Source organism: Nomascus leucogenys, chromosome 19 (assembly GCF_006542625.1).
Source record: "Nomascus leucogenys isolate Asia chromosome 19, Asia_NLE_v1, whole genome shotgun sequence".
NCBI lineage: Eukaryota > Metazoa > Chordata > Mammalia > Primates > Hylobatidae > Nomascus > Nomascus leucogenys.
The window spans coordinates 65,486,981-65,559,069 of record NC_044399.1 but is presented as its reverse complement, the minus strand read 5'-3'; positions in this window follow the sequence as shown (position 1 = coordinate 65,559,069).

The following is a 72,089-nucleotide window of genomic DNA, read 5'->3' as shown; positions in this document are numbered from 1 at the left end:
TGACTCAAGGTGAGGAGAAAGGACAAGAATGGACATATTAAATAATTGATTACCCTGGGGCTCAGTTCCCCTGGGAGTCCTCTGGGGGCCATGTAGAACACACCCTTGCATTGTCCTTTGGCAAAATGGGGAGCTTAGGGCTTTTATCCTTTGTTGATTAAAGGTTGCTAGTGAGGAACTTCAACTCTCCTAAACTATTCAGATTGTGTCTACTTAGCATGAAGGATATTCTGTGACTTCAAAGCAGCAAAACACAGAGATGTCTGGGCACGGGTGGAGCCTGGGGGACTGCAAATGTTGCCAGAGCACACTGAATTGAATTGGCAGTTATGCCACACTTGACCTACAGGTATTTGTCAGGCTGCAGGCATTTGCGTCGTATACCCTAAGTGTCCACTATGGGGTTAAAATGTAAAGTGATGAGGTCATTGCAGGCTTCACTGTGTAAGTGATGTATAAACAAAGACTTGAAAGAGGTTAGGGGTGGCTCTCTAGAGGTAGTGCCAGTGCAGAGGGCCCTACATAAGGCAATGTCTAAGGACATCTGGCATGGTCAGGAACACTGAGTAGACCTGAATGGCTAGAATGGAGTAAGCATGAATGGGAGTAATAAAAAATGAGGTCAGAGTAGCAGAGGATCAGATCACATAGGCTTTGTGAATTACTGTAAGGAATGGTGAGCCATTGGAGGGTTTTGAGCAGAGAAATGCCACGATTTGACTTAGACTGAAACAACCCATTCTGGCTCCTACATTGATAATTGACTGGAAGGAGGATGATGAGGGTGTCTGAGCCCAAGGTGGTGGCAGTGGAAGTGGTGAGAAGTAGATGGATTCAGGATATGCTTTGAAGGTGGAGCCAATGGGATTTCCCAGTAGAGTGGATGTGAATGATGAAAGGAAGAGTTGAGTGAAGGAGGAATATAAGTATTTTGGCTTCAGAAATCTGAATAATAGAGCTGCTATTAAGTGAAACAGGAAAGGCAATAGAAGGCACAGATTCAATGAGAAAGGTCAAGAGTTTAGTTTTGGACATTTATAGTTTGAGGTGAATATGAGACATAAAAGAAGAGATGCCAAAGTAGGAAGTAGGATCTGAGTCTGAAGTCCAGGGCTGAGGCCTGGGCTGGAGATGTAACTGTGAGAATCCTCAGCATACAGACATGCTTCAAAGCCATGAATAGAATGAGATCACCAGGGGAGGAATGCCGAGGGAGAGGAGAAGCGCTCCAAGGACTGAGCCCTGGGGCCTCCAACATTTATAAGTCAGGGAGAAGAGGAGGCCCACAGGGAGGATGGAGAAAAAGTGTTCAGGGAAGAGAAGGAAAGCCAAGAGAAAGTTGTGTCTGTGAAGCCAGATTGGATCATATTTAAGAGAGAATTAGAGGAAAATAAATGCAGACAGGAAGGAAAAACAACTTCTTTGAGACATTTTGCTGCAAAGAAGAGCTGACAGTAGAGTAACAGCTAGATGGGAAGTGAAGACAAGAGAGGTATTTTTTCCTTTAGTTGTGAGAAGTAATAGCAATTTGTTGGCCGATGGGAATAATCCATCATTTCCCTCCCTAAGCAGAGGAAAATTGAAGATTTGAGAGGGGATAATTTCTGGATCCCAAGCCTACCCTACCGTAGTCAAGAAGTGATGGGTATAAATCTCCATGGGTATTTTAGCCTTGGATAAGAACAAGTACAGGTCATCATTTTAACAAAACAAATATGGGTTATAGAATCTAGTAGATGTGGAAATGTGTTGGTGGGTTTTTGTGGAAGTTTGTTCTGATTGTTTCAAGCTTCTCAGTACAGTGGGACACAAGGTCATAGTGTTGGGTGTTAAGAACAAAGAGGTGTAAAATATTTACCTAGGAGAAGTAGGGAGAGAATGAAATAGTGAAATATTTTATAATGGCCAGGAAACACCATTAAGGGACCTATTTGAGGTTCATAGTCATAAACAGTTTTTAGCAAGACCCATAAATCAATCATTAAAGAATGACAGAGAAGAGTGAGGTCAATGTTGCTGGTAGTTTAGGATTCCCTGCTACATGATCCCATGGAAATTTCTGTCTTACCCCTCCCCAGATACTGTGAGGGAGCAGGAAACAGGGCATTCTCCTACAAAATTGATGGCAATGAGAATTGATAGAGCCTTCTTGGTGAGCAGTTTAAAAACGTCAAATTTGTAAAATATGTGCACCCTTGCATCCCATAATATTGTTCAAATACCCCTCCTTCAGGACCCCACCTCTGCATCACTCAGGTCCTCCTTTCTCCGGCTGCTGAGAGTGCTGACACCCTCTGCTGAGTTGCTCTCTGGGAATTAATAAGAGCTGCGTCCGTAGTTCTGAGCAGTCCACATCTACCAATTGTGCAATGCAGACTGGGTAAAAAGACCCACCTGTTTGCCTCAGGCTAGGATCATTCTGAAAGGCCATTATAGTTCCAGAGTTCCCTGTGAGATCTGCTGAGGTGCCTTTGTTGTAGCTACATTGCAGCTCAACAACTATTTCTGTCCAGTTCTTTTTTTCTCACTCCTCAATATCCAACAGGTGATGATGTTGAGGCCATTACAACAATTTTTCTTTTTGCTTTGTTTTTGAAACGGAGTCTCACTCTGTCATCCAGGCTGGAGTGCAGTGACATGATCTTTGTTCACTGCAACCTCCACCCCCTGGGTTCAAGTAATTCTCCTGCCTCAGCCTCCCAAGTAGCTGGGACTACAGGCACCCGCCACCATGTCCAGCTGATTTGTGTGTGCGTGTATGTTTTTAGTAGAGACAGGGTTTCACCATGTTGGCCAGGCTGATCTCAAACTCCTGACCTCAGGTGATCCACCCACCTCGGCCTCCCAAAGTGCTGGAATTGCAGGCTTGAGTCACTGTGCCCAGCCTCCAACAATTTTTCTATACTAAAATCATTATCTTAGTCTATTTCCAGGGAACCAACCCATTACCCCTCCGATTCAGAGATTCTACCATCAGGAATTTATCCAGAGGCAATAATAAGGAGGCAAAGATTTTGCTCATGTATTGTCTATAATAGTGATAAATAGAAATTACATTGATTATAGGACACATTGCCTAAATTATTTATGGTATATCCATATTATAGAGACATCGATATGCTGTATATGCATATTTAAAGACATGAAAAGATTTTCACAATATTTTGCTGAGTGGAGAATGTCAGTTATACAGTAGTAAGTTCAAGTAGGACCTCATTAAAGTGATCTACATAAATACATGTGTGTAGGCCGGGCGCGGTGGCTCACGCTTGTAATCCCAGCACTTTGGGAGGCCGAGGCGGGTGGATCACGAGGTCAGGAGATCGAGACCACGGTGAAACCCCGTCTCTACTAAAAATACAAAAAATTAACCCGGCGTGGTGGCAGGCGCCTGTAGTCCCAGCTACTCGGAGAGGCTGAGGCAGGAGAATGGCGTGAACCCGGGAGGCGGAGCTTGCAGTGAGCCGAGATCGCGCCACTGCACTCCAGCCTGGGCGACAGAGCGAGACTCCATCTCAAAAAAAAAAAAAAAAAATACATGTGTGTAAAACATATGTGTAGTGAGACACTTGAAGAATAAGCATCGAAGTCTTTAATGTGGTTAACTGGGTGCTAGAATTATAGGTGGTTTAAATAATTTTTTGTTCATATTGGTTGTCTAATTTTCATAGGCTGATCATAAGTTGCTTTTGTAACAAGATGAAGCAAAATATTATTTTAATTTGAAGAAAAATGTATTAAAATTGATCTAGCTTCTGAGTAAGAGGGACAGATGTAGAAAACTCCCAGAACAGGAAGAGGAAGGTTGGCCACATGCACACTGAAAATGAACTTGGATTCTAGACCTCACTGGAAGCATTCCAAGACTTCATATGAATGTGTCTACATTTCCAAATTTCAGGGTGCACAGTCTTTTAAAGGATGCATGTGTGGCTTGACACATCTGTCCCAGAGGTAGTCTCAGAATAATAGTTTAATTGCTGAAATGTCTAAAGTTCCAGGACACTTCAGGGATGTCTGGAAATAATAAATAGAATATTTGAAATCAAGATATTAAACAAATCTAGCCTATTCGATCACCATAAGTGTGGATATTTCTACTCTTATCACAGAGGCCATTTGAGAGATGCCAACATTATGCTGCAACTTTGGATAAAACTTATGTCCATGCTTCCCAAACTTCAGTCATTTTTGCCACTTTTTTGATTTTTTAGGTATGCACCATCTGTAATATTGCTTATTCAATACTTTTCCTTAAATAGACTCTTTGTTGAATTTTAAGAACTTCCCTAACTTGATTCAAAGTAATAGTATTCAAGATAAACTGACTTAATTTACTAGTAATAATTTTTAGATACACATTAAAATGAGTACATAACTGTCAAAATAGAAAACATTTGTCTGTGTGCCTCTGAAGAATCATCTCTTGTATTTGTACCATGCTTTGGGAACACATTGCACTAGGTTGTCAGAATCTGAAAGAACAGACATTTTTGGGACCTACAATAACTTGCTGAGCTAGAGGGAGAGAAGGAAGGCACTCTCCAATGTTTGGCTTGGTCTGTTCACAGCACAGGCAAACCCTGACTCCTGCTAAAAATTTATTTGTAAGTCAGTCATGTGGAACAAGAACATATTATATGTTAAATGGATTTTTATGGGCTGGTGGGAGAAGGTGATTGCCACATAGAAAAATGCAAACTTTTATGGTCTTTTTTTCTCTGAGGCTGCTTAGATGCCACCACAAACATGATTTATGTATTTATTTTGGCCCAAGGACAATTTACCAGTTCCTGACGCCTAGTTAATGGACGTAGATGTTTCTCGAATTTAATTGATTAAAACTGTTTAAAACTTTGTCTTCAGCATCTGGGAAATTTCAGAAAGAGAATGATTCTTACATGAAATTGAAAGGAATTCAGAAGCCATATTGGGACAACGGACAGAAAGTGAGTGTGGAAACATCTACATAAGTAACCATGATGGTTTGCTAACACTGTAGTATGGGGTGCAGGAAGGAGGCTGTTGAGAAGATCTTTGATCTCTGTTGGAGGACTGTTGTCTCACCCTCCAAAAATAGGTTGTGGCAATTCACATGGTACCAAGCAATCAAATTCTTGACTTTAGTTGTGAGGCACAATATCTGGGAAACCTCTTATGCATTTGCATGGCCTGGTTCAAAGTCCGACACTTGGCTTAAAAAAAAAAAATACCCAGTGTTGGGGAGACTGCTCTTCATTTTCATTTCCTAAAATAATCACTAGCTGGACTTCTTTCTTATTGGAAACTAAGAATTTCAACAAGAGATGCTATTTTTTTTTTTTTTTTGCCATTTTCACAGAGTTCTCATTTCTGATCCAATGTGCCAACCCAGCACACTTTTCCATATATAATTCTAGGAAAGTACTACTAATAGTACATATATATTATAGTTCCATAATATGTCATATACAAATACTTTTATGCCTGCTAGGTAGGAGCCTTCAAAGATTAGTCAAGTCAGTTGAAAGATAGTTATTAATAGCTTATCTAGTCACTGGATATTTATTTGTGTGTGAGCATGGAAGCTTGACTTGGGGAGGAAGGATTTGGATTTGCTAAGATAATCACTTAGTAAGCTTTTAAAATTCTATGCAGATATAAGGAATAATGACTATTATTGATCTGCTTTATTGGTCACATCCTCTTCCCTCTCTCAGTCATTTCTTAGTAAGTTCTCTATTTATTTATTTATATTTATTTATTTATTTTTTGAGATGGATTCTTGCTCTGTCACCAGGCTGGAGTGCAGTGGCATGATCGCGGCTCACTGTAACCTCCACCTCCTGGGTTCAAGCGATTCTCCTGCCTCAGCCTCCCGAGTAGCTGGGGCTACAGGCAGGCACCACCACGTCCAGCTAATTTTTGTATTTTTAGTAGAGACAGGGTTTCACCATGTGGCCAGGATGGTCTCGATCTCTTGACCTCATGATCCACCCACCTCGGTCTCCCAAAGCGCTGAGATTACAGGTGTGAGCCACTGCACCTAGACTCTCTATTTATTATATACCACTTCTCTCTCTAAGATGTTGAACTCCAGTTGTGGTAGACTGCTACTTTGTGGCTCCTGGCATTCATGCCCTAGTGTGCACCCTCTCATTGAATCTCAGCTGCCCTGTGATCTGCTTTATCCACGAGCACGGGGAAATAGTGGCCCTGATGTCGTTCTCCACTTAAGTCTTCAGAATCCCTGGAACTTTTTGCTTTCGTGTCAGGGGGAGCCATTTACCATGCAAGAAGTCCTGCTACCGTGAGACCTTCATGCTGTGAAAGCCAAAATTAGCTGAGCCGAGAGTTCATGTGGAAAAGAAATGAGGCTTCAGGCTACAAATTCAGCCATGTCCTAGCAAGTTGCCAGCACCAACTCTTCAGCCATGTATGTGAAAGCATGTTGGAAGTGGATCCTCTTGCCCCTACTCAGACCTCCTCAGCTGATGCCACATGGAATGCAGGTGAACTGTGTGTGCATTTTCTAGGGATTCTGTAGCAAAGAAACACAAATTAGGTGACTGAAAACAACAGAAACATTCTTTCACGGTTCTGGAGGCGAGAAGTCTGAAATCAAGGTATTAGCAAGGCCGTATTCCCGTTAAGGCTTTGGGGATGTATCCCTCCTTGCTGCTTGCAGCATTTGGTAGCCCCAGCTATTCCTTGTGTCAATAAAGCCAATCTCTGCCTCTCTCTTCACATGGCCATCTTCCCTCTATGGCTGTGTCCCAAGTTCCTTCTTATAAGGACACCAGCCACTGGACTAGGGCCCACTCTAATGACCTCATCTGAACGTTATTATATCTCCAAAGACCCTATTTCCAAATAAGGTCACATTCATGGCACTGAAGATTAGGACTTCAGTATATCTTTTTGGAGGACACAATTCCATCCATAACAAACTGTCCACATTGAGCCCTGCTTTTTAATTGAAGAATTGTGATCAAATAAATAGAATGATGTTTTTGGCCCCTGAATTTTGAATTACTTTGTCAACGTAGCAGTAAATAACGAACACAGCAAGTTATGGCCCTTTGATGCGCTCCACTGTAGAGGCACTGCCATTTCCTGCCCTGAATTGCAGGAAATCTTTCTTTTGTCAGCTTTTTTTCTCCCCAGGCTATTTTTTTGTGTTGTAAATGTTGATGTTCACAGTTTTACTTCTTTCTCATTTTTATTGACTTCCAATTTTCTCCATCTCAAGCAAAGTTTCACTGGGAGTTACATTATCTCTCTAGTATGATTATTCCAATATGATTACAAAGTCTTCTCTTTTGCATTCTCAAGTACCAATGTTTTCCCTGTTGCCTCACGTTTTTAGATCTCTGTTGAATGTCTGGCCCTACGATAGCTACAGACATTTGGTTGATCTCTTCTTCCCTTCATCAGCATGCACTTCCTCCCTCACTAGAAAGATTTGACAGTGGGTATTCCCTTCTCTAACAGACCCAACTCCTTTTCTTTTTATTGGCTTGTGCTGAGGACCAGATAAGTGTGATCTGAGCCACCTCTTAAGTATAAGGAATGTGGCTTTTAAAAATGCATGCACCCAGGATTATTCTCAATTCGGATTACCTTAATTGGTGGTAAGAATTGAAGCTGGAGTTGGGTAGTTAATGAAGGTGCCAGGTGGGAAGGAGTGAAATACTGGAGCCGGAATGAACCTATGGAATAATTCTTGTTAATCCATATTGTATTCCAGCCTAACTTCTTTGTCACTCTTATACATCCAAATCCTGGTTTATATCATTGCTAGTGCTGAAAATTACCTCCTTGTGACTTTTTGTATTTACCCACATCATCTTCTCCTTAAAGACCCCAGCCTTGAACTCACTTCTCTTTCTCCCCACTCTGCAATCACCTTGAACCTCTGGCATTTCATCCATCTGCCCCATGCATTATTACTATATCACATCAGTCCCAACACATACCCACATACTCACAGAGAGAGAATCTGGAGCCTCCAAAGGCTGACTGGTTGATCCAAAATACTACTGCTTGAAGAAATTAAGAAATGAGGGTAAGAAAGAAGTGCACAATGATCCCCTAAGTCTCAGGACCAAAGGACATTCAAAAGCAAGGGGCATGGGCATGGAGCAAAAATGCAAAGGCAGGTACCTTCAATGCACATTGTTCTACAGCTTTTTTTTTTTTTTTTTTTTTTTTTGAGACGGAGTCTCGCTCTGTCGCCCAGGCTGGAGTGCAGTGGCGCAATCTCGGCTCACTGCAAGCTCCGCCTCCCGGGTTCATGCCATTCTCCTGCCTCAGCCTCTCCGAGTAGCTGGGACTACAGGCGCCTGCCACCACGCCTGGCTAATTTTTTTTTTTTTTTTTTATTTTTAGTAGAGATGGGGTTTCACCATGGTCTCGATCTCCTGACCTTGTGATCCGCCCGCCTCGGCCTCCCAAAGTGCTGGGATTACAAGTGTGAGCCACTGCACCCAGCCTCTACAGCTTTATAGTATCCAACTTTCCAGAAGGTATTATGTTTCATGAGTTCAGAATGTAATTCTCTCTTATAAATAAACAGTTCAGCAGGCCTTGCAGTACCTGATCAATGCACCAAAAACAACAAATAAGGGTAGAAAGAGGAGCTTAATTACCAAGAAAGTTATATCTATTCATGTGTAGCTTATGAGAAAACTACCTTTTCCTCAATTGTATCTGCATTATCACATGTGCCCACTTTTGAAGTGGAAGAATTCTATTACAGGGTGACACTGAGATTGAGTTTTAAGGAAAAAGAATTATTCATATATTTATTCATTCATATCAACTGCTTTGTATTTGGTGCTAGATGTCTTGGGTTTGGTTTCCCAGGAGAAAATCTGAGTCAAGGATTTTGGGCAAGTTTTTTTATTAAGAAGGTTTTTTTCAGGATAACCTGATGAAAAAGTAGTTGGATTCTGGCACTCCCCGATAAACTCAGTGGAGATGATAGAATTCTCCAAGCCAGGAAGTTTTCTTTGTGTTCTAAAGAGGCAAGGAGAGAAATGGACAGAGTCAAGAACCTTGGTCCAAGCTCTAGCTCTGGCTCTAACCAGTGGTGGGTTTAAGTTAGTTACCTCAAAAGCTTTCCAAAAAGATTTTGAAACCATTAAACAAGGTAACATACAATTTTAACAAATTCTCAGTGAGAGCCTCCTATAGGGTAAGTAGATAAAGTTGCGAAACTGAAGGCTCCTGTCCTTGGGAGATTCCCAGTTGTGATAACCAGACTGGATTCTTGAGTCAGTGCAGCTGCCCCATCCATCCGGTAGGGGCGCCAACTAACACAGGATTGAGATGGAAACATGACTGCTAATTCATTAAGGTTTCCACATATGACTTTTTACATAATGGAAACGTGCTTCCTCTTGGGCTGAGGAAGATAGCACTCAAGCACAGAAATCTCTCTGATCCAGCCCCTGCCCCAGCAAGATGAGTGTTATTGAAAGAACCGAAAACTGGTTTAAAGGAAGGACATCTAATTGCCTGGCTATGGCAACAAATAGTTGGTTTCTCCAAAGCTTTCACATGTTTGGACCTAGCCTTATGTGAGAAAACTTCCACTAGGGGGGAGCGGCTACAGCTCCAGTGCATAACAGTGAGGGGCTCTAGGAAATATGAATGTTGAATTGTTAGGGAAAAAAATTCTGCACCTCATCCATCACTTCTTCGTTCACTCAACAAATATTTACTGAGTTTCTGCCAGCTGCCAGGCATTGTTCTAACTAAGCCATGGGGACTCGGCAATAACTAGAGCAAATATAGTCCCTACCCTCTTGGAACTTACATTCTAGGGGGAAAGAGATGTAAGTATAATAAATAAGGAAACATAACAGTGTTTCAGGTGATGATAGCGTGATGGAGAAAAATTAGTTGAGGTAGGGAGTAAGGTTGTTTTTTGTGCAGGGTGGTCAAGGAAGGTGTCAAAGATAAGATAGCATTTGAGATGAGCTCTGAAGGAGGTGAACCATGCACCTCTTTTAGTGTGTGTGCATGTGTGTGTGTGTGTGTGTGTGTAGTGCTCAGAGAATCAGCTAGAGTGGCTGTGGGGAATCCAGCAAGGAGGAGAGTGACAGGTTGTAGTGGTGGGGCGGGTGGTTGGAAAGGGCAGGTTATATGGGACAATCGTTCTCAAACTTTGCTGCACATAAAAACCACTTGTGAGGCTTTTAAAAATCCCAATATCCAGGCCTTACCCCAGATCAGATTCCCTGGGGTTGGGACCCTGAGATCAGTGGCTTTTAAACCCCCCAGGTCATTCCCATGTTCAACTAGGGCTGAGGACCAGCAATGAGGGGGCTGTAGGCCATTGCTAGGATACTTGCTGGTAAATTGTATGTACCAACTAGGCAGAGGTCAAGGTGCCAAGATAGGTGGTTGAACATTACTCTGGACCTTTCTCTGAGGGTGTTCTTGGATGAGGTTAACATTTAAATTGGTGGACTTTGAGTAAAGCAGGCTGCCTTCTGTACTGCAAATGAGCCTCATCCAATCAGCTGAAGGCCTGAATAGAACCAAAGGCTGAGCTCCCACAAACTAAAGGGAATTCTGCAGCAGACATCGTTTAGACTTGAACCATAGCATTATCTCTCCCCTGGGTGTCCAGCTTGATGGACCACCCTGCACATTTGGATTTGTCAGCCTCCATAATTGTATGAACCAATTCCTTAAAATAAACCTCTTGGCTGGGCACGGTGGCTCAAGCCTGTAATCCCAGCACTTTAGGAGGCCGAGGCGGGTGGATCCGAGGTCAGGAGTTCAAGACCAGCCTGACCAATATGGTGAAACCCATCTCTACTAAAAATACAAAAATTAGCCAGTGTGGTGGCAGATGCCTGTAATCCCAGCTACTCGGGAGGCAGAGGCAGGAGAATCGCTTGAACCTGGGCGGCAGAGGTTGCGGTGAGCCGAGTTCGCACCACTGCACTTCAGTCTGGGTGACAGAGTGAGACTCTGTCTCAAAAATAAAATAATAAAATAAAATAAACCTCTGTCTCTACATATATGTGATCTGTTGGTTCTGTTTCTCTGGAGAACCCTCACTGATACAGGAAGGTTATAAATAGAGGTGGGATAGAATCTGCTTTAAATACATCTTTGGTTGCTGTGATAAACTTTTTGTAGAGGGATACTATGATTTGGATATGGATTTCTTGTGTCCACCAAAGCTCATGTTGAAATTTGGTCTTCAGTGAGTGGTGCTGGGAGGTGGGGCCTAGTGGGAGGTATTGGGTTTGGGGGTGGATCTCTCAAGAATGGCTTGGGTTGTTCTGTGATAGTGAGTTCTGGCCCCAGGATTAGTTCCCACAAGAGCGGGTTGTAATAAAGCCCAGAGACGTGTCAGGTTTGGCCTCTCTTTGCCTGTATTCAATTCCCCTTTGGACTTCTTTACCATGTTTTGATGCAGTTCAAAGTCCTTCACCTGAAGTCGAGCAGATGCCGGCACCACGTGTCTTGTACAGCTTGCAGAACCATGAACTAAATAAACCACTTTTCTTTGTAAATGACCCAGCTTCAGGTATTCTTTTATGGAAATGCAGAACAAAGTAAGAAAGGAGGTCGAGGGTCAAAATGGGGAAACCACTTGGGAAGACATTGCAATAACCAGTCAAGAGTTAATGGTGGCCTAGACCCAGCTAATAACAGGGAGGTGATGAGAAATTTTAGGATTCCGTATTCTCTATTAAGGTTGTGCCATCAGCATTTGCTGTTGGATATATGACAGGTTTGCTGCAATGTATTTTGGAGATCTAGGGCTTCATCAAATCAACTGTTAGTTTAGTCACTTGTTTTATTTGATTCAGATCACATGAAACCAGGGAGAAAAGGGCCATAAGTGTTAACAGACACATGCAGCAAAGCGAAAGTCTGATCCTTAGAGAATTCTGGCCTCAACCAAACAATTCAAACGTTTTCAAACCTGCTGGAATAAGCAAGAAACAAAACATACTTTGACAGATAATTTATTTCTAAACTATATGGATCTGAAGTGTAACTGAATCCAGCTGTTTCTCCTCCTTTGCTCTTTCTCTCTCCCATCTCTTTGATGAGGCACTGACAGCCTCAGAACACGTCAAGTGTAAAGTTTGCACAGTGGGACAAAACGTTTTGTTACTCACAATGACTCTGACCTCAGGAAGGCTGAGTTTTCATCTATAAATCATCACCCAGACGTCCAAGTGCCGCAACAGTTGGCAAGACCCTCTATCCAACTGCAACAAGGCCAAAGTCGGGCATGCCCCAGGAAAAGCCTTTATCTCAAGGTAGAAGAGAAAGCTCTCCGTGACTGCTCTCGTCTCCTTTGTTTCAGCCCTGCCGGCACTAATTCTCAGGTCCAGAAACCTGCCTTCTGTCTTTCACTGAGGAGTCCTTGCAGAAGTGTCCCCTTTATCTGGTGGCTGTTTCTTCCACCTGCTTTATCTGCTTGAACCCTCGATCTTTTCTGAAGGGTCTTTGCAAAAGGCGAGGCAGATTGTGTCTCCCCAGCCTCAACTTAAAGGCTGCTTCTGTACTGAAGCCTTCCTTAAGTCTTCCCAAACGACCTGACCTTCCCTTGTTATTGGCCTTTGTAGTCAGTGCAAGTGCTGTGATCTGAATGCTTGTGTTCCTTCCAAACTTTACATCCTGAAATCCTCATCCCCAGGGAGATGGTTTCGGGGGGTGGGGCTGTTGGGAGGTGATTAGGTCATATGAATGAAGCCCTTAGGAATGAGATTAGTGCCCTTATAAAAGATTCGTGCCCTTCCACCATGTGAGGTTGGAGTGAAAAGATGACTGTCTATGATGAATGGGCCCTCACTGCACACCGAATCTGCCAGCATCTTGACCTTGGGCTTCCCAGCTTCCAGAATTGTGAGAAATAAATTTCTGTTGTTTGTAAACTTTCTGATCTACTGTATTTTGTATAGAAGCCTAAACAAAGGCAACTTTGAAGATCCATGTTTTCAGCACCTAATAAATCTGTAGGCATCCTTTTAATGTCTGTTCTATCGTCTATGCACTGAAGCACCATAGGAACAGCCCCAAGCCTGCCTGATTCACTCCTGCATGCCCAGCCTCCAGCAGTGTGCCTCAGATTCGAGCATTCAATTAATAACTGAAAAATTGCTGTGTGCCCGGCACTATGCTAGGCTCTGAGTACACACTGATGCTCGACAAAGATTGGGTACCATGTGATGAAATTCAGATGTAAACATGTTCTAAATTATTTATTATTTTACTAAAATGAGGTCTTATGTCCAAATTTCTAGTATCGAGAAAAGGTATCATTATTATATCTCTAAATCTCCAAGGTAGAAATGTTACTTTCTCTGTTTTTTTGTATGAAGTACCAAGTCTTATAGTTTACTTCTTTCAAATAGTGCTTATAGTCACATTTTCTTTCATTTTTCTTACACTAATTTTTGGTCCTTTTCATGCCTGAATTACTAAAATAGCTATTCCATTCTTTCTTCTTTCCTGGAGATAATCTGGTATATAGCATCATAAATCTGGTGCATATTCAAATACGTATGCGTATTCAAATTCTATACTTTTGCTATTATGTATATAATGTATGTGTATATTATATATACACATACATATATAAATATGTTTATATATGTTTATATAGTACATATCACACACATGCACACAAATGTACTTATATGTGTATGTATATACAATTGTCCCATCGTATCTGTGGAGGATTTGTTCCAGGACCTCTCATGGATACCAAAGTCCACAGATTCTGAAGTCCTTGAAATAAATAGTGTACTATTTGCGTATAACCTTTGTAAATCCTCCTGTATACTTCAAATCATCTCTAGATTACTTATAACATCGAATACAATGTAGATGCTATGTAAATAATTGTTATATTACTTGTTTAGAGAATAATGACAAGAAAAAAATGCCTGTGCATGTTCAGTACAGGTGCAGTTTTGGGGAAGGGGATATTTTACATCTGAAAGTTGGTTGAGTCCACAGATGTGGAACCCACAGATACAGAGGGCTGACTGTATAAAATAGGTTTATGTGCTTTTAAACATTTACGTGAGTGATGTAATACTGTGTGGAACATTCTGCGGCATGCATTTTATTTGTTTTGTTAATTTTATCTTTTATAAAATAAATATGACTTTTAATAATAATTTTGAAAATAAAGGTTATTATAATGAGGGGATTGGGAATACCTGTTTCAAGATGGTAATCTAAAGCCATTTTTATTTTTATTTTCCTCTTAGCAAGTCTTCAAAAACTAAGCAAGGAAGCAAAATCACAAATTCACCTGGATAAAGCTGAGTGCTATCTACAACATGTATAGCTGCACTAAAATAAATGATGCAGCTATAAACCAGGACACTGTGATGTTAAAGCAGAATCAAGGCAAGAAATATATGGGGCAAATATTTCTTGTTTTTAGTGAAGCTTATAAAGAAAATATAAATCATAAATATTTGCACCTTCCAAACACCATTGAAATAGATAAATCAAAAACTTACAAATTGCGGGAATAATTGCTAGAACACAGGAACTGTTGTGACATTAGGTATTTCTCTTAGTTGTTATTAAACAGGATAAACAAAAGGAGAAAGGATTTAGAATTTAAATGATACAATTAATAAGGTGGATTTAGACCTGGCATGGTGGGTTACATCTGTAATCCCAGCACTTTGGGAGGCTGAGGCAGGCGGATCACAAGGTCAGGATATCGAGACCATCCTAACACGGTGAAACCCTATCTCTACTAAAAATACAAAAAAAAAAAAAAAATTAGCTGGGCGTGGTGGCGGGCACCTGTAGTCCCAGCTACTAGGGAGGCTGAGGCGGGAGAATGGCGTGAACCCAGGAGGTGGAGGTTGCAGTGAGCCAAGATCGCTCCACTGCACTCCAGCCTGGGTGACAGAGCGAGACTCCATCTCAAAAAAACAAAAACAAAAAAATCAAAATAAGGTGGATTTAATAGACATGCCATCTTATTAAACAGAAATTGTATGGCACATGAATTCTGATTATTAAGGAATGCTACTAGAAATAAATAACCAAAACATAATAATAAAGTAATCCATCATCTGAAAATTTTAATGCAGTGTCTTAAGTATGTCTTGGAGGAAAAGAAAACATCAGCCCTTCATGTAAGGCATCAGAGATACACTTAAAATACTAGAATTGATAAGAAACTACAGTAATATGGTCAATTATAAAATAAATATTAAAAACTCAACACCATTATAATAAAACAATTATTAATTTGAAAATGTAACAGAGAAAACATGCTATTCACACAAGTAACCAAAAAAGCCACAATAAAAATGGTATAATATATACCAGTTTACTGAAGTATATAAAAGAATACTTGAATAAATAGACATAGATTTAGAATTAGGGGAGGTTTGACATAATTTCAATTGTGGAAAATATGAAGTACATTGGCAGTATGATTTTTTTATATAATTTTTCTGTAAAATTAACTTTTGCATGTTTAGTCATTTCTGTTAAAGTCTTGGCCAAAATATTTTCTATGATTTTCAACAAATAGGAGTATCTACTCTCCTATGATTCTCTAGCTTATGTTTAGTTTTCTACTGAACACTAGCGAACAAATACATTTCCTATGTTTAATTTGTATTATTGGTGGGGTTGCTTCTATATTCCAGAGAAATTACTTATCTTGCCCAGATGGTGACTCACATAAATACATGAGGATTCGGGGACTAATGATTAGATCACCAAGGAGACTTGAGGGACCTCCCAAGAGGCCAGAGCAAACAAGCATCTCAACCACCAGACTGGCACTCAGGGAAGGGAAGGGAGGACATTTGGTCAGACCTAACATCTCTGAGAAAGCCTAGGATGAATCTCCATTCCCAGGGATCTGTTTCTAAAAAAACCCCTGACATAAGTGATCGCCAGATTGCAGATGCTTCCTGAGAAGAGTCTTATGTAGCTGTCAGTTTATCATCTAGCAGAGATTGAAAATACTCTTCTACCTTGGAATTTGGTTTGGAAAAAGGGGCTCCAGAGTGAGTTACTACTGAGAGGATCTTGGAATTTTTCCTTTTAACAACTTCCCACAGGCCAGAACATACCATTCCAGTCAATGGACAAAGTATGGGCAGGTTCTTCAGAGCAGGCTAAAAAGAATTTCACCCACAAATTCTCCATTTGTCTGTCTTTTTACATCCTCCTCTTGATTCATCTCCCTCCTATGTTTCAAAGGTAGATTTTTTTTCTTGTCTAAGTTCATGTGATACCTAGCATATGAACAATCTTTTCTTTCAACAATTCTTTCTTCATTGCAAAAAGACATTTATTGAGCACCTTGTATGTTCAGGGAACGGGGTTGGGAGCTAAAGTCACAGAAACATTTAAGACGTAGTTTCTACTATTGAGTGGTTTACAATCTTAACTAGGTAATCTTGATTTTAAAACAGTATCAAAATAAAGCAATAAAGGCTAAGGTTAAGTGGTGAACAGCACGTTGCTAAAGATGTTCTGGGGTGGAGGAAATGGGTTTTGAAGGCTAGTGGGGACAAGATGGGGGAGGGTCTAGGTGGTTGATGATTGATGGGGCAGGTATGGGCACCTCCTGTGCTGGGGGAAATGGCAAATGGAGAGCTGCTTTAGTAGAGGCTAGGAGAATATCCTCCAAACCCCAAACTCCGCCGACACTCCCACCAGCTGCAAAACACACTATAGCAGAACTGCTGCTGGGGAATGTGGCGTCCTGCTCCTGAATTTAAGATGCTCTCGTTGGATACCCAGAGAAGGTTCTGGACAAAGAAACTGGAATTATAGGCTGTAAAGGCCTAAAATATAGGCAGATAATCATATCAGAGGGGTTGGGGATCCTGTACTGCACCACCTGGTCATGAGAAATGAGAGAGAGAAGTCACAGGCTGAGGTCTTTAAATCTCAGCAAACCTCCCTGCCAGCAACTGATGGCCACAAATGTTGGAGCTCTGACTAGTTTCCACCCCTTTCTCCTACAGTCTTTTACAGTTGGCACCAAACTGTCTTAAACTCAGGAGCAGGAAGCCACATACCCCGGCAGGGTTCTGGTTAGGCTGGTGCAAAGGTAATTGCGGTTTTTGCTATTGGTTTTAAATGCAATTACTTTTGCACCAACCTAAAATTTGCAGCAGATGAAATATGAGGTGGGAAAGGGGTTTGAGTGTATTTGCTCAGCTACTAATAAGGCTGCAACTGTATTTCCCATTTCTCCTAGGATGTAGGTGCCCTTGCCTGCCTTCCCACCTTGGCATCTCCAATTGCCCCCTCCCCATCTCGCTTTCATTAACCCCCAATTTCCTCATCCCCAAGGCACCTTTAAGCACTGTGGTCCTCACTATTCACTTAGTCCTTGGCCTATACTGCTTTACCCTGGCAATGTTTGAAACTCATAGTTACCAATAAAGAGGCTGAGGATTGGATTTTGGCTCTGCCACTCCACAGTTTCCTCACCTGTAACCTGGGGAGGTAGTTAGAAAACCTCGCCCAGGGTAAGAGCAGGGTCTTCGTAGGGGAAGATGAATTTGCGATTGGTCTTGAAGTTAGGGTAGAAGTTCTGTAGTTAGAAGTGGCCCAAAGGAAACTCTTCTAGAAAGGGAGAATAATGTGAGCACTTCCTTAGAGAAGAGAAATCACGTGGTTTGTTCAGAAAGCATAAAGAAAGCCAGTGTTGGAGGGTGTAGACCATGAGTGAGAGGACTGTGGGAAGGCAAGCTTTGAGTGTTCAGCTGAAGACACTCATTGAGGCATTATGCAATACATGCATTCAACCATATCCCAATCCTCCAGTGCACTCTCAACTTGCTTCATTTTTTTTTTTCTTTTTTGAGATGGAGTCTCGCTCTGTTGCCCAGGCTGGAGTGCAGTGGCACAATCTCGGCTCACTGCAAGCTCCACCTCCCAGGTTCACGCCATCCTCTTGCCTCAGCCTCCCTAGTAGCTGGGATTATGGGCGCCCGCCACCACGCCCAGCTAATTTTTTTTGTATATTTAGTAGAGACGGGGTTTCACCATGTTAGCCAGGATGGTCTTGATCTCTTGACCTTGTGATCTGCCTGCCTCAGCCTCCCAAAGTGCTGAGATGACAGGCGTGAGCCACTGCACCCGGCCTCAACTTGCTTCTTAAAGAGTGCTCCATAGGCCAGGATGGTGAAACCCCATCTCTACTAAAAATACAAAAAATTAGCTGGGTGCAGTGGCAGGCACCTGTAATCCCAGCTACTCGGGAGGCTGAGGCAGGAGAATCGCTTGAACTCAGAGGGCAGAGGTTGCAGTGAGCCAAGATCGTGCCACTGCACAGCCTAGGCGACAGAGTGAGACTCTGTCTCAAAAAAAAAAAAAAAGTGGTCCACGGGCCAGCAGCATCAGCATCATGCAGGAGTTTGTGAAAGTGCAGAATCTCAGGCCCCACTCCAGACCTTTTGAAACAGAATCTATATTTGAGGCCAGGGGCGGTGACTCACGCCTGTAATCCCAGCACTTTGAAGGCCGAGGTGGGCAGATCACTTCAGGTCAGGAGTTTGAGACCAGCCTGGCCAACATGGCAAAACCACGTCTCTACTAAAAAGACAAAAATTAGACAGGCGTAGTGGTGGGTATCTGTGGTCCCAGCTACTCAGGAGGTTGAGGCAGGGGAATCACTTGAACCTGGGAAGCGGAGGTTGCAGTGAGCAGAGATTGTACCACTGCACTCCGGCTTGGGTGACAGAGCGTGACTCCATCTCAAGAAAAGAAAAAGGCCGGACGTGTTGGCTCATGCTTGTAATCCCAGCACTTTGGGAGGCCGAGGTGGGTGGATCACGAGGTCAGGAGATTGAGACCATCCTGGCTAACACAGTGAAACCCCATCTCTACTAAAAACACACAAAAAAACCAGTGAAACCCCGTCTCTACTAAAAATACAAAAAAAAACACACACAAAAAAACTAGCCAAGCGTGGTGGCCTGTAGTCCCAGCTACTTGGGAGGCTGTGGCAGGAGAATGGTGTGAACCCGGGAGGCAGAGCTTGCAGTGAGCCGAGATCGTGCTACTGCACTCCAGCTTGGGCGACAGAGCGAGACTGTCTCAACAACAACAACAAAAAGAATCTCCATTTGAACAAGATTCCCATCTCTATTTGAACAAGATTCCCAGAGGACTTGCATATACATTAAGACTTGATGAACACTGCCTGTTCAATCACACAGTTTATTAAAAGTGCAAGTGTCCTTGGAAGTCGAAGGCAGGAACAGATGGCTTTGAAATGTACCTGACAACTGGCCTTTAAGTCATTACTTTGAGCCTTCATTTCTCCAGCAGCTCTCAGCATCATCCATGGAGATAGTATATCCCAAGCTCTCCAACTTCAACAAGCACAAGAACAACCAGACATAAGTGTTTACAGGCAGATTCTTGGGACCTACACTCCAGTTCTCTTAGGGATTCTGATATCAATTATCCAGAAGGTATAATATGAGAAGCACTGGGCTAGAAGGACTGCTTATCATCATCAAGTAAAGGATTCTGGAAAAAATGGGGAATTTGAAAATACTAATTTTTTGTACCAAAAAGCTTTGGATTTGCTGTATTGGTCTGTAACTTGCCCCAGACCTGCTTTAACTGGACATTTATCACAGTTAAAGTAGAAATAACACCATTAGCCTTTCAAGCAGTGATAAAATTACTAGTGGAAACAAAGCAAGTAAATGACCTTAGTCAGATTCCTTGTTGACTCTGACCCAACACCTACCAAGATGATTAGTCAGGGCAAATGAGAACAGGGTGAAGAGGCGCCTGTGAGGAGAAAGATCCTCTCCCTGTTTACTTCCTGAAGATCCTCCAGCACACAGGACGGTTCCTAAAATGCCTGCAAATGATTAGGGCTCTGAATGTTTAGCACTTTGGCCCCAGTTCTGTGCCAAACTCTGTCATGGTTGTTTTTTTCCAGGAGGGAAAGTTCCTTCCAACTTACAGTCTTACTGCTGTGAATATTCTGGCTTCCTGAGAAAGGGGTGTTCTCTCCTAGAGTTCCAGCGAGGCAGAATTCAGGGTGGGAAATGGGCCACAATAGGCACTTCCATTTTTCAGAAGATGGGCTCTGCATTGGGTGGATGGCAACTGTGCTGGTTGGTCTGAGACAGACATGAGTGTAAACCTTGTCTCTTCCAGCTGGCCTTCTCAATTAGCCAAATTCAAAGTGAGCTCCTCTTCTAAGCCGCTTGTCTGTGTTACTGACTTGGGCTCCTTCTGCTATGTTCTGTTTTTGATTGGATTGATTCCTCTCCTAATTGTTAAGTTATTGAGGGCAGGGGCCCTGCATTATACTTCTTTTTGTCTTCCTCGTATAAAAAGTCCAGGATCTGACTCGGAGGGCCTGTCTTGCTGTCCTGGTTTTAACATTGCTGAGGAGGGAAACAACCCTTTTATCCTCCACCTAACACTTTCCAGGAGAACAAAATCTTAATACATTTCAGATGACAGATATTAGGGGCTAGTTTGACAGGTGAGCCATGTGTTAAAAAGTCCAGGTTTACAGGTGAGACTGTGTACATGTGTATGTGTGTATGTGTGTGTGTATGTGCATGTGTCTATGTATTTGTGTGTATGTGTGTGCTCATGTGCATGCATGCACGTTTGTGTGCATACACATGTGAACGTGTGTTTGTGTGTGTGTTTACATATATTTGTTTGTACATGTGTGTGTGTGTGTGTGTGCATTACCCTGTTCCTTCCTCCTCCTAGGCAGCTGGAGCAGTAAGCTTAGCACCCGAAGGTGTGGGAGGGGCACCCTTCTCTTTGCATTCTTATCCCCTACGTGCCCACATGGATGTGACCAGGAGCTCATTGGAAATTAGGCCAAGCTAGTTCTGGTTATTCATGGCAAATTAACAAATATATGCCCTTCCCTGGCTGTCTGGGCTCTCTCTGGCTCTCTCCTCTTTCACTCCATGTAAGCTAGCCTCAGTATCATGCTCCAGCAGGGTAGAGCAGAGAACTCAGCATCAGGAATTAAGCTTACAGCCCATCTGCCAGTGCTTTGCACATACATCCTTCTCTTGGGAAACCTATGAGGAAGAGTATCTCAGGTTTGGTCTCCTGGTCTGTTGCCATCAATGAGCCTGTGAATCCCAAGTTTTCCCTCACCCTCTGCTCTGTTCCAGCACTGTGCCTTCTCGTGCATGACATAAATGCTCTGAACCACAGTTTTTGCCTCTGTCAAATGGACATAATGGCATTCATGATCATGCTCACAGAGATTTAAACGCAGTAACTTTGGTATATTCTAGAAGCGTATTCAAAAGGAATTTTTTTATTGTCTTGTTCCTCAGGGTTGATATGATTTCTTGATGGAGTGGAGATAATGAATCCTTACGGGATGGCTGATTGAACAGATAAGATGTGATTCTCGCCTATACCAGCTGAATTAATGCATCTATTGAGAGGTGATTTGCTATTTTTAAAGAAAGTATCATGCAGCAGAACTACTTGGCGAGGGCATACATATCAAATATAGTTTGACTTTAGGAGATTCATTAGCGTCTGTTCTCTAAGAAATGAATCTGTTGGAGTAGCTGGTTTTTTTGTTTGTTTCTTTATTTTGGGGCTTATTTTTTTGAGACAGAGTCTTGCTTTCTGCCCAGGCTAGAGTACAGTGGTGCGATCTTGGCTCACTGCAACCTCCCCATCCCAGGTTCAAGCCATTCTTCTGCCTCAGCCTCCCAAGTAGCTGGGACTACAGGCACGAGCCACTACTCCCAGCTAATTTTTGTATTTTTAGTAGAGATGGGGTTTCACCATCTTGGCCAGGCTGGTCTCGAGCTCTTGACCTCAGGTGATCCACTGGCCTCGGCCTCCCAAAGTGCCGAGATTACAGGTGTGAGCCACCGTACCTGGCCTGGAGTAGCTGTTTTTGAAGTGGGCTCTCTTAATTAAACCAGTGTGGTTTGGCCAACTCATTGTGGTTGCTCTAATCAAATTATGATCAACTTTTATGCCGTATGTGTTTATAGAGAGCCTGACCTGCAGAAACATATTATCCATGTGGAAATAAGGGAGAAACACACTGATGTATCCATCTCACATCAGAAGAAAATCTAGGTCTTTTGTCTTGTCTATTTTGTCTTCTGTACCCAAGCTTGCAGAAAACCAGACACTTACAATGAGGACAGTCCCCTGATAAAAAGCCTTCAGGAAGCCTGCTGTGCTCTGTGTAGTGTCATTGCACTGTGCATGGGGCAGCTGATTCCAATCTTGACTCACACACTTGACTGCAAAGTGAGGTTGGATAAGTGCGAGGCCTTATGTGTACTTGTACATTGTTAGAAATCAAAACTGGTCGAAGTCTGTGAGGATTTCGGTCCAACCTCTTATAACTCTTTCTTAGTTTCTTCTCTTCTGCCTGCAAGCGTAGTCATATCTCTTTTGTCTACTAAAACAAAAACAAATCTAACAAAGCAAAATAACTTTTCTCTTATCCAACTATCTTACTGTAGTGCTGCTGCTTGCCTTTTGTTTTCATGTATCTGCAGAGGATGCTATGTTATCGGACAGTTTCTTTCTGAAATAAATTTTACTGGCCGGGTGCAGTGGCTCATGCCTGTAATCCCAGCACTTTGGGTGGCCGAGGTGGGTGGATCACAAGGTCAGGAGTTAAAGACCAGCCTGGCCAAGATGGTGAAACCCCATCTCTACTAAAAATACAAAAAAATTAGCCAAGCATGGTGGTGGGTGCCTGTAATCCCAGCTACTTGGGAAGCTGAGGCAGAGGATTGCTTGAACCCGGGAGGCAGAGGTTGCAGTGAGCCAAGATCGCACCACTGCCCTCCAGCCTGGGCGACAGAGCAAGGCTCAAAAAATAAAAAAATTTACTGTGTAGCTGGGCGCGGTGGCTCACGCCTGTAATCCCAGCATTTTGGAAGGCCGAGACCGGCAGATCACCTGAGGTTGGGAGTTCAAGACCAGCCTGACCAACATGGAGAAACCCTGTCTCTATTAAAAATACAAAATTAGCCAGGCGTGGTGGCACATGCCTGTAATCCCAGCTACTCAGGAGGCTGAGGCAGGAGAATTGCTTGAACCTGGGAGGCGGAGGTAGTGGTGAGCCAAGATCATGCCATTGCACTCTAGCCTGGGCAACAAGAGTGAAACTCTGTCTCAAAAAAAAAAAAAAAAAAAAAAAAATTTACTGTGTATATTTGAGGTTTACAACATGATGTTATGGGATATATAGAGTGTAAAATGGTTACTAGAGTGAAGCAAATTAACATATCTAACATCTCACTTAATTACTTTTATTTTTGTGGTAAGAGCAACTAGAATCTACTTATTTTACAAACAGCCCTAACAACAATACAGTGTTATTAACCATAGTCCTCATGATGTACATTACATCTCTAGGCTAGTTTGTGCTACATACTACTTCTATCCTTTGACCTGCATCTCCCCATTTTCTCCCTCTCCTCCCTGCCCCTGGTAGCTACTTTTTTTTTTTTTTTTTTTTGGAGTTGGAGTCTCGCTCTGTTGCCCAGGCTAGAGTGCAGTGGTACGATCTTGGCTCACTGCAATCTCCGCCTTCCGGGTTCAAGCAATTCACCTGCCTCAGCCTCCCGAGTAGCTGGGACTACAGGCACATGCTGCCACGCCCAGGTAATTTTTTTGTATTTTAGTAGAGACAGGGTTTCACCGTGTTACTCAGGCTGGTCTTGAACTCCTGAGCTCAGGTGATCTGCCCTCCGAGGCCTCCCAAAGTGCTAGGATTACAGGCATGAGCCACAGCACCCGGCTGACCTTTTTTTCTTTGAAAGATTCCATGTACAAGTGAGATCATACAATATCTTTCTTTCTGTGTCTGGCTAATTTCACTTAGCATAATGTTCTCTAGGTCTAGCCATGCTGTGGCAAATGGCAGGGTCTCTTCTTTAAAGGCTGAAGAATGTTCCATTGCATATATATATGTATATATATATATATATACACTACATTTTCTTGAGCCATTCACCTGTCAATGGAATCTTAGATTGTTTTCATATCTTGGCTATTTTAATAATGCTGTAAGGAACACGGGATGCAGATATCTTTACAAGGCGGTGGTTTCATCTTAGACACTATTTATTCACCCACAACTTCTTAATCCTTTCTGCCCTGACCACCCTGCCCGAATTAATTCCTAAAAGTGCTCACATCAGTTATTCGCCTGGAAAATCCAATACCTGTTTTTCATTCCTTGATCCTCTTTGCAGCATTTGATATTATTACATGTCGTTTTCCATTGTATTCACCATGTCTATTTTCAGGTTGTTGGTGCTTTGATATCTGTGGCTTGCTGAGCCTGGATAATGGCTCCTTCCAGGACTTGCCAATCCCTAGAGACAGAATGTAACTTTCCCCGCAGCATGCCTTTCAATTCTAACCACCTCCTCTCCAGAAACGTCACACTCAGGGCCAACATTCCCCCCTCCTAACCATCTCTGGGCCAGATCCCAGACATCTAGGGATGGCCCTTATGCCCCAGAGTCCACTGAAATTATTCAAACCACCAAATCCTAAACCTGCTCACCCTACCTCGCCCATTTCCCCAAGGAAACCACAAGGAAGGAAGGCTCCTGCCCACATGCCCCCCTGTCCCTCTGCCTCCTGACCAGCCCTGGTACTTCTCCTTGTGGTCTTACGTCGAGTGTAGTGCTCCTGTTTCTAGGGATCTGTGAATATAAAATTGTCTTCCTTTCCATGTCTGCATGTCTTACCATACCTAACTGAAACGAATCCCAGGTACTTAAAATACATCTACTCTTATTTTTGGAAAGTATCAGCTTCCTTGCCTTTGGAACCACTCTCTCTTTGAATTATTTCATTTTTTGCATTTTTCTGTTTTTGTTTCTGATTTACTTATTGCAGCTCTAGAATCAGAGTCATCCCTACAAGCTAAGGGATTTCTCACTACAAGATGAAGAGGATGGTAAGTTAAAAAAAAAAAAAAAAAAAAAAAAAAAAAAAAAAAAAGCAGGGCCGGGCATGGCGGCTCACGCCTGTAATCCCAGTACTTTGGGAGGTCGAGGTGAGCGGATCACAAGGTCAGGAGTTAGAGACCAGCCTGGCCAGCATGGTGAAACCCCGTCCCTACTAAAAATACAAAAAATTAGCTGGGCATGGTGATGTGCACCTGCCCGGCTACTTGGGAGGCTGAGGCAGGAGAATAGCTTGAACCCAGCAGGCGGAGGTTGCAGTGAGCCAAGATTGTGCCACTGCACTCCAGCCTGGGTGACACAGCAAGACGCCATCTCAAAAAAAAAAAAAAAGAAAAAGAAAAAAGGTTTTGTGTTTGTTTTCCTTGAAGGGAATAGGGAGAAAGAGTTTCGGGAAGACAAAGTTTAGAACAAACTCTCATAACACATGCATTGAACATGCACTCCTGTAAGAAGATATTGGAAAGCATCTTTATTTTAACTCTCACCGTCCCTTTAAAGTTGTGCTTGCCTTTGGATGAAAATGGCAAGACTCAGGGTTGTGCACTGTGATTCTTATGCTAATCTGAATTCAGTTATTGGAATGGCCAATTCCATGTAGTCACCAAAACTCCAAACCTGACTTAGCATTAAGTCTTTCCCGCCTCCACCACCCTCTTTTCTAAGAGTGGCTTCAGTCGACTTGACCACCTGCTGCCTGGAAGGAAAGTTGTAGTCAACTTTTTCTTTCTTTCTGGTTCATCTCTACTAGCATCCTGCCAACTTTAGCATTCGTTCCTTGCAGGGCTGGAACACAAGAAGAGAGGAAGAGAGAAGTACTGTGATTTCTCGCTTGACTGATATTGTCACAAGATGGCTTTGCTGTCTGGTCCTGAGAAGGACAAAAGCTGGCTCTTGCCCCAAAGAGGGCATCTGTGGCTCTGCAGAGATGCTGCTGCTGTGGGGCCTTGCTGACTTCAAACCCTGGACCTCTCTTTTGGCTGCTCTACCACCCTCAGCCCCTGGATTTCTGGTTGTCCTGTCTGCACAACATTTAGTCTGTGGAAGTCTTTCAAGCAGTCTTCTAGGGCAGGATTTAAAATAGCTCTAGGACAGCATTCTTTTTTGTTGTTGTCGTTGTTGTTACATGAATAAGTTCTTTAGTGTTGATTTTTTTTTTTTTTTTTTTTTTTTTGAGGTGTCTTGCACTGTTGCCTGGGCTGGAGCGTAATGGCACGATCTCGGCTGACTGCAAACTCTGCCTACCGGGTTCAAGCGATTCTCCTGCCTCAGCCTCCTGAGTAGCTGGGATTACAGGTGCCCGCCACCATGCCCGGCTAATTTTTTTGATTTTTTTTTTTTTTGGAAATGGAGTCTTGCTCTGTCACCCAGGCTGGAGTGCAGTGACGCAGTCTCGGCTCACTGCAACCTCTGCTTCCTGGGTTCAAGCAATTCGCCTGCCTCAGCCTCCTGAGTAGCTGGGACTACAGGTTCATGCCACCACGCCCGGCTAATTTTTTTGTATTTTAGTAGAGACGGGGTTTCACTGTGTTGCCCAGGCTGGTCTCCAACTCCTGAACTCAGGCAATCCACCCGCTTCAACCTCCCAAAATGCTGGGATTACAGGCATGAGCCACTGCGCCTGTTCTTTAGTGGTGATTTCTGAGATTTTGGTGCACTCATCACCTGAGCAGGGTACACTTTACCCAAAGTGTAATCTTTTATCCCTCACCCACCTCCCACTCTTGCCCTCAAGTCCCCAAAGTCCATTGTGTCATTTTATGCCTTTGCATCCCCATAGCTTAGCTCCCACTTGTGAGTGAGAACATACTAAGTTTGGTTTTCCATTCCAGAGTTACTTCACTTAGAATAATTGTCTCCAGTTCCCTCCAAGTTGCTGCAAGTGCCATGATTTTTTCTAGGACAGCATTCTTATTTAAGACCTATAGGTGATCCCTTTGCTTTGGGGAGAAGCCCAGTCACTTCTAGATGTTTAACTTGCCACTGCTGCCACTCGCCGTTTTGCCTTTCCCTGTGTGAATCTGGGCCGTGGTGCTGCCTACCTACAGGAAGCACATCTTAAACCTGGTCAGGAGGTTTGAGGTTGGTCAGGAGGCAGAGGGACAGGGGGCCATGTGGGCAGGAGCCTTCCTTCCTTGTGGTTTCCATCGCGAAATGGGCCAGGTAGGGTGAGCAGGTTTAGGATTTGGTGGCTTGAATAATTTCAGTGGACTCTGGGACATAGGGGCCATCCCCAGATGTCTGGGACCTGGCCCTGGGATGGTTAGGAGAGGGGAATGTTGGCCCTGAGTGTGAGGTTTCTGGAGAGGAGGTGGTTGGAATTGAAAGGCATGCCAGGGAAAGTTAACCATTTCGCCCCTCTCACTAGGCTCGTGTTTAGAAGGAAGCACCACCCACACGTGCCCTCTTGGTGGGCAATGAACTTCAACGCAATGACATCTCTTTCCCAGGAAATATTTTTCCATTTCTTTGGAGAAGAGCTTTGGAAATGCTCCCCCTTGAACATTCCCGGGTATCTTTTCTATGTCCTCCAAGTTTCACAATCAAAACTTCCACTCTAGCATCACATAACACATTTTTTAAGAGTTAAGGAAAAGTAAGAAGAATTCTTCAATGATTTTAGTATACCTAGGTTTTTAATGATCTTCATTTAAACAATGTCACTACAAATATTTAAAGTTATATATGCAAGACAGGCATTAAGTATGATGTTTCTCCTTACAAATGTGAAGAAAAATCAGGCTAGACTCTCTAACACTTGGTTTTCTACGCCTGTGTAAAATCTCTCTGTTTGGACAAAGCCATGATCTATATCAGTGGTCCTCAAACCTGGCAGTACATCAAATATAACCTGAGGGACTTATTTAAAATTCAGATGTCAGGCTCTATTCCAGACCTACTAAATCAGCCTCCAGGCCATTGGTGCCCTTATCAAACTGCACTTTTGATGCTCTTGCACAAGTAAGTTCAACGATCTCCTGGTGGTGGCTGGTCAAAAATACTAACGCCACCTTGAAAGACGTACACAGCCTCTGATGGGCAAGTCTCGTGAACTCAAACTTAAAAATTTCAGTCTCCCCAGTAGTTCTATTGGGAGTAAATTCCAGCAAAGTCTTTTATTTATTTGTCAAGAGGGCTTCTCTATCTCTGCTCCTGAATAATAAAACCCCACCTCCAGGTCTACTAGTCAGCGCTCTGTTGAGTCCATTGTTATGGAATGTCCCTGTTTAACAGGGTTGCTAGGAAAGCCTGACTCATAACCTTCAACCCCATGGTTTCTATGTTCTGATGCTAAGTCCTTTATTAACCAGTTTATCCACTTGTTCTTTACTAGGCTTGACTCTTCAGGTCTCTGCTGCCAACTCTCTTGTTTTGTATCTTGGTAGTCTTGGGGATTTTAAACATTTCACTCTTTTCTCTTACTCCTTAATCAGAGAATGGAAGTTCTCCATGGCTGTCATCAGTAACCTCTGGGTATGAAAAATTACATCAAAAGTTCATGGCCATTCAAATATTTTCCTGGTCTGCTATTTTGATTTTGTCTTCTACCAGTGGTAAAAAGCTTTCTGTCCTAATTCACAGCTTCAGCTTTGATGCTGAGAGTTATTTGGGAAATGCTAAGAGAGGTAGGTGGTGATGGCTAAGGTAGAAGACATGTGGCGGGGAGGTTCTAGGATGTTAGTCAGAATTTATAGCTCTCCCCTTCATCACTCTAAAATCTAGACAACTGAAATCATTCTAACTCTTCTCTCTGTTTCCAATCTCCCTCAGGCTTCACCTCCTTTTACTTCCTTAGTCACACAGCTACTAGAGTTACTCTTGTAATTGAGATCACCCCAGCCTAATTCTTCCCTACCTCACCCCATTCTTCATGGTTTCCTGTGATCCACAGATTGAAGTCCAGAATGGATTGGTGCTTTGGGGGCATTTCCAGTTTTGACTTCCATTTCTCTCCGCTATAATCCTAAGTTATTCAACTTTCTCATGATCCTCCAAATGTGTTGCCTATTCTGGCTGCTATAACAAAAGCATCATAGACTGGGGGTAACTTAAACAGCAAACATTTGTTTCCCACAGTTCTGAAGGCTGAGGAGTCCAGGATTGAAGCTCCAGGTGATTTGGTGTCTGGTGAGGACCTGCTTCCTTGTTCACAGATGACCCACTGTCTTCTCACTGTGTCCTCACATGGTGGAAGGGGACAATGAGCTCCCTAAGTCCTCCTTTTTTTTGTTGTTTTTTTTGGAGATGGAGTCTCACTCTGTTGCACATGCTGGAGTGCAATGGCATGATCTTGGCTCACTGAAACCTCCACCTCCCAGGTTCAAGCAATTCTCCTGCCTCAGCTTCCCAAGTAGCTGGGATTACAGGTACCCACCACCACACCTGGCTAATTTTTTTGAATTTTTAATAGAGATGGGGTTTTGCCATGTTGGCTAAGCTGGTCTCAAACTCCTGACCTCAGGTGATCCACCCACCTCAACCTCCCAAAGTGCTGGGATTACAGGCATGAGCCACCGCACTCAGCCCTCAGTCCTCTTTTATAAGGGCATAGCTCCATTCATGAGGGTTTGACCCACATGATGGAACCACTTCTCAAAGCCCCACCTCCAAATACCATTGCATTGGGAGTTAGGAACTAAATGAATTTAGAGAAGACACAAACATTTAGTGCATAACATATTTCATGCCCTTTCTTGTAAACATGATTTTCCCCTTGATGTTTTTCTGGCTGAAATTGGGAAAGAAAATAGAACTCATTTGTTGAGTAGCTACCACACTCCAGGCACTGCAACACATATCTTTACATATACATCATTCGTTTCTCACAGTAACCCTCTAAAATAGTTACTTGCAGCCCTATTTTATAAATAGGGAAACAGAGCATTTAAAATATCTTGTCCAGAATTGCATAATTATAAGGCTCAAGTTGGAATGAACCTGCATCTGTCAATGCCAAGGGCCACCTATTCACCCTATGCCTTCCTAATATCAATTCTTCCCAAGCTGGGCTTCCATGTCACTTTTTCCATGAATTATCTTTCAGTTTCTTCCCAGTTCATTGCTCTCATTCCCTAATTCATAAGTAAGTATGTGTTGAGAATGTACTTTATGCCAGACACTGTGCTGGGTCCTAGGGGTAGAGGCATGAATGAGACAGAGTGGATTTCTGCCCTCCAGGAGCTTACATTCTCATGGGGGAAATAAAGAATAAACAAGTAAACAAAGGACTAAAAAGATAAAGAATGTGTAAGTACTGGAAAAGTGATAAATAAGGCAATAGCAGAAAGAGTATCTGGGATGGATCTATTTAACATATAAAGGATTAGAAAAGGTCTCTAAGACCTGATATTTGAACTGTGACTTGGAAAATGCGACAGAGCCAATAAGTAAGGTGCTGGAGAATGAGCACTCCATGCAGTGAGAGAAGCAAGTGCAAAGGACCTGGGGCAGGAAATAGCTTTGCACATTTCATCAGCAGTTTTTCTGGGCCATTTGTGAGTGGTAAAAGATTAGCTTGAAAATTAGTAGGCACTTGGTCATGTAGAGCCATGAGGACACTTTGAGTTTTATTCTAAAAGCAATGTTAAACTTTTGAAGGATTTAAAAAATGGCTTTATGGAGGTATAATTGACATGCAATAAACAACATATTTGAAATACACAATTTGATATGTTTTGACATATTGTGTTAGACTATTCTTGCCTTGCTGTAAGTAAATACCTTACTTTGCTGGGTTGTGTACAAAGAAAAGATGTTTATTTGGCCCACAGTTCTGCATGCTTTACATGAAGCATGGTGCTGGCATCTGCTTCTGGTGGGGCCTCAGGAAGCTTGCAATCATGGCAGAAGGGGACAGGGAGCCAGTATGTCACACAGTGAGAGCGGGAGCAAGAGAAAGAAGGAGGAGGTCCCAGACTCTTTAAACAACCAGATCTCACATCCAGTAACTGAATGAGAACTCACTCATCACCCAGGGGATGGTGCTAAGCCATTCATGAGGGTTCCACCTCCATGATCCAATCACCTCCCATGAGGCCTCACCTCCAACATTATTAATCACGTTTCAACCTGCGATTTGGAGGGGACAAACATCCAAATCATCTCACACATGTGTACCCCCGTGAAATTATCATCATGATCAAGATAATGAGCATATCCATCATTCCCAAAAGTTTTGTCATGGTCCTTTGTAATCCCCCACTCAAAACCCTACCTGACCCCAATTCCAGGCAACCAATGATTTGCTTCATGTCCCTGTAAATTAGTTTGTATTTTCTAGAATTTTATATAAATGAAATCCCAAAGTGTGTACTTATGTAAGTGTGTGTGGCTTGTAGGTTTTCATAGATTCTTTTTATCAGGCTAAGCTCTCTTCTATTCTTAGTTTGCTGAGTGTTTTCATCAGGAATGGGTGCTGTATTTTATCAAGTGCTTGTTCTCTATCTTTCCAGATGATCATCTTGCTTTTTTTTTTTTTCTTTTTAAGACTATTAGTTGATTGTTTGGAATGTTAAACTAAACTCACATGCCTGGAATAATCCCTACTTGATCATGATTTATTCTGCTTTTTATATATTGTTGAATTGAATTTGCTAAGATTTTGTTTAGAAAATTTGCATGTATGTGGTTTTTTATTCTTGTAATATCTTTGCCTGGATTTGATGTCAAAGTAATGCTGGCCTCATAAAATGGGTTGGGAAGCATTCCTTCTCTTCCCTATTCTTTAAAAGTTTATTCTAACTGGTATTATTTCTTATTAATGTTTGGGAGACTTCACTAGGGAAGCTGCCTGAGGCTGGAGGTTTTTTTGTTAGAAGGTTTTAAACTACAAATTCAACTTTAAAAAATAGATGTAGGATTATCTATTCAGGTTCTCTTTCTCTTCTTAAGCAAACATTAGTTATATGTTTTTGAAGGAATTTGCCTATTTTTCTAAGTTCTCAAATTTATTGCCATAAGATTGTTCACAATAATCATTTATCATCCTTTTACTTTCTGTATAATTTTTAGTGAGGTCTCATTTTTACTGATCTCTCATTTCTAATATCTTTCATTTGCATCCCCTTCACCCCAAAAGTTGGTAAGTTATTGAACTTCTCACATAACCACCCTTTGATCTCATTTATTTTCTCCAGTATGTTTTCTGTTTCATATATAATTGGATTTTGCTCTATTTTTATTATTTCATTTTTTTATTTGGAGTTTAACATGTTCTTTTCTAGTTTATTTAAGAAGAAAGCTAAGGTCTTTGATTTGAGGCCCATCTTTAGGTTTTCCACTCCGGCTGGTGGAAAGAGGAATGAATGATTCCCAGTCTAATGTGACTTCTAAAGAATTGTTCCCTCTAGGGGCGGGGCCTGGTGGCTCATGCCTGTAATCCCAGCACTTTGGGAGGCCGAGGTGTGCGGATCATGAGGTCCCGAGATTGAGACCATCCTGGGTAACACAGTGAAACCCCGTCTCTACTAAAAAACAAAAAATTAGCAGGGCATGGTGGCGGGAGCCTGTAGTCCCAGCTACTCTGGAGGCTGAGGCAGGAGAATGGCATGAACCTGGGAGGCAGAGCTTGCAGTGAGCTGAGATCGCACCACTGCACTCCAGCCTGGGTGACAGAGCGAGACTCCGCCTCAAAAAAAAAGAATTGTTCCCTCTAATCTTTTCAAGTAGTTCTTTCCCTGGCCTGTGTTTTCTCACAGATATACATTGGGCAGCACTCAGTGCAAGACTTGAGGGGACCCTGTGTAGGCCTCAGGAGCTGTTTTGCAGCTCTCTTCTCCAGCGCTCTCCCCTCAATCCCACAACTCTGACTTCCTTGGCCTCCCAGACTACTAGTATTGTCTTCTCAGCTCCGAAAGGCCACCAAGCCCTGCCTGGTTTCCCTAGAAATTTTCTTCAGGCCAGGTGCGGTGGCTCAAGCCTGTAATCCCAGCACTTTGGGAGGCTGAGGTGGGCGGATCACCTGAGGTTGGGAGTTCGAGACCAGCCTGACCAAATGGAGAAACCCCGTCTCTACTAAAAATACAAAAAATTAGCTGGGCGTGGTGGCACATGCCTGTAATCCCAGCTACTTGGGAGGCTGAAGCAGGAGAATCGCTTGAATCCGGGAGGTGGAGGTTGCGGTGAGTCTACATCGCACCATTGCCCTCCAGCCTGGGCAACAAGAGCAAAACTTCGTCTCCAAAAGAACAAAAACAAAAACAAAACAAATTCTCTTGGGGCAGTAGCTGGGGCAGTCGAAGGACTCTTCCTTTGTTTTGAATCTCGGTTGAATGTGTTGTATACCATTGTTTTATACTCTTTGTATAGTGTTTTAGTTATTTCATACTAGAGCATAAGTCTAGTCCCTGTTATTCCAACGCTATCAAAAATGGAAGTTTCATCCTTTTGGGGGATTTTAAGTGGAGGAGTGGTGTTATATCATCCAAGGGTTAAGAAGATCACTGTTGTGCTGTTCCATCTGAAAGCAGATGGGAAGTGGAGGACAGGTCTGCTATTGTATGAATGCAGGCAGGAAGCGCTAGGAATTGAAGAGAGATTTTTTTTTCAAGGGCTGTGGAGGCAGAGGGTGGCTCCAGATCCACTTGGAGGTGGAATCCAGAGAACTGGCTGATCAACTGGATGTGGAGTGGGCGGGGGGCGGGAAGGGAGTTAAAGCTGCCTCCTGGGTGTTTCCTAGAACAACTGGGCCAATGGGGAAAGCCAGGGAAGGAAGTGGGCATTGTGGACAGGCAGAGGTCAGGAGTTGCAGTTTGGATATGAGCTTGAGATGTCTTTTTAATCAATCACATGGATCCAGTCAAACAGGAAGAGGGCTATAAGAAGGTAGAGCTCCAGGGAGGAGTCACGGTTGGAGACAGGAAAACGGAGTCATCAGTATAGAATTATTCAAAGCTCTGGGCCTGGAGGAGATCACTGAGGGGAAGAGTGTAAACAGAGGAGAAAAGAAGGCCTAGGCTGAGTCCATGGGATATCAGCATCTAGATGTCAGGAGAGCAGGAAGAGCTGGGAGACCGATAAGAGGCACCTGTCTTCCCAGGAGACTCAGTTCCTTTATGTAACCATGTGCTTTTCAGTTTTATAATTACCTGTTTATCCACCTGTCACTCAACTTGCCTGGGAGCCCTTGAGGTTGGATGCCCTGTCTTATTTTGCATTGCCCACATATAACGGGTGTCTGGCACCTAGATGGACCTTGAATGAATGAATGGATGAATGAATGAATGAAGACTAAGGGGGTTAAAAGATTATTGGTATGAGGTCAAAAGGACAGAGCTTTTTTGTAGTCCAAGGGACTGTAAAAGACAGTTCTGGGAAAGTTAAGCTCAGAAAAAAAAAAAATCTAGCAGTCCAGAAACATTTTCCTGAGTGCCAGTTTCCTGATCTGTCAACTAAAACGTCCTGGAGAAGTGATCTTTAGAGTTACTTCTGTTTACATGCTGCACACAGACAGGAACCCTCCGTTTGGCTTTCTCTGCAGAGTCCACAAGGAGACAAAACAATGTGTTAAAGTTGCGCTTCCTTGGTTGACGTTTCTGTTCTTTTGGTCTTTTGTCTGTTTTCAAGCAGATCAAAGCATGTTTTGTGAAATGTTCTGGCCCCAGATTAGAATTTAAGATGCACAAAGGGCATGAGTAGACATTAATAAAAAACTCATTTTGACCCTTTCAAACTGGTGGCCACCATGGAGGTCAGAAGAGGGCAGGTGTATTCCTGCCAGCCCCCAAGAGACATAAAGATGTCTGCCCCGAGGAATCAGGCTAGGGATTAGTGACAGGCTCCATGCCTCCCCACTGCCACACTGGACAGCCAAACCTCCTTCCCTTGACTTACAGGACTGGCAAAGCCAGTGACAGGGGCCTGGCCGTGGAGCCTGGCTGAAATCCGGGCCCCAGTGAAAGCCCCACAGAGAGCTCCAGAGAAAGGCAACCTTCAGAGGCTGACTTTGATGTTTACACTTCCCCAATTTCTACAGAGAGCCGTGGTCTTGTGTTTTACACATTCAGCAATTGCACAGGCCCCGAAAGGTTTTAACTGTCCAGTTGAAACTATAATAAAGTTTATTGTGGTTAAAACCTGAAATGAGTCTGAGTTTGGATTTTTCAGCCCAGTGGCTTCATGTAAACAGTTTACTTAACATCGTTTTTGGCTCTTATTCAATAAACCACCATGATAATCCCATTCACAGACAAAACAGATCACAGATTAGCAGACAGGCTGCTGTAAAAAAAAAGCAGTGCATTACCTGCTCTTTGTGTAAAAGGTAAAGCTCTGTTTTACAGAAAGTATTCGTCTATCTTTGTTTTCATAGTTGAAGAGGAGGAACGTTACATTGTTTAGCTCCTTTTTATACCACAAAAATAGATTTTAATTAAGCACATAAAGTGAGCCGGGCTTGGAGCTGTTATTTTCCAGAGAAGGCATGCTGGCTTTATTCAGATTGGAAGAGACCCCAGGCAAATGCCAAAATCACCTATTGCTTACATTTCATTTTAATGTGCTCAAGTTCAATAAAAGTTTATCATCTCCATTAAACCAGTACCTATTGGAACTGATTTAATCTCGTTAGCACAAAGAACCACATGAAAGAAATCAAGAACCCAGGACAAGATTGTACATAGCACAGTTGCGCGGGGGTAGAAATTACATAAAAGAACTGAAGCATCCACCGATGACAGAGTGCCTCACCTGCTCTTGTGTGCGTGTACTCGCTCCTGTGTGCGGAGTATACGTGTGTGCATGGATCCACACACCCTGCAATGCAGGGCTCTGGCCGTCTGCCACAGTGCAGCATGCTGGGGGGGGGCTGCCAAGTTTGGGAGTCCTCAGCTGCTCGGTGTCACAGCACCGCCACGCTCCCACATGGACTCTGAATTGTGTGACATTTGAACAAACACATGTCACGTGTAGGGGTGCTGGTCAAACGTCTACTGGCAACAGCACAGTGAGGACATATATCTTGATTCTAGCCCCAGAAAGCATACACACTCACACACTGTCACACTCACACACACACACATAGGCCTTTCTTTACCGGGAAGAGTCAGTTTGCTCTCCACCTTCAGTGTCCTCTTTTCTGTCAACTAGAAAGCCTCCAAGAGCTTGCGGCTAGACATGAGTGGGGTCCAAGAATTCAGGGGTGTTAGATCTTTGATTCAAGGTGTGGCTTGACATTAGGACTTGGCCACAGGGGACATAAATGACAAGTTGGTGGCACCCACAGATGTGTGCTTACCTGAGACGGATGCAATGAGGAAGTGGATTTAGTGGATGATATCAGGGGCTGCAGGCAGAAGCTGAAGGATCCATTTCCTTAAAAGACTCAGCACTAAGGAACGAGTGGGATTTCTTAGGACTCCCAATGAGAAAAGCACCGAATGGAAGAAATGATTTTCCCCAGTTCTGTGCCTGTAACTAACGCAGTGACATCTGCAGGAAGCACAGCCTCATGTTGGCACCTCAGTGGTTTGTAGCTTTGGGAACAGAGGGTGACTGTCACTCTCAGCCTGTCGTAGCTACAGAGACAGTGGTGGGGCACAGCTTTGAAAGTGACTTGGCAAGGGACGGAGCCTGGAGTGGAAGAACATGCCGTGGCACTTTTCGGATGGCTGTAAGACTCCCTCAGGATCTCCTGAAAATACCTGGTTAAAGTTTGAATGGGAGATTGGAGGCCTTTCTTATACAGGGTGGGGCATGAGCCATTGAGGACTGAGGGAATGTGAATGATGGTCCTCTGCCTCCATTACTCAGTTATTTAAGGGAATTTATAGATCTTCTATGGAGTGCCAGGCACCCTAGTAGACCTGTATCAGCCAGCTCAGACTGCTATGCCATAATGCCACAGACTGGGTGGCTCAAACAACAGAAATTTATTTCTCAGCATTGTGGAGACTGAGAAGTCCAAGATCAAAGTTTTGGCAAGGCAGGTTTTATTCTGCAGACTCTTCCCTTGGCTTGTAGACAAGCACCTATGCTGTGTCCTCGTATGGTGAAGAAAGAGAGAGAAAGCAAGAGAGCTGTCTGGTGTCTCTTCTTATAAGGGCACTAATTTCATCATGAGGGCCCCACCCTCGTGACCTCACTTAGCCTCAAGGCCCCATTTACCTCCCATTGCCTCCCAAAGGCCTCATTTCCACATACCATCACATTGGGGGTTAAAGCTTCAACATACTAATTTTGGGAGATCACATGCATCTAGTCCACAAAAAGACTCTGTGGGAGGCCATGGGCCTTCAAGATGCTTACACAACAGCCAGGAAGAAAGGACCAAAAACTACCCTGCAGAGGTCAGCTGGCTGCAGCCTGCTTCTCCCCTCTCTCACGTTAGCTCAGAGAGTACCGCTCAAGTTGCCTTGTGTGTGTTTCTCAAACATGCTAAGTTCACCTGCTCTTCTTCCATCCTGGAATGACCTTGTGCTCTTCTAAGTATGGCTGGCTTTCTTAGCCCTTGGCTGGTGGTCACCTCTTCACAGAGGGCTCTGTCACATCCCATGGAAACTTCCCTCTAGGCCCCAGTTGCTTTCAATTACCTAACCTTGTTTTATTTTCCCAATACATCCAAAACTAGTTAAAGGTATTTTGTGTATTTGTTTCCTTGTTTATCATTGAGATGTCCCCTGTCCTTGGTACTGTGGACTCCATGACAGTAGGGACCTAATCTCTCAAGATCATTTCTGTGTAACCCAAAACGAGGAGAGTATCTGGACATAGTAGGTATTCAATATGTATGTGTTGATGAATCTTAAATACCATAGAGAGGGTGAAAATAATATTTTGTGGGCATCTGAGGTGGGCCTTGAAGGATGGGAAGGATTTTGACAAATGAACATTTTGGGTGAGGAGGGAAGGCAACCCATCCTTTAGCTTTGGAAGGACCACATTTAGATTAAACTTTTTTTTTTAGTGCAAACTCATAAGCTTATTTAGAAAGAGCTCTTTAATGGTCTTATTTAGTATATCAGAATTCAGACTGTCAGAAAGTTCTTCTTGAAGTCTGACCTAAAAGCTGAACTTCTTCCTTCACCCATTTCAGCCGACCTTTATCTCCCATTCAGTAGAAATGCTACAGACTCTACTCATCATCCATTCTAAATCTTTACATTTGGAAAAACAGACTGCAAGTGAAAACCAGTAATGCTTGTATTTTCAATGTCATCTTTTCTTTAAAATGATGTTAAATGATACTAGGAGTGCAGATTTGTGTTTTCGGTATATGGATGGCACCGGATATCTGTTAGGCACACTCTTTGGGTTTTCGTGGGATGAGAGATAGTAAGAAAAGTATAGCAAGAAAGCTTTGGAAAGAGCCATTTCCCTAGGTATTGTGTTTGCAAGCATCATAACCTGATTCCTAGGGGCACAGGCACCGTATCTGAAAGCTTTGCTGTGCAGACATCCATTCAGCAAACATTTAATGGCAATGTCCAGGGGCCAGGCGTTGCACTTGGTGCTGACTCATGCATATAGGTGAATGAGACATGGTCCCACAAGCAGGGCAGGTGATGTGAAATCAGAGTCCTGTGGGTGGTGCGCAAGTGCATAGAATGGTACATACAAAGGTGGAACAAGAAGGTTGCAAAGGAGTGCCAAATAGAATCCTCAGAGAAGCTCCTTTTCAGGATGCACTAGAACATCAGATTCAGGTTAAGTCTAGGGCACACCATGTCTGAACTAGGGCCTTCTAAAACTCATAAGGATAATATCATAGGGACAACTGCCACTCTCCTGCCAGGCATAGTGGCTGCTCAAGCAGAAAACGAGGTGCCCACTGTTTCTGCAAATCTCACTCCAGCATTTCCCTAGGGCCATGCTCCTGAGGTCCCATTGTTGGGTTAAGGTCTGGTCTACTCCTCTCAGTATACAGACAACATAAATTCGGGTTCAAAAGCAGGACAGCAGCTAAGAGGAGAGCTGACTTTGAAGTTTAGAGCCTTAGGTTGAAGGGAATTCTCTTGGCTGAGTTACAAAGAGAATAAAATGCTGTCATAAAGAGAGTAGCTTTAGATTTTCACTTTATCTTCAAAATAAAAGATTAGGGACACAATTCTGGTTGAGATGGTTAAGCGGGTGCCTGTATAATTGAATTTCATGCTCATTATTTCTCTCTGAAGTGGTGTATACAAGCAGTCATTGGAAAGCAGGTTTAGCAAATATATTGGTCAGGGCTTTGCTGAACTTTACAGCTTTCCAAAATGTCCAAGTTCCTTCGGTCTTCTTCATGTGCCATGCAAGATGTACAAGACGACACTGATGGAGCCAGTGAGCCAGGCAGTTTCAAGACAAGCTTCTCTTCCATCAGCAAACTTGACATAGAATTGGAACGTTTTCATTTTTCCACAAGACTAGACATGGTCTGAAGAATACTTTATGCCGCTTTGGATCAGCAATCTGCCTGCACCTTTGACATCTTATAATTGAGGTATGTCAGGGTCCAAAGTAAGAATACATGAAAGCTCTGAGTATGATACCATCATGGTGGGTTCATGTGGTTATACCCTTGTCCAAACTCGTAAGATGAACAGCGCTAAGAGTGAGCCCTAATGTTAACTATGGACTTCGGGCAATAATGATGTGTCAGTGTACATTCATCAATCGTAACAAGTGTAGCAGTGTGGGAGAATGTTCATAATGGGGGAGGCTGTGTATGTTTGGGGCAGGGTATATATGAGAAAACTGCATCTTCTTCTCAATGGTGCTGTGAAACTAAGACTGCTCTAAAATATAAAATTTTTTAAAAAAATAAATATACCAAAGGTATAGTTGTGATGAAAAGTGAGGGAGTTGGCCTTCAGTGTCCCCTACAGGGAGCCCTTGTTTCCTCTTTGCTACTCAAAGGTTTTTGTTTTGTTTTGTTTTTTTTTAAAATGATGCTTAAGTGAGTTAGTTCAATGCAAATGAATGAATTGCCTGTAGTGAAAATCCAGGATTCAGTGGGGAAAAATTCTCAGCTCCTTGGAAATGACCACATTAAGCAGTTGGCCCTCTGGATCTGTAGCTTCTTCATCTGCCAATTCAACCAATCCCTCGAAAATATTTTAAAAATAATGCAACAATAAAAATTAATACAAATAAATACAATACATACAATATAACAACTATTTACGCAGCATTTATGTTGTATTAGGTATTATAAATAATCTAGAGATGATTTAAAGTATACTGGAAGATGTGCCTAGGTTATATACAAATACTACACCATTTTATTTTTATTTTTTTTATTATACTTTAGGTTTTAGGGTACATGTGCACAATGTGCAGGTTTGTTACATATGTATCCATGTGCCGTGTTGATTTCCTGCACCCATTAACTCGTCATTTAGCATTAGGTATATCTCCTAATGCTGTCCCTCCCCCCTCCCCCAACCCCACAACAGTCCCCGGAGTGTGATGTTCCCCTTCCTGTGTCTATGAGTTCTCATTGTTCAATTCCCACCTATGAGTGAGAACATGCGGTACTACACCATTTTATATATAGGACCTGAGCATCTGTGGATTTTGGTATCTTCAGGAGGTCCTGCAACCAATCCTCCATAGATATGCAAGATGGCTGTATTAATTAAAGCTTGATTCGGAGCAAATATTGTCTGTGGATCCCATAGGATGGGGCCCCTCCTAGGGTGACAGAAGAGTGGCTTCTTACTTGGACCCTGCTGGGTTCACACTCAATTTGGTGACAAGGGTCACAGGCACATCTTTCCTCCCAGAGACTCCAAATGCAGCATGTTGGTAGGGCTCATCCTCATATTTTCTGTTGGAGATAAGAATTTGGTTCTCGTGTATTGACTGCAGGATTCTGAGTCTTCTTGGAAACAGAGGGACCAACATTTCCTGAGCACTTACAATAAGCCACTCCCTGCTGCATAATGGGGGGGGGATGGGAAGGAGATGTCCCCAAGCCCCCTGGTCCCCCGTAGAAGGGATGCGGGGAAGATTCACGTACATTCTCTGAGAGAGGTAGATGACATCATCCGTACCAGTGCTTCTCAAACTTTCTCCAGAGAAATACCAGGTGGGTTTTGTTGTTGTTGTTCTTTGCTTTTGCTTTTTCATTCCCCATATTGTCACACACCTGTATTTTGGTCCATATCCTGTTCAGTGAGACAGATCCAAGGATCATGTGCTTCGGTGTTGCAGCAATGTCAAACTGCTAAAAAGGTTTCAGGTTTTTTTGTTTTGTTTGTTTTTTTGAGACGGAGTCTCTTGCTCTTTCGCCCAGGCTGGAGTGCAGCGGTGTGATCTCAGCTCACTGCAACCCCCACCTCCTGGGTTCAAGCAATTCTCCTGCCTTAGCCTCCTGACTAACTGGAATTACAGGTGCATACCACCATGTCCGGCTAATTTTTGTATTTTTAGTAGAGATGGGGTTTCACCATGTTGGTCAGGTTGGTCTCGAACTTCTGACCTTGTGATCTGCCTGCCTCAGCCTCCCAAAGTGCTAGGATTACAGGCATGAGCCACCATGCCCGGCCCGGTTTTTTTTTTTTTTTTTTTTTTTTTTTGAGAGAGTGTGGATCCTTCTGTCACCCAGGCTGGAGTGCAGTGGTGGGATCATAGCTCACTGCAGCTTTGAACTCCTGGGCTCAAGTGATCATCTAGCATCAGCCTCCAAGTAGCTGGGAGTATAGGTACTCACCACCGTGCCTGACAGGTTTCAGTTAACATGCTTCCCTCGGCATGGCCAGTGATGCAGAGTGCACGGCTCAGCACCAGTCTGTGCAGCACACATCATCTTTGGACAGCAAGAGGTGCGTGACCATCAGAGAAGGTAAGTAACCTGCCCAGGGTCATGCAGCAGGTAAGACCCGAATGTCCACTCCAGGTCAGAATAACTCCAGCACCTGTGCTGTAGGCCTAGAAACCGCAAAAATAGGCCGTGAAAATAATTCTGCCAAAGTTACTAGATTTCAAATGAATTATCTATGGAAAGAGAATGGAAGGAAGGATAACCTCTTACTTCTCTCAACTGTACTGTACTGTCCTGATTCTAGTCAAAGTAATTAGGCCTCTTCCTCTCATCCCTTCCATGGGGGACCAGGGGACTTGGGGACATCCTCTCCTTATCGTATCCTCTGCTGCAGCTGGCCCTTACTCACCCCTTCCCATTAACTCCCTCAGCTTAGAACAAGGAATTCAAAAGTCGGGGCAGAGCGGCATCAGAACAATGAAATAAATCAGTGTCCAAAGAACTCTCAGGAATCTAAACATAGCAAAATTATTATGTTTAATGTAAAAATTGAACTTAAAATAATTCTGCTCTGTGTTTAATAACAACAGGTATGGCTAAACTAAGCCAAGTCAGCTAGGTCCTCCCGGCCAGGCAGGCTGTCTTCTCTTAGCAAAAAGATAAAGCAAATGAGAGCTCTTGAAGGTTAATAGAATCTATCACCTCCTAAAGAATGCAAACTGTATAAATATTCAGGTTTTAAAATAAAATCCCCCAAAGCCAGCCTTGCAAAATGAGGTCAGCTTGGTCTGGCTGGGCCTGCTGGCTTGTCTTTCAGCAGCATGGTGGTGTGTCTTGTGACCAGAACATCCGTGACATATAGACACAGTCTTTGCCTCCACGTTGTATATTGAAACTGTGAAAGTAGAACTCCCATAGCTCAAGTTTATAGAAATACGTGACAATGTTTGAAGTAGCTTAGCTGAGACTAAAACAGTCTGACATCACAGCCTTGGGGAGGATGATGGAAATTTCTTAATTTCTTTGAAAAATTTAAAAAACACAGACACATTCTTTTCAGGTACTTGATTGGCCACCCAAGTGTTCTTTTCTGGTTTTAGAAAATCACACAGAAATACAGAGACTCTGCACAAGGCATCCCCCACTCTAAATCTCCTGTGTTTCACGAGGCATCCTGGTGTCATTCTGTGTATCAGACTGTGCTGGCTTTTCTCCATTTACCCCATGGATCCATTCTCTTTCTTTCTGCTCCCTAGAAGACTGATTCCGATGGATTGCATCACTTGAGCTCCCCTCACCTCCGACTTTCCACTGGATTTGACCAATGGGAGCCATAAGCAAGAGACAGGAGGGAAAGAGGGGAAGAGACAGGAGGGAAAGGGGAAGAGACAGGTCACCCTATAGGTGGTGCCTCTTCCATACCTCCACCTTCTTCAGCCTCTCCCACACAATTCCCTCCCATTGTCCCTTTTGGTCAAGAGATGTTAACAGCTTCTCACTGTTGCTGGTCTCCAGGTGACTCACCTTCTCCATCTGTATTTTTTTTTTTTTTTTTTGAGACAGAGTCTCACTCTGTCGCCCAGGCTGGAGTGCAGTGGCGTGATCTCAGCTCACTGCAAGCTCCTCCTCCCAGATTCACGCCATTCTCCTGCCTCAGCCTCTCGAGTAGCTGGGACTACAGGCGCCCGCCACCATGCCCAGCTAATTTTTTGTATTTTTTTAGTAGAGACGGGGTTTCACCATGTTAGCCAGGATGGTCTCAATCTCCTGACCTTGTGATCCGCCTGCCTCGGCCTCCCAAAGTGCTGGGATTACAGGCATCAGCCACCGCTCCATCTCTTAATCCTGCTGATGGTCCCATCTGTTTCCTACTGGCATGTGGGATGCTATGCAGGCTTATCCTTTAGCTTTAAGTTCCTGGTCAAGAGTTTCTGTTTCCTCATCTTAATTTGGTATTCTCATACTATTCTCATCCTACAATATATTGACTGTGCTGAGGATAAATGAGGCAAGCTTATGTCATTAAGATCAAAACAAACATTTCTTCCTGTCTCTTAAGCTTTTTTTTTTTTTGCATTTTGCTTCCTGTCATCTGTTGATGATAGAAGAAAACAGTGCTTTCTTATTTTTTTCCTGTTTCTGAAATAATCTACCTTTAATCATCATCTAATTTTTTTTTTTAAGCAAAGTCAGACATTTACAATCTATGTTTTCCATGTTTCAAATCATTCTGTATATGCGTATCTATACCTGTTTTTGAGTTTTTATTGCCGATGATTATGTTGGGGGGATTTAGGCAGCCCTTTTCAGTTAACAGTGAGCTCTTTGGGGAAAGTGATGTCTTCCAGTGTTTTCCTGTTCATCCTCTTACAACTATCTTCACTTCTCTCTTCTGGTCAACTTAACATATGGGAATAATGGGAAGTTAATGGGTCCTCATGGCAGTGAGACAGGGGGCCTTGAGTCTATAATCATCTCTGAACCCACGGTGATCTCTGCCCTGGCTTGACTGATCTGGTCTAATCCCTGGGCACTCACATCCATGTCTACTCACACAGTCCAAGCCCATCTGGCCTTTTGCAACAGCATGCTCACATTGACTATTGATACCTTGCTCCTCAACTATGCTCATGAAGGTTTTGTATTCTGTTCTGGCCCCTCTGTTAATAATCCACTGGTATTTCCAGCCTCTTTAAACCCACTCATTCACAAGAGCTTCTAGGACACTCTAAATCTTCTCCACACCACATATCAAGTATGGAAGACCCAAAGTCTACCTCCAAGCCCCTTGCAGAGATGCCCACCTCAGCTCCTGGGCTCCACGTTGCTCTGGCACCCAGTTAAATATGAAGCATTTTAAATGAGGCTTAAAATGGTCCTAGTATGTGGCCAGAGAAGTGAGGAACAAACTGCCCTGCTCTGGAATTCCCCTCAAAATTCACCTTTTTTTCCCCTATTAATTCTTTGATGATCATTTTAAACTCAAGAGGATGGTCATGACTCATATGTCTGACTTGTTGTTCCTCTCCTTCCCTGTACTCCTTCCACCTGCAGCTGTACACCCTTTCTTCACTTGCTCCTTAGACAGAGCGGGTACTTCTCTCACAGAGTATTGAGTTTTATCTACTCATGAATTATAATAAAACTTGATATTTGAATCTCCAAACTCTGCTTTTAAAATGTCAGAGGAACTTTTGGCAGTTTGTCATCTTTTTTATTTCTTAACAAAGACTAGTTTTCAAGACTCTTATTTTTCCAGGAAGAAGAACTTATAGCTGGAGGCCTCCTATGTTTCTTAGTTCTTTCTCTGCCTTTCTTCATTTCTCTACTTCTTTCAACAAATATTGATTGAATGCCCACTATTTCCTCTCCAAGCCTGTTTCAGTTGGAGTAGAGAATAGTGTTCATTCATTGTAAAATTTTGAAAGTGGACTTACACATATATTAGCTGTGTTCTGCTAGGAAGAACAAGACTAGGATAAAAAATACTGTCAGGCTGTTTAGTAGAACTTTTTTTTTCTCTCTCTCTCTCTTTCATAAGAGCCAGATTCTGTGTTTAATTTAACTACAACTTATAGTCACTGTCTTGCCCCTAAATTGGATTTTGATTGCTATGGTTATTTAGCTAGTTGGTTAAAGGCCAAAGTCATAGTTTTCATTCAAGTCTAAATTGAGCCTGTAAATGTTTTCATTATATTATAGACACACAGATTTTAAAAACATGTGTTTAGGTCCAAGAAAAGAGAGAAAAAATAATTATTAAAATCTTCTGGGGGAAAAATATTGTAAATACAGGACGTGATGACAGTCACTTGGTATGTCTTCGTCACAGAGAGTGCACAGTACTGCTGTCATCTTGGTAGCAAACCCATAGTATCTATCCCCTTCTCTTCTTCGTGTGGGCACCTCTGGAGCTCAGCCCCTCAACCTGAGCTCACCCTGCTTAGCTCCAGGACAATCAACCCCTTGCTTGTCTTCATGACAGCAGCCTCCTAACTTCTCCCTTAACCAGCCTCCAGTCATTCCCCACCAATCTATGTTCTGTTGTACAACCAGAATCATCTGGGGAGAAGGATGAGCCTAATTTTAGAATTTAGCTTGGACCTTATAAGTAGTAATTTTACAACTCAAACTACATTTTTGAAGCTAAGGGGTTGCTATTAAGAGATATGAGACTCAGCAAGGGACCACTGTCTATTCCTTGCCAGTCTCCAGGAATACAATATAAAAACAAATGAGAAAAAGGATAAGCAAAGGACCGTATCAATTCTGTGCAACAGTGGAAAGTACTGACTCCATTGTGAGCGGTATGGCCTTGCAGACTTAGAAGGAAATGGGAAAATAGCTCTCCTCCACTTTTGGAATAAGAGTAAGGCTAAAAAACTCAGCCACTTGCCGAAGACAGGCAGGTAAAGCCAACACACATTGCAGGCTGTTTTCAGATGAAAAGGAGTGGCTGAGACCATGGCATGCTGCAGAGAGCCTGGCTTATGCAAAGGGGCTGCCACTGCTTAGCTCCAGGACTATCAACATTTTTCATTTTTTTCTGAGGCATCTGGAAATTTAGATTTTCACGTGCAATTTTATAATTTTTTCATGCAAACTGTGTGTTGGATTTGGCCAAGGGACTTCCAGTTTGTGATTTCTGGTTTCGACTGTAATATATCTGAGAGTTAATGATTGTTCTTGGGAGGTGGTGCTAGTTTGTGATGGTAGTAGTGGTGGTAACGTATGTGATTAAATAGTTACTTTCTGGAGGCCGGGCTCGGTGGCTCATGTCTGTAATCCCAGCACTTTGGTAGGCCGAGGCGGGCGGATCACGAGGTCAGGAGATCAAGACCATCCTGGCTAACACGGTGAAACCCCGTCTCTACTGAAAATACAAAAAATTAGCCGGGCATGACGGCGGGCGCCTGTAGTCCCAGCCACTCTGGAGGCTGAGGCAGGAGGATTGCTTGAACCTGGGAGGTGGAGGTTGTAGTGAGCCAAGATTCCAGCCTGGGCAATAGAGCGAGACTCTGTCTCAAAAACAAACGAAAAAAATAGCTAAGACCTGCAGGACTTGATGGATTCAAAATAGGATATGAAAGTCAGGCATTAGAGAAGTGTGTGCTGGTGGATGGAGGGTGGAAATATTCCTTAACATTGAATTGCTGAGGAACCGCCAGGTCACACGGCTAATAAGAGAAAGAGGAGGAATCCACCTAGGTATTCTAGCTCGAGGGTCCCTGCTCCCTAACCAGTGCACTGTATCACATATTTTAAAAAATCACTCCTGGGAAGACGGAGGAGACATAGCATAGCTCCCAACAAACAGCATAATTAAAGTTATCATTAGACAATTTTCTTTCTTTTCTTCAATTCATATTGGACCACCAGCTGCCAGTCTTCTGGCCCCGGACCCTTGCCCTCCACAGCCTTCCTGCTGCTCGAGAGTTGCCGTCCCCCATCCTGCCTCAGGATGCCTCCTCATCTCTCTCCTGCTTTTTTTTTTTGAGTCAACTTATTTAGTTCTGGCCTGAGTCATTTATTTTCTCTATAACCTCACATCCCATGCATACCAAATCTTTCTGCAAACTAAGCTGTCTCAGGTTACTAAAATGTACTTCATGAGGGACTAGAAATTATATATACAAAGCATAAACACACACACACATATATATACATGTATATACCTATATTTCTTACATACATGGATGTGTATATATAGAAATAATTTACAAATACATAATTTTCTAGCAAAAACCGATATTTTTCTATTATAGTGCTTTCTTTTACTCTCATTAAATTACAAAATAATTAACAGTTAATGGGTCCTCAGGGCACATGTAGTCCAATGCACCGATTTCACAGAAGAGAAAACTGAGTCCTAGCCTGGGGAAGGGGCTTGTCCTAATCTACCCTCATGAGCCCTTTGTGATATTGTACCATCGTAGTCCTTCCTTTCCCAAATCTCTTTATTCCTCAGTCCATCCCAAACACCACTGCCGGATTTTTCATCATCTGACTTTCTTGGTCAAACATCTCAGTGGTTTCTTCTGATCCTCAGGGTAAATCTAAGTGGGACAGTAGGAGGCTCTAATCGTAACTTGGCTCCTGGAAAAAGCTAACATGATCCCAAGTTTACTTGGCCATTGGGTGTGTGACTTGGGCACTTGATTCTTCTCTATGCCTTAGTTGTCCTCATCTATAAATAATTTTTTTCGAAAGGATTAAATGAATAGATAGATAAAGGTATAGAAACAGATTTAAATAAAGAAATAGCTATTAGCTGTTTATAATAAGATCTGGTACACAGTAAATGCTATGTGAATGCTTGTTATCATTATTTCTGTTGTTGATAATATTTGTCTTTACTCTGGTACTTCTCGGCTTTTGTAATTGGTTGTGCTGATTTCTTTAATACTCCACCCACTTCCCTTGTTTCATTTTTCAAGAATGTTAATGTCTGCTCTGTGTACCCCATTTCCTCCACCCCCACTGGACCTTGTATTAGGACTCCTCATTTTATGGGGATTGTTTGTAAACTTCTGCATGTTGGTTGTCAACAGTCTGAATGCCCTGAGGGAGGTCTGACATTGTGGTTGGTTGTCAACAGTCTGAATGCCCTGAGGGAGGTCTGACATTGTGGTTGCAGTTTACATCTAAATTGTTAAGCTATTTCAAGTGCCCTGAATCTCTCTTGACTCAGAATCTAGGAGAATAGTTATTTCTCCCTGGTTTCACAATCAATGCAAAAATGTAGGCATCAAATCAGTTTTTATTCATCAAGTCCTGGGGTTAGTGCTTCGTTTGTTGTGCCTGTTGATCCTAAATCCATTTATTTGTTGATCCAATAGATGCAATCAAGGAGCATTTTTTGTATGTAAGCACCAGATCCTTTGCTAGGCAGATTGGAGGGAAGAGATGGTTAAGATACAAAGTCTCGTTGACACAATAATATTATACACTTGTGAGACCTTGAACACATACTTAAGGATGAAAGAACAGGGATGTCGTAATTTGCAATGGTTGTCTTTTCCCTTTGATTTTTTTCAAAGACATAATTGAAATGACAATACTTTCATTTACTTTTCATTAATTTGAATTAGCTGACATCTATTGGATGTGTCACAAACTATGTTGAACTGTATATTTTATCTCATTTGACCCTAAAGACGAGGCTATGATGTAGGCATTTTTATTATCTCCACTTTAAAGATAAGAAAGCTGAGACTTAGAGATGTTAAGAGACTTTCCCAACTTCACAAAGTGTTGGAATAATTGAGATATTAATTTGAATATTATCTTTGAGGCCAGCAAAGTTTCCTCATCGTCATTTTTCTTTCTTCATTGTTGTTCTTTGTTATCAGCATTTCATGGACAGTGAATTTCTTTGGCAGCTTTACTTTAGCTTAGTCGCTGTGTCCCTGATTTTCACCATAGTTTTTTCTCCATAAAACTGTGTCTTCACCATTCAATTATTTAACATATATTCATTAAGTATTTCCTCTAAGTGAATTAGTGTTTAATTAAAAATAATCCAAGTAAGTAAAAGTCCTTTGGGTGCCCTTAATTTGAGCAAATCCCGAACTATTATACTAGAAAAAGGTGGCTGCTTAGAAGCAGTGTTTGTAAACTTTCCTCTCCCACTCCAACAAAAGAACAAAACATACGTTTTTGAAATATAAAAAAAATAAGTAGCCCTCATGTCAAAGAGTGGGTAGTCTTACATCCATAATCTTGGAACGTGTCATTGATAAATAATGATGCTTTGTGATCTTAAATGTCTCAAAATGGAGTCACTTTTGACAAGTGACTCAGCCTCCAGTGAAATTGCTGACCCCTCAGAGTGATAAGCACATGTATGGTGATAAGATGACACCTGCTGTGGCCAGACACCCTGGAGACCTGACAAGAAAGTAAAGCCAAAAGGCAGCTGAAGATAATGGCTTTAGACACTCCTGAGAAGGGTCATAAAAACAGCAAAGAAACTGACCATGACCAGGACGCCTCAGGAACTGCGCCCAAGAACTCTGAGGCCTCCTATCCACCGCAAGCTCTGCTGGGAGAAGACCAGTGACCCCTATCCCGGTTAGGGTGAAAATCTCCTATTTGGTGAAAACCCGGACTTTCCCATTGGTCTGTCGACCTGCTGATCTCCTCAGTTACGCCCTGTGCCTCCTTTGCCCTCTCTCATTACCACCTGTATGTATTGAGTATATTTGCATGATTGCTAGTGTGTGAAAGCCTGGCAAGAAACTGTGAATTTGTAAGTACTTAATTGGCTATGGAGTCACTGTGAAACATCCCAGCCCCCAGTCTGAGTTAGCACAACTAGGCCGTGGATGTCAGATGTTGATTTCTCTTGAAACAGAGAAACCAGCCACTGATAAAGCTCTGATGAGTGCTCTCATCAGACACCAGGGCTCTTATATCACCCCGAATTGGATAAAACAACACAGACACACGTGGAGTGCTTTTAAGGAGTGGAGAGTTTAATAGGCAAGAAAGGAGAAGAAAGAAGCAGCTCCCCTGAACAGAGACAGAGGGAGCAGGGCTCCAAAGCCAAGAGAGGAAACCCCGAGTGCCACAGAAACGTGGCTGCTTATATGCGAGTGGAAGAGGTGGTGTCTGATTTGCATAGGCCTCGGGGCATTGGTTTGACCAGGCATGTAACTCAAGTAGCTCAGGAAAAAACTGGCCCTCCCACCCTAGCCTTTTAATATGCAAATACAAGGCACCATGTTGTTCTATACACGTGGGGATATGTGGAGGCGGCCATGTTGCCAGGCGCGTGTGGGAGCAAGGGCAAGGAGAAGAGGGCGGAATCGCTATGTTTGGGTGGCCCCAGTTTCTAATGGCCGGCATTTGCATGTTGAAGGTTGCCAGCCTGGCTCTAAGAGCCAGGGCTTTCCTTCTAGACAAGAAACATTTCTGGAGCTACTTTAAAAAGAAACAAAACTTCCCAAGGACTCCTTTTCCTCTCTATCTGCCTAAAATAATTTCTTAATAACTCCTATAACACCACTATAGGGATCAACATCTGACAACCACAGCTTAACCATGTGGAGGGAAGAAGTAACAACAACAACAACAAAATATCACGGGTATGCCTCAAACCATGGAAGTTCATTAAGAAGAATAAAAAGGTGATCTAGATGAAGAATAAAAAGGTGATCTAGATGAAGAATAAACCAACCAACTAAGCATGAAAGAAGTTTCTTCAGAATGGAAGTTCTTTCTGACTGCCATGATGAAACTGTGAATCGAGAGAGATTGACAAAATATAACTGCCAGGATTAACTATGCTGTTTTACCTGAATGGGAGAAAGGCAGGCAAATCTCCCAGAGGTAATTATTTCTCACAATGAACTGAGGTTTATCAGAATGCAAAGAGAAAAGAAACAATTCGAGAGCCATGGAAGAAGTGCCTATGCATGTGAAAAAGCATTCGCAAAGCCCCCTGCAAGTTAACCTGTTCATTAGCAGTGCAAGTCAACACCAAGACATTTCTCCCACCTTTTCTGCCATTTGCCTCTTAAGGGAGTGGAAGTGGCTCTAGTTATGAGAAGAGGCAATAAACTGATAGAGGATATGCTCAGGATTCTATCAGAGACGAAGACTTGATGGCATTTGCTAAATTGGGGAAAAATTCCCAGGCAGAAGGGTACCATTGATGGACATGAGCTGTCTCCCTAACTAGATAAAGGGAATATTAGCATAGAAATTTTTATAAATGTATCATAAAAAATAACAGACCCTGAGTTCTCTTATGGTCAGTGGTGCCAGATAATTTTCCCCTTCTTCTTCCCACCACCAAACCCTGTCACCAAGCAGATAAAAAAACACACTTCCACATTAGAGAAAGTCCACACAGAGCTTCCTAAAGCCAAGGTGAATAAGATGAATAGAAATCACATTGGTGGCCATGCAAAAATACAGTGAGTTTCCCTACCCCTTACACCCAAAAAAGCTATCTAGCCTGAAAAAGGCTGATGAAAAATCCATTCCAACTTGTACTCAAAGAAACATGACTAAAATTCTGCAACAAATTCTTACTCCTCTAAAAGAATTTAAACAGACCAAAAAAACTTATGAAACAAGGAATAAATAATGTAATAAAACAACAAGATTAGATAAAAAGGGGAAGCTGCAAACTAAAGAAATACATGGGGGATTAAAAATAAGGGTGGGGAGAACCATTGGAAGACAATAAACACATTACAAACAGAAAGAAAGATAGACATAGCTGAAATGGAATCACTAATATAAAGAAAAAGAAGAGGAAGTCCTAGCTAGAGTGATTATATAAGAGAAAGAAATAAAGGACATTCGAATTGGAAAGGAATAAATCAAATTATCTTTGCTAATGATATGAAAAAACCTAAAGACTCTACCAAAACATTATAAGAACTGATAAACAAATTCAGTCAAGTTGCAGGATACAAAATTAATACACAAAATCAGTAGCATTTCTATGTGCCAACATTGAACAATCTGAAAAAGAAATTTAAAAAGTAATCCTATTTACAGTAGCCACAAATAAATACCTAGGAATTAACTTAACCAAAGAACTGAAAGATCTCTACATGAAAACTATAAAACACTGATGAATGAAATTGAAGAGGACACAAAACAATGGAAAGATATTCCATGCTCATGGATTGAAAGAATCAATACTGTTAAAATGTTCATACTACCTAAAGCAATCTACAGAGTCAGTGCAATCCCTGCCAAAATATCAATGACATTCTTAGCAGAAATAGAGAAAACAATCCTAAAATTTATATGGAACCACAAAAGACCCAGAATAACCAAAGCTACCCTGAACAAAATGAACAAAACTGGAGGAATCACATTACTTGACTTAAAATTATACTACAGAGCTACAGTAACCAAACTAGCATGGTACTGGCATAAAGCAGATACATAGACCAATGGAACAGAATGGAGAGCCAATCAACAAATCCATACAACTACAGTGAACTCATTTTTGACAAAAGTGCCAAGAACATACATTAGGGAAAGGACAGTCTCTTTAATAAATGATGCTGAAAAAACTGGATATCCATATGCAGAAGAATGAAACTAGACCCCTATCTCACACCATATACAAAAATGAAATCAAAATGAATTGAAGACTTAAATCGAAGACCTCCAACTATGAAAACTAAACTAAAACTTTAAGAAAACATTGGCGGAAATTCTCTAGGACATTGGGCTGAGCAAAATTTCTTGAGCAATACCCCACAATCACAGGCAACCAAAACAAAAATAGACAAGTGGGGTTGCATCAAGTTAAAAGCCTTCTGCATATAGCAAAGGAAACAACAAAGTGGAGGGACAACCTACAGAATGAGAGAACATATCTGCAAACTACCCATCTGACAAGGGATTAATAACCAGAATATATAAGGAGTTCAAACAACTCTATAGGAAAAAAACCCCTAATAATCTGATTGATTTAAAAATGGGCAAAAAAATGTGAATAAACATATCTCAAAAGAAGACATACAAATGGCAAGCAGGTATATGAAAAGGTGCTCAACATTATTGGTCATCAGAGAAATGCAAATCAAAACTACAAGGAAATATCATCTCACCCCAGTTGAAACAGCTTTTATCCAAAAACCAAGCAATCACAAATGCTGAGAAAAATGTGTAGAAAAGGAAACCCTTACACAGTTTGTGGGAATGTAAATTAGTACAATCACTATGGAGGAACAGTTTGGGGGTTACTCAGAGAACTAAAAATAGAGATACCATATGATCTAGCAATCCCACTGCTAGGTGTATAGGTCATTACGTTAAGTGAAATAAGCCAGGCACAGAAAGACAAACTTCACATGTTCTCACTTAGCTGTGGGAGCTAAAAATGAAAATAATTGAACTTATGGACATAGAGAGTTGAAGAATAGTTACCAGAACTTTGAAAAGGTAGTTGGCGGGGAGGGGGATGGAGGAGAAGTGGGAATGGTTAATGGGTACAAAAAATAGAAAGAATGAATAAGATCTAGTATTTGATAACTCAACAGGGTGACTATAGTAAAAAATAATTTAACTGTACATTTTAAAATAACTAAAAGGGTATAATTGGATTGTTTGCAACACAAAAGAGAAGTGCTTGAGGTGATATCTATCACCCCATTGACCCCGATGTGATTATTATGCATTGCATGCCTGTATCAATGTATCTCATGTACTCCATAAATATATACACCTACTATGTACCTACAAAAATTAAAGAAAATTTAAAAATAGAGAAAGCAGAGATGAAAAGTAGTTAGAGGGTAGATAATAAATAGGCAGGAAAGCTAATAATGTAACATGAAGAATTAAAAAAGCAATAGAAAAATATTTATAGATATACAGACAAAAGGATTGAAAAAAAGAATTTAATCTGCAATTGAAAGGGCCTACTGTGTTCCAGAGAAAAAAAATTAGAACAAACAATTTCTAGTGAAACACAGCCTAAGAATTTCCTGAACTTCAAGGTTAGAGAAAGAATTCCGTAAGCATCCAGCCAGAAAAACTAAGTCACTTATGGTAGGGAATGAGGGGGTAGAAGCAGGGACTTAAACAGCCTCATACTCTCCATAAAAATGTTCACTGTCTGGAGATAGTGAAACCACATCTATAGGATTCTGAAATGTTTAAAAAGTGGCTCAAGAATTTTTAAGATCAGCTGAGTTGTTAGTCAGATATAAAAGGCAACAGTCTGGCATGTCCACAAAATCAGAAACTCAGAGAATATTAATTCACACAAGGTAGGCTTTCCAGATAAAATAGAGGACACTCAGCTAAGTTTGAATTTCAGATAAATATTTTGGGATAAATGTGTCCCGTATTTTGTATGGATTCACTATTTATCTAAAATTCGAACCTCACTGAAAGATTTGTATTTTTATTTGCTAAATCTGTCAACCTCAATACTATATATATCATATTGTATATATTATACATTATATAATATATAATATAATTTATATAATATATAATATATTATATGTTACATAATATATAATATTTATATAATATATATTATATATAATTTTTTTTTTTGAGATGGAGTTTCACTGTTGTTGCTCAGGCAGGAGTCCAGTGGCGCAATCTCGACTCACTGCAACCTCTGCCTCCCAGGTTCAAGCAATTCTCCTGCCTCCACCTGCCGAGTAGCTGTGATTACAGGCATCTACAACCATGCCTGGCTAACTTTTTGGATTTTTTGTAGACACGGGGTTTCATCATGTTGGCCAGGCTGGTCTTTGAACTCCTGACTTCAGGTGATCCACCTGCCCTGGCCTCCCAAAGTGCAGGGATTACTGGCATGAGCCACCATGCCCAGCCAATACAAAATATTATGAATAATCTAATTTATAAGGAAATTTAGCCATCGAGGAGCTAAACTCAGGGGAAAAAAGAGGAAATCAAGAAGATGAAGGTGGACTATAAAAACACTAGTATGAGAATCCACTCTATCTTAATATAGATCTAAGGGGGAAAAAGTGAGAACTGTGGTTTCAGGAAAACATGTATATCACTAACTTTGAAAGGAAACCATACAATATTAATATACATGTAAAAATGTTAACCACTATATATATGCATATAAACATGTTAACCACTATATCGGGGTGTGTGTATATATATGTATGTATAACATTCTCACCAATTCTGACTAAAACTGGGAGGAAGAGGAATAAAGGTGTGAGAAAAGTGTAAGTGAATGAATTTTCTTATTTTGCATAAACATGGAGCTAATAGATAATTCTCTGTCTTAAAGTTTTTAGATGAAGAGCTAGAGTTAGTTAGAATGGAACCACATCTTAGGGCTAGATTGAGTTCTCAGGACAGCCATACAAAGAAACCAAGTTTCAAGATGCATTTGGCTGCAAAAAAATAAAGATAAGTTCAATTAGACTTCAGCAATGACACTTACTGACTCAGGTAACTGAAAAAACCACATACTGTGAACACGCCATGACTGATTTGACTCAGTGGCACAACAGTGTTGTCCAGAATTGGTTCGTTTTCTTCTTTTTCCCTTTCTTCCTCAAAAACAGCTTCATGCTAAGAGGGGGCTCCCAGGTATGACTGCAAGATGCCTGACAGCAGTATCTGGGATCTTATAGTTCCTAATCCAAATCCAAGGATCAAGAGAGAATGTCATTCTTTTCACCTCTTTCAAAAAAATGAGGAACTATTTTTTTTCCAAGAATTTCTCAGAAAAACCCTTCTTTTATCTTATTGGAATGCACGGGTTATGTGCACTGTAATGAAGGTGATTATCAATACCTATCAGTTCATTTCTGTGTGAGTCACTTGTCTCGCTCCTGGAACTGGGAACAGGCCAACATTGACTGTGCCTGGAATATGCTGATGTGGAGTGGTTTCCCAAATGAGAGCTAATATTATTACCAAAAGAATGGGAAATGGACTTTGAGGAAGCAGCCACAATGTCCACTGTAATCTCCTATAATCAAGATGGTTTTGAAAATCAATACAGAAGATGCTGTGTTGGAAAGCAATCTCTTGTTTCCTGAGAAGTTCATCTCAACACATTTTCTCACCAGCCTTAAAATATGGCCTTTTCTTTCTTGAACCACAGCTGGAGTTGTGGGCTTCCCTTTAGGGGCCATGTTGTGTAAAGAATGTATATCCAAAAATACCAGTACCAAATCCAACACGTGGGAACAACAGATTGCTATCTCCCACATGCTCTTCCTCCTTCCAGGGCATATGATCATGGAGTGGAAAAGTGGGTAGAATTACCCTCAGTAGTTAAATGATTATTGTTCTTTCTTTCTTTGAAAAAGATGTCTCGTAGAGTGCATTTAATGGAGTACCGTCTAAAGTGATAACCACTACAGAAACTAAAAAAAGAAAGATTATAACCTGCAAACTATCAGAAAGGGGGGAAAAAATTTTTCATCGGAAGAGGAAACAGAGACTATAAAGCAAAATATAGTAAATAAGAAAAACAGCAAGCATTAAAACCAAGGCTGACTTGCAAGTAAAAAGGTAATAGAACAAAAAGAGTGGTACTTTGCAATGGTAACTGTTGAAAATCCAGACACTATAGGATGAACATATATATGACAAAAAACAAAGGAAAAAAAGGAGCAATAGATGGCACAGTGAGATGCGATGCTTCCTTACCCCTTTCAACACATGACATAACTTTGGAGAGAATGAGGTAAGCCTATAGTGAATCTTATTAACATAAGGAGAATCTAATAAATGTATAACATACTCCAGATACCGATGAAACAGAAAATAGACCTTTTCCCCAAGTGCCATGATAATATATTAGAACATTAAAAAAAACCTCAACAAATTCTAATAAGTAGAAATAATACAGACCACATTCTCTTAACTGCATGGCTATAAAGCATAAAATAGTAAAAAGAGAATCAAGCAACAAAAATCCCAAGAACTTGGTAACTAAAAAGATAAAGAACAAAGAAATGTTTTTTTCTTCATTGAGGAAATTCAAACCAGAATCTCACATTTTCTTAAATAAAATAATCATACAAACCTATTAGAAAAAATTATTACTATAGATAAAGGAAACATTTATAGTCTTAAATATATCATAAAAAAATGGAAAATAAATTAGGTATTCAAATCATGGTGTTGAGAGAAAGACTGGATCTAATAAATAAAACCAATCTGTGGCTGTTTAAAAATTAAACAGGTAAATCTATATTAATTATGGAAAAAGAAAGAAAGCACAAACAAGCAAATTTAGAAATAAGACAAGTGAAATACAATTAAAGTTAATAACAAAACATAAGAGACTACATTTTAAAATCCAGGCAAAATTTGAAAACCAGATATAAATAATGATTTCTTCCTAGGGAAATGTCAATGGCCAAAAATTACCCCAAAAGAGAGAAAAAAACCTAAATAGAACGAATAATCATGGGCAAAATAAAAAAATTTTCAAAGATTTATCTGCACAAGAAAAATCAAACCCAGATAACTTCACAAGGGAAATCTCTTAAACTTTCAATGAATAGAAAGAGCTAATGTTATTACTGTTTCCAAACATAGAGCACAGAACACAGAGAACAGTGAAAACTTTAATTTTTGAATTTATTTTTTAAAGTCGGCATAACATAGCATAATACACACACACACACACACACACACACACACACACACACACACATCCCAATAAGTAGAGAATGATTTCAGTTTTACTGAGGCAAAAATCTTAGCATATTAACAAATATAATTCACGATGGTGTATATGTGCCACATTTTCTTTATCTGGTCTATCATTGATGGGTATTTGGGTTGGTTCCAAGTCTTTGCTGTTGTAAATAGTGCTGCAATAAACATACGTGTGCATGTGTCTTTATAGTAGAATGATTTATAATCCTTTGGCTATATACCTAGTAATGGGATTGCTGGGTCAAATGGTATTTCTGATTCTAGATCCTTGAGGAATCACTGCACTGTCTTCCACAATGGTTGGACTAATTTACACTCCCACCAACAGCATAAAAGTGTTCCTGTTTCTCCACAGCCTTGCCAGCATCTATTGTTTCCTGACTTTAATGATCGCATTTGTAACTGGTGTGAAATGGTATCCCATGTGGTTTTGATTTGCATTTCTCTGATAACCAGTGATAATAAGCTTTTTTTCATATGTTTGTTGGCTGCATAAAAGTCTTCTTTTGAGAACTGTCTGTTCATGTCCTTTGCCCACTTTTTGATGGGGTTGCTTTTTTTTTTCTTGTAAATTTGTTTAAGTTCCTTGTAGATTCTGGATATTAGCCCTTTGTCAGATGGATAGATTGCAAAAATTTTCTCCCATTCTATAGGTTGCCTGTTCACTCTGATGCTAGTTTATTTTGCTGTGCAGGAGCTCTTTAATTAGACCTTATTCGTCAATTTTGGCTTTTGTTACAATTGCTTTTGATGTTTTAGTCATGAAGTCTTTGCCCATGCCCATGTCCTGAATATATGCAGCCATAAAAATAAATGAGATCATGACCTTTGCAGGGACATTGATGAAGCTGGAAGCCATCATTCTCAGCAAACTAACACGGGAACAAAAAACCAAACACTGCATGCTCTCACTCATAAGTCGGAGTTGAACAATGTGAACACATGGACATGGGGAGGGGAACAACACACACCGGGACCTGTCGGTGGGTAGGGGGCAAGGGGAGGGAGAGCATTAGGATAAATACCTAATGCATGTGGGGCTTAAAACCTAGACGATGGGTTGATGGGTGCAGCAAACCACCATGGCACCTGTATACCTATGTAACAAACCTGCATATTCTGCACATGTATCCTGCAACTTAAAATAAAATAAAAAATATGTAATTCACCAATAAATTCATAGAATATGACATCACAACCAAGTGCATTTCATTTTAGGAAAATAAGGATGGTTCTCTATCAGAGAACAATAAATTCTCTAATTGAATCATCATTTTAATTAGTCAAAGGGGGAAAAGTATATTATCAGATAAATTAGTGCCTAAAATATATTTGATAAGATAAACATACATTTTTAATAAGAACCTTTTGGTAAAATAACAGTGGAATGATAGTTTCTTGCCGCTATTTTACACATACACTCCCTAAAACTTATCCAAATGCTTAACAAAGCAATTGTAGACATATGCCCATTTTCATGAAGATCGAGTTCAGGAACAGAAATGAGATGCTCATTTTTACTCCCTTTACTTAGCATTGCTCCAGAAACTCCAGACAATGCAATTAGACAAGAAAATACAATGGTGAGGAGACACTAAGAAAGAAGGAAATAAAATTGCCATTTGAAAATTAGATACTAGGAAAACATAAGAGAATCTACATGGAACCTATTAAAAATAATAAGAGAATTTGGACATATCCAGGCTTTCCTTCATACATATGATAGCTTTTTAGAAGATACACGAATGTTAATAATAATCACGTTAATGACTAACATTTTTGAAATGCTTCCTATGTGCCGAAATTGTTGTAAATGCTTTTAGTGTATGAACCCATTTAATACTCTAAACAATTTTACAATGAAAAAAAAAATCCCACCTCTTAAATAACAAGGTAAATGCCCTAAGAAGCAGTGTGATGCAGTGTAGGAGAGGCTAAGAGCCCCAGCTACCCAGATTGGCTCCTGTGGGACCTGGAGCAAGTTAACCTGTTTGTCTCTCTGTTTCCACATCTGTAAACTGAGAATGTCAGTGTACTTATTTCATCATGTTGCTGTAAAATGAAATTAGTTAGTACATTTAAAGTCCTAAATACAAAACACTATACAAGTGTTGGTTACCATTATTGTTAAAAATAAACCTAGCAAGAAATGTACTTTGCCTAGATGAAGAAAAATTTAGAATTTTACCGAGAACTATAAAAACTTTGTCCTTCCCTTTTATTCAATACACTTAAAAAATTTTTTATTTCTTTCAACCCTTGCCAAGCACTGATCTTTTTACTGCCCCCATAGTTTTGCCTTTTCCAGAATATTATGTAAGGAGAATCATACAATATATAGTCTTTTTCAGATTGGCTTCTTTTATTTAGTTATATGCATTTATGGTTCCTTTATGTCTCTTCATGGCTGTATCACTCATTGCCTTTTAGCACTTAATAATATTCCATTGCTTGAAATACCACAGTTTATTTACCCATTCATCTACTGAAAGACATCTTGGTTCTTTCAAGTTTTGTAAATTGTGAACAAAACTGCTGTGAATTAGTCTTCAGGGTTTTGTGTGAAACTAAGTTTTCAGTTCATTTAGGTAAGTGACAAAAAAGTAGAATTGCTGGTTCATACAGTAAGAGTGTGTGTTTAGTTTTGTAGGAACTGCCAAACTGTTCCAAAGTGGCTATGCCATTTTACATTGCCATCAGCAGTGAATGCACTTTCCCATTGTCAAAGTTCTGGATTTGGGCCATTCTAGTAGATGTGTTGTGGTATCTCATTGCTGTTTTAACTTGCATTTTTCTAATGACATATACTATGGAACATCTTTCCTTTTGCTTATTTGCCATATATCTTTTTTGTGAGGCATCCGTTCAAATCTTTTGCCCATTTTTAAAATTGTATTGTTGATTTTCTTATTTTGTTGTTTACTTTTCAAAACTCTGACATTTTGTATGGTTCTATATTAGATGTCTTTTGCAAATATTATTTCACAGGCTGTGTGTTGTCTTTTCATTCTCTTGATAGTATCTTTCACAGAGCCAAAATTATCATAATGAACTCCAGTTTACCATTCTTTTTTTCACGGATTGTCTGAAGTTGCTGGGGAGGGAGTCTGATGGACTAAGCCTTTAACCTGTGAGGTCTGCATTAACTCCAGGTAGTTAGTGTCATAAATGAATTGTAAAACACACAGTTGGTGTCTGGAGAGATGGTGGATTGCTTACTGTGAGGAAAAATATCCACGCGTTTGGTGTTAGAAGTGTTGTGAGATTAGAGAAGCAGGCTTTCCCCCCTTTTTAATTCCTAAATATATTTTCCTTTTTGATACTACTTTAAATGGAATTGCTTTCTTAATTTCCTTTTCTGATGGCAAATTATTAGTGTATAAAAATGTAACTGCTTTTTGTATGTTGATTTTGTATTTTGCTACCTTATTGAACTCATTTTTCAGTTATTAAAGATTTTTGGTAGAATCTTGAGGGTTTTCCATATATGAGACCAGGTCATCTACAAACAGATAATTTTAATTCTTCCTTTCCAATTTGGATGCCTTTTATTTTAGTTTTTTCTTGCCTAAATGCTCTGGCTAGGACTTACAATGAAGTAAGGAGAGTGGGCATACTTGCTTTGTTCCTGATCTTAGCGGAACACAGCAAAAAAAAAACCTGATCTTCAGTTTTTCACCAGTGAAAAACACTGGTTATAAAATACACTGTTACAACTGTATTAAGTATTACGTTTGCTGTAGGCTTCTCATATATGACCTTTATTATGTTGAGGTACATTCCCTCTATACTTAGTTTGTTGAGCATTGTTATTATGAAATGATGCTGAATGTTGTCAAATGTTTTTTCTGCATCTACTGAGACGATTCTATGATTATTTTTTTTTTTACCTTCATTCTGTTAATATGGTATATTACTTTAATCAAGTTGTGTATGTTGAACCATACTTGCATTCTAAGGATAAATCCCACTTGATCATGATACATGATTCTTTTAATGTGTTGTTGAATTTGGTTTGTTAGCATTTTATTGAGGATTTTTGCATCTATTTTTTCAGGTATATTGGCCTGTAACTTCTTTTTTCCTGTGGAGTCTTTATTTGGCTTTTGTATGAGGATAATTCTGGCCTCATTAAATGAGTTTGAGAGTGTTTCCTCCTCTTTAGTTTTTGGAACAGATTGAGGAGTGATACTAATTCTTCTTAGCTGTTTGGTAGAATTCATCAGTGAAGCCATCTGGTCCTGTATTTTTCATTGTTGGGAGATTTTTGGTGATTGATTTAGTCTCTTTGCTACTTATAGGTCTGTTCAGTCTTTTTATTTCTTTGTAATTCAGTCTTGCTAGTTGTGTATTTCTGGGAATTTACTAGTTTCTTCTAGGTTTTGCAATTTGTTGGTGTATAAATGTTCAAAATAATCTCTTATGATCCTTTTTATCTCTGTGGAATAGTTTTAATGTCTCTTATTTCTGATTTCTTTATTAAATCTCTCTTCTTGGTCTAGTTAAAAGTTTGCCAACTTAGTTTATCTTTTCAAAAAGTTAACTCAGTCTAGTTAAAGGTTTGCCAACTTAGTTTCTTTTCAAAAATTAATTCAGTATTTTTTATTTTTCTATTGTTTTTCTAATCTCTATTTTGTTTATTTCTGCTATTTATTTATTATGATGTTTATTGTTTTCTTCCTTTTGCGAACTTCAGGCTTAGTGGTTGTTTTTTTTTTTCTAGTTCCTTGTGGTAAAAAGTTAGGCTGTTTATTTTAGATCTTTCTTCTTTTTTAATATGGGAATTTATCCCTATAAATTTCTCACTTAGTAATGTTTTTGAAGGAGCCCATCAATTTTGGAATATTGTATTTTCAGTTTTATTTTTAAAAGATATTTTCTAATTTCCTTTTTGATTTCCTCTTTGATCCATTGGTTGCTTGAAAGTGTATTGCCTGATTTCCACATCTGTACATTTTCTCACTTTCATTCACATGATTTCTAGAAACTAGAAAGAAATCAATGATTTCTAGTTGGATTCCATTTTAGTCAGAAAAGATACTTGACCGGATTTTAGTCTTTTAAAATGTGTTAAAACCTGTTTTGTAATTTAAAATGTGCTCTATCCTGGAGAGGGTTCCATGTGCACTCAAGAAGTGCTGCTGCTGGTGGGTGGAATATTCTGTATGTCTGTTAGGTCCATTTGGTCTGCAGTGTTGTTCCAGTCCACTGTTTTTTAGTTGATTTTCTGTCTGGTTGATTTGTTCATTATTGAAAATGGAATATCAAAATCTCCAACTATTACTATATTGCTATCTGTTTCTCCCTTCAGTTCTATCAATATTTGCTTTATATATTTATATACTTTCATATTGGGTAAATATGTATTTATAATTGTAAATGTTCCTGTTGAACTGATGATTTTTCATTATATAAAGTCCCTCTATATCTTTTGTGACAGTTTTTGACTTAGAGTCTATTTTGGCTGGTATAAGTATAGCCACACTGCTCTCTTTTGGGTTCTGTTTGAATGGAATATCTTTTTCCACCTCTTCACTTTCAGCCTATGTGTGTCCTTAAATAGAAGGTATGTTTCTTGTAAACAAACTATAGATGGATTTTGTTTTATTATCCATTCAGCCACTCTATGTCTTTTGGTTGGGGGACTTTACTCATTTACATTTAAAATAGTTAGTGAAAGGAAAGGATTTACAGTTGCCATTTTGATAACTGCTTTTGTCTGTCTTGTTCTTTTGTTCCTCTTTGCATCTGTTGCAGTCTTCCTGAGTGTTTTATTCTTTATTCCTTTTGTGTAACTCTCATAGATATTTTTGCTTTTTTGGTAACTTACAGTTATAACAGTGTATTTTAAGCTGATAACTTTAATTATGTACCAAAACTCTACACTTTTACCTCTCATCCCTCACACTTTGTATTATTGATATTATAATTTACATCTATTTATATTGTGTATCCATTAATATATGTTTTATTTATAGTTATCTTAATGCTTTTAGCTTTAATTTTTATATCAGAATTCAGTTACCCACCACCATTACAATAATATAGTATTCTGTATTTGTCTATGAATTTACCTTTCTCATCAAATTTTAGATGTTCTTAAGCTATTGTGTTGCTTTTTAGTGTCCTTCCTTTTTAACTTGAGGAACTCCCTTTAGCATTTCTAAGGCAGGTCTTGTGGTGATGTACTCCCTCTGCTTTTGATTCTCTGGGAAAGCCTATCTCTCCTTCATTTTTGAAGAACAGTTTTGCCAGGTATAGTATTATTGACTGGCATTTTTCCCCCAGCACTTCAAATATATTATCTCATTCCCTTCTGGCCTGCAAGGTTTCTGCTAAAAAATATGCACATAGTCATGCAGGCGTTCCCTTGCACTTAACAGCTTCCTTTTTCTCTTGCTGCCTTCAAAATTCAAATTTTTGAGTTTTGGCAATTTGATTACAGTGTGTCTCAGCATGGATTTCTTTGGGTTCAATTTATTTGGGGGATTTTGGACTTCAAGGGTCTGCACATTCATTGTCTTCCCAAGATTAGGAAAGTTTTCAATCATTATTTATTTGAGCAAGCTTTTTGGTCTCTCTCTCTCTCTCAAACTTACATTCATCTGTTTGACAATATCCCATACATTTCAGACTTCCTTCATTCTCTTTATCTTTTCATTTTTCTCCTCTGACTGAACAATTCCCAGTGACCTGTTTTCAACTTTGCTGATCTTTTCTTCTATTCAGTCTAATCCAGTGTTGAATTCCTCCAGTGAATTATTTAGTTCAGTTATTGTATCCTTCAGCCCCATGATGTCTGTTTGGTACTTTTTAAAGTTTTTTATCTCTTTTTTAAAATTCTCATTTTGGTCACATATTGCTCTCCTGACCTTGATGAGCATCTTTAGGATGGTTACTTTGAATTTTCTGTCAAAAAACTCCATATATCTCTATGTCATGAGGGTCAGTTTCTGAAGTTGTCTTGTTTGTTTGTTTGAAGAATATTTGTTTGTTTCTTCATTTTCCTTAATACTGTGTGTTGGTGTCTGCACATTAGACAAAACAGCAACCTCTCCTACTCTTCACAAACTAACCTTGTCCTGGAGAAGAATACCAATTGCCTGATCAGAGATTCTGGAGATCTCTCAAACCTTTTTGCTAGTCCCTCCTACTTTCTTTCTTCTTTGTGGCCCTCAGACTTCTAGAATATACCAAATCTAATTAGTGCTCTGAAACAAAAGCCAATTCTTCAAGCAGGCCCCTCATAGTTGGGTATTTAGATGCACAATGTACCTCTTTTCCTCCCCAGGTAGAAGCTAGGAGCTGAGATTTTTATCTGCTCATTCTGTGCTAAGCTGGAGGGAGTGGCTATGGCACCTGCCAGCCTCAATCATTATCTCTGGTCTTCTTGATTCTGGGTGGCTAGAGTATGCCATGTCCTGTCAGTACTCTAACACAGGCTAGACAGAAATGGTTATCTGGCTAGCCCTCAGAAAAGCCATGTTGTTAAACATGGGGTACCTCTCTTTCCTTTCCCAGGGAGAAGGCAGGAACTGAAGTTCTTTTACTCCTAACTGTGTGCTGAGCTAGGGAGAGTGATTTTGGTAACTGCCAGTCCAAAACATGATCTTTGTTCTTACTGGCCTTGGGCAGATAGACTATCTCATGTCCTGTGTTTCCTCAGCGCCCTGAAACAGGCTAGACAGAAGCCAGTCTTCGGGATAGTCCCCTAAAAGTTGGGGTGTTGGATGTGTAATACACCATTTTCCTTTACCAGGGAGAAGTTGCGACCTGGAAGGCTTTGTCCCAAATGTATGCCATTTTGCTGAGGGTAAGAATTATGGCAAGAAGATATCTCACATTTTTCTATCAACTTCAGCATAGCCGGAATTGCACTCACCAAGGGTGCAGGAGCTTTTAACTAGTTTCTGGATTCCTAGAAAAGGGAATCTGTGAATTGTTATTGCATTAGTGTATTCATGGAGGGTGGGGAGGAAGATCCAGGGCTTCTTATTCTGCAATCTTGCTTATGGTATTATATTTTAGATTTCAGATTCCACTTTTTCATTGCTGGTATTTAGAAAAGTGCTCAAATTTTGTATATTAATCTTGATCCTGCAAATTTACTGTAATTGTTTATTAGTTCCGAGAGGTCTTTTGTCAGCTCTTTTGGATTTTCTGCAAAGGTAATCATGTCATTAGTGAACAAAATGCTGTACCTCTTCATTTCCAATATATATATACCTTCTAATTTCCTTTTCTTGTCTCATTGCTTTAATGCTTTCCTTTTATTTCCTTTTATGCTACTTTGAGATTTGTAAAAGTTTTAAATTCTTTTATATAAAATTTGTATTTTGAATACTTGGAAAAAATAGCCTTCAGTTTTCAGTAAGTCATAATATTGCAGCTTTCTGTGCAATATTTACATGTTTGTAAATAGTGGATCTTTTTTTATCTTTGATATACCTTCACACATTGTTTTTGCTAAGATATATTTGCATGACCATAAATTTTGTATTCTTATTTTATTACTTTTAATTTTCTTCATGGATTATCACATTCTCCTTTTTTTAATTTGAAAAATCTAACAATAAATTCTATTTTTTATCCATTTTATGAACAAGAAAATATTAAAATCTTATTATTACTTCATAGAGATTTGTCAAAAAGTACTTACTAGTATTGTAGGATCTTGACTTTGGACCAACTCTTAGAATTTACTAACTTCAAGTCTCTCATCCAGAAAGAATTACCTTCAATTTTTCATCCTTGAAAATTGCTATCAAACTTTTTTTGAGTTTCTTACTTGTTTTGGAACTCGATAAGTCACAGAAAGTTTATTTTATTATTAGGGATATCTTTTTATTAGAAGATCATCATTCTGATGGTGCTCTAATTAGATCATTAGTCCTTCATCAAACCAACCAAGATCTGCCACTCTGAAAACTTTACCTCCTGACATTTTGCTCTCCAGATTAATAAAAAAAAAAAAAGTTCCATGTATCTTCCACCTGTTCATGGAAGCCACTACTTGTTTATAGCTCTATGCGTATTTTTAAACAACTATCATCTTCGTTCTTTAATCTCTCTTTTTGAATTAAACATGCCAGACCTTGAAATATTCCTGGGAAAAGGTGACTTCTCAACCTCCTTATTGCTTTGGTTCTTCTACTCTAGAAATCAATTTTTAATTCTTCTTTTAAAATATGAACACCATAGTGTGTGATTACTTGAGACAAACTGTCTTGGCCTGAGGGGGTAACTTTAGGGTTAAGGATACCTGACTAAGGGTTGATAGATAATAAATAGCTCCCACCAGGGGAATAAATTTTGAGAAGCAAGTAACTGAGTCATGGTTGTCTCTTATTTCTTAGATGGCTCACTCAGACAGGATCACACACCAAGGATTGGAGGTTGCATTCAGAAAGTTTTCAAGTCTGCATCAACACACTTGTAGATGGCAAACCCTCAACAAACAATGATTTATACATGCTCCTGATGCTCCTGATGGCATATTGCCATCTTACAATGGACCTCTGAATTTGGGATCTGGTTTATACTCAAGACTTGTATGCCACCCACTTCCCTGCAGAATGACTAAAACTAGACAAAAAAGAAGCTCATTTGGGAACTTGACTTACAAAAACCTTCCTCCTCTGATGTGTGTAATAACCTTGCTGCACTATGTTTGTTGAAATTTTAAGGCAAATTTTGTTCCCTTTTTATATGTGGTTGTTGTTATTATACCACTCATAGTGTGACTGAGAACATAAATTCTCCAAAGAACTACAGAATGTAGGAAGGAATATTAGTGTTTCAACCCCTCTATTTTACAGATGATAAAATGGAAACTTGGAGAGATAAAGGGACTTGGCTCAAGGTCCCTCAATTGTCTGTCCTCAACGGAGTCAGGCTGGAGTGAAATCTAAATCTGCCATTCCCTCTAAATAGTTTTGATGTGGAGCAAAGTGATGGAGAAATTAGAAACCAGCAGACAGAAAAACAGCAGCAGCAGGGAGTAGGCAAGGAGCTGGAGAATTCAGTGTTTTATAAACTTTAAATTCCCAACTGCTACACTATAATTCTGTCTTGAGAGTCCATTACAAGGAAGTCATTTTGGTGACTTGGATGAGCTCCATGGAAGATGTGTCTCAGCATCTAATTTGTGAGTGTGTTATAGTGAGATGCCATTAAGATTCTCACAGGCTCTTTGGAATGTGGGATGGGAGGATATGTTTATTTTATAGTTCCACAGTTAATGCTCCTGGTGTCTAGAAGCTTTCATTCATTCATTCACTCATTCATTCAAACACATTTGATGAATGCTGATATTCATTTTGTATAACACACTATGCTAGATGTTTTGCATTTAAAGTTGAATAATTCAAGTCTTGAATTAAACCTTTAAGGTGAAGAAAGCAGCTCCTCACTGCAAATTAAGAAGGCTTGCTTTTAAAACTAGCTTGTTTTACATTGATTCAGAACATCAGTTAATTGAAAAAATAACTCTTTTGCTAGGAATTCAGTGTTCCTGTACAGTTATCAAGAAATAACTTTAGCAATTCCTCTTCTAGGAATTTATCCTAAAGATATACTTGCACATGCTCAAAGATTTATGTACAGAATTATTTTACACCATTGTTTGTAGTAAAAAAAAAAAGATTAAACATAAACTAAATATGGAGTAATAGAGAACAGCTATCCACATAATGAAAAAAATTTAGGTGTAAATCAGAACCCGTTCACGTCTTATGTATGATAGAGACTTTAGAGAGTTATTTCCAAAAGATAGGGTATTCTCTTTCTGTCTTTTTCTTCCTCCCTTTCTCCCTCCCTTCTTTCTTCCTTTTTTATCTCTTTCTTTCTTTCTCCCCTAACTTTACATTTGGAAAATTTCCAATATACAAAAAAAGTTGTAGTATTGCTATTATAGATATTATAAATATGTCATACACTTTTCCTCTACACGCAGTAATTGTTAATTACAGACACATTTTGTGGAACTGTTGGAAAATAAATGTTAGACGTCATGGCCTTCATCCCTAAATACAAAGCTCCATCACCATACTAAAGAAACTTAGCGTTGAAACAATAGTATCACTAAATACAGTTCAAAATAAAAAGCTATCGCACCAACCTGAAGAAGCTTAGCATTGAAATAATAGTATCATTAAGTACAGTTCAAATTTTCTTAGCTATCACAAAAATATTATTTATGACTTTTTTTTTTTCCAGATCCAGGGTTTAGAATTTGATTACCATGTCTCTTTAGCTTCCGTTTCTCTAGTTTGGTCCACCTGGCTTTTTCTGTCTTTCCTCATAATGATCTTTTTGAAGCATACCAGCAAGCTGTCTAGTAGAAATTTTTATAATCAGGGTTTATATGATTGTTTCCTCACAACCGGATTCAAATGAAACATTTTTGTGAAAAATATGACAGATATGCTCCTGACAATGCTAACGCTTATTTGGTTCAGATGGTGTCTGCCAGACTTCTCCATTGTAATTCCCTTTGTATTTAGGAAGACATCTATTATGAGCTAAATTTTGGCCACCTAAACTTTGCATGCTGAAGCCCTCATCTCCAGTACCTCAGAACATGACTGTGTTTGGAGACAGAGTCTTAAAAATGGTAATTAAAGTTAAATGAGGTTCTATAGGTGGGCTCTAATCCAATCTGACTGGTGTCCTTATAAGGAGAGGAAATTTGAACCCACAAGAGATACCAGGGACATGTGCCCCGAAGGATGACCATGGGGAGAGGCAGGAAGAGGATGGACAACAGCTTTGCTAAGGAAAGGGGTCAGAAGGAGTCAACCCTATTGGCACCTCGATCTTGAACTTTTGTCCTCTAGAACTGTGAGAAAACAAACTTCTGTTGTTTAAGTGACCCAGTCTATGGCATTTTGTTACAGCAGCCTTAGCAAACTAATACGTCATCCAAAGTGTGTTTCGAGACCACATAAGTATGTTAACATTTCACTCAATAGAGTCTGATTGCTACTTCAAGGAAATTTGTAAAAAATTACTAACTTGAATGATAAGATCTTAGATTTGGACCAGCCCTTCGACCTTACAGCCTCCAGTCTCTGTTAATTCTTGCCTTAATTAGTTAATTAGTGCAATGGATATGGAAAAATAGTCATTGTCTAAATCTAACCTTTCTAATTTTATTATTTGGTGTTCTTCTGAAAGAAGAGTCCTACTCTCTCCCTTTTTTGACTTTATACATTAATTGATTTTTAAACATTTAATATCCATTATTACATTTTGGAGGCTATAATTACTCCACATCTGATCATCAGAAGCCCCTTCAACTGGCTCCTGTGTTCCTTAGAATGTGTGTATCAGTCTTTGAGTATTTCCCTACTTTCCGACACAATAATAAAATGTTCCAAGACCACTTTTTACTTTCTTTGCTTTTGACCTAGAAACAGCCATTTCCCCAAGATTTCCTAACCCCTTTTAGTGAATAAGAGAGTTTAGAAACGAAGATCTAAGCACTCACAAGGTGTACTCATTACTTCTAGCACGGACACAGTCCTGGACCTTGTCTGTGCACAGAGCTGGTTTATCTTTATATCCTTCATTTTAATTCATCAACACAAGGTTCACTGTTATCTCACCCATTTGAAAATTTCCCTTCTCTCATATAAGAGCCCTTGATTCCTGACCATATCCAATTTTCCAAATTTATTTTTCTCTGTTCTGTAATACAGTCAAAATAGTTTGAGAATAACTACCCCCATATCATTACCAAACAACAAATAAACTAAGGAAAATTCAGGTTTCTTTATGGTTCCTTTTATCTTTAAAATATATCACACCAAGGGTATAGAGTCAGAATATACTGAGTTCACAAGGTACTTGAATTCATCCTTTTTTTCATTCTCTGCACTTAAATGACAGCAATTTGAGATAGAGTTACTTCATTGGTTTCCACATGTGTCCAATATTAAAGTTTGATCTCAAGCTCTATTTCAACTAAAAAAGGCAAGGTGCATCATAGTTTGAATAGTAGGTTTATATTTGAATTGAAAGGAGGAAAAATTAATACAATTTTTATTATTCCTTTATTTGCTTGCATTTACATAAAAATATGTGTGGATGAATATACTAGGAATTGATCCGTAACTCTGGGAAGGGAATTGGGTGATTAGGAGAAGAGCTGGGGGTATACTTTTCACCGTGGGATATTTTTACATTGTGTTGCTTTGTATTTTTAAATTTTTGAAACATGACTATATTATCCACTAAAAATAAATTAAAAATGTAAAAGAAAAGAATCTACTTTTGCTTCCTCTATTCCTCCCCCTCACAGGCCATTACCCAAGTGCGTTGATACTTCAATGGAGGCACAACTTGGAGGATTTTATCTGATCCCAAGAAACTCCCAATTACGGTTACCTTGACTGCCTGCTGTCCCCTCCACTGGTGAATTATCCAAGCAAGGAGGCTGCATTTTCCAAGCCATTTGAATCACATCCCCAGGATGTTTCCATGAGCCAGCCAAGTGCATTCTTGAGCTGTGCCTAGATGTACTTGTTAAGTTTCTTAAGAATTTTTAAAATGATTCAGTGCATGCTCTCTCTGAGCTGCATTTTGTCACTTGGAACATTCAACAGATGTATTTGGCTCATGTGCAGTTTTTGATTCTCATAGATGAGGAATTTTTCACTCTCTCTGTTCTTCTTGGTACTTGAGGCATTTTCACTCAAATGCTCTCTGTTGTCTCTCCCTCTGTTTATTCATTCTCTCTCTCTGTCTCTCTCTCTCTCTCTCTCCATTTCTCTCTCCATTTTTAATTTCTCCAGCCTTCTGGGTTCTCAGTTGAGCCCCAGGGACCACAGGTACCTCTTTAGGGCAGTAGCATCTCTGGAAACCTAGCATCACTGCCAAAGTGGAACAAAATTCAAAATAAAAACATTCTGTGGGCTTGGACATTCTTAATCATGCTTTTTTCCTTAGAAGTTCTTTTAGTCCAAATTACATGGATTATTATTTCTTTCAACTACCTTATGCCATAGCTGACCTAATTATACATTGGTGGTTCTATGGTTTGAATATAATTTGGCTCTGCCAAAACTCATTTTGAGGCTTGGTCCCCAGTGTAGCAGTGTTGGAGGTAGGGTCTTTAAGATGAATTAATGTTTTTCTCATGAAATTGGGTTCTTAAGAGAGTGGGTTGTGATAAAGTGGGCCAGCTTCCTTTGTGCCATCTCTTTCCACACACTTGGTTCCCCTTCTGTTTCTCCTCCATCTTTTGATGTGGCATGAGGCCCTCATTGGAAACTGTCAGACGCAGCTGCCCAATTCTG